Here is a 72089-nt window from a genome sequence, read left to right on the forward strand (position 1 = left end):
GTCCCTACCATCCCCAAATTCCACCAGGAATAGATCCTCATCCACCTCAGATATCTGCACATTCTTGTTTGGCTTCCAAAGCATTCTCATATTTTTTCCAAGTGCTTCGATGCTAATGCTTTTGTGGGCTAGGATTTTCATTAACACACAATTCTTTCCTATCTCCCTAGCTGTCCGGTACAGTTGGAGTCTATTTCAATTCCTTCATCCTCTTCCTCCGTAAAAGACAATTTACCCCAGAGTCTTTCCAGTTCCTCCGCCATCCTATGCTGCTACTTGAGAAAAGATAAACTATTCTAAAACACTAGAGGATTCCTCTCAAAGGGAGAGGACCACCACACACCCTCACTCATGGGGGTACACAACCTCTTGCAAGTGGCTGCAAGACTTCAACTGCATCTACATGCACCAAGGCACGAGAGCACAAGTCTGCTATCTAAGAACCCCTTTGAAAGCTTTGATTGTGAGTGAAAAAGTTAAAAATATTATTCTAGTGATTTTTGAATTTTGGTAGAATTTCATGGTGAGGTTGTGTTTCAAATTGTAATTTTCAATTTGGCTTGCTTGATTTTGATTGCTCAAACTTCTTTCTTCTCTACGTTCCGATCTTTGTACTTTATTTCTTGCAACAACAATTTTTACATCTTATAAACAAATATTTTGGCATTAAATATGATTTAGGTTTGGTTGTTATGGACTGCATAGTTTTGATTTAGGTATCTAGCCTAGATTTTGTTTTGATAAAGGTTTATGTGTTGTGGCCTAATAGAGAAGAATCGGTTATGAGGAGATGTAAGGAATATGGAGATTGTGGCTCATGTTGATCCTAGAAAGACATCTTTGGTTGTTTCTATTTTAAACAAGCAAAGGTAATAATTCCTTAATTATTTTCCTCTGCATAATTTGCCACATTGATTGGTTACACTGAAATTTTTCTAAGAAAATTGATTTCCATCTAGACTAGAAGGTGGCAATCAATCATAGGGTTTCAATGTATAACACTAGTGTCCAACTACAAGTTGTCTCTGTTACTCTTTGTTCACTATTGTGAACCTTGTGAATTTTTCCTGTTATTCCTTTTTTAATAATATTTTCTTTCTTACCTATCAAAGAAAAAAAAAAAATGGTCTCTGTTACCCCCAAACTGAAAACCTAATAAAGATCCACGATACATAGGAAAATCTTACGATTCAATTGCTTCCTTTTCTACCAGATTGCTTGCTATTAGGTTTGTTTCTTCTCCTCCTCCTCTTTTCTCTGAATTTATTTATTTATTTAGTTTTGTTTTACCACTGATTTCAAGATCAGGTATTAAGTTTAAGGATCTCTTGCTTCTATTTTTTTTTTTCCTTTTTGATTGATTTCACAGTCCCAAAAAACTTCCCACAAAATCCCCCAAGCAAAAGCCAAGGGCTGTCTTTTTCAAGTGGGTATGTATTTCTTATTCAAATATCAATTGTGGGAATTATTGTTGGTTGAAGATTGGTAGTAAGCATTGGTTTCTAGGATCATTTATGAGAAACCCAAATAGATTTTTTGTTGGGTTTTGTTTGATTCGTGTTAAGGAATTCTTTTAGTTTCTCTATTAATCCTTTGGGATATCATATAAACTTCAATTTATTATTATTATTTTTTTGGCTTATGAATATTGATACAGGAAAAAACTGCCAATTAATGAGGAAAAACAAGGCAAATGTGATGTAGTAAGAAAATGTGGGTGTGGTCGTAAGAAAATGTTTGCTCTACTCTTTGCCCTCTTCTACTACACTCAAATATCTAACCCAAGTATAGTTTTTTTGTTATCTTTTTTATTACCTGATTTGTTTTTAAAAAAAATTTCCAGTAGTAGTTTAGGTGGTTTGATGTTGGTTCCTTAAAATTTTACTTTATGTATCAATATGTTTTGATTTGTGAATTCCATTATTCTAAATATGTCTTAGATACTGGAAATTATGGTTCCCTTTATTTTCAACACCGGTAGATTAACCAAGCTCTATTTCTTGGTTATATCTACTAGGTGTTCGACAAAATGCCTCTAAGAGCAGCTGGTATTACTTAGCATTTTTGCATCTACATAACTTTAAAGCCTGTACATGTGTTGGGATAATAGTACAGATGAACTGTCATAAACTATCTGATGATTTCCCTCTAAGTTCTATATTTATGTTTAATATCTTAGACGTTGTTACATTTTGCTTTATGCAGATTGGGGATGTGCTGACTTGGGTTTGAATACTGAAAAGTTAATTGTTTGGACTATTTGATGTGCTTATTCCCACTACTTTTAATTTAGGTTAGGAGAAAAAAATGGCCGTTTGGTCTGGTGCTGACTCCAGGTCTACCCTAGGTGCTGACTCCTAGTGGTTTCTCTGCTTGGTGTTGACTCCAAGCAAGGCCTAGGTGCTAACTCCTAGGTCATATCCCTTTATTTTTCTGTTGTTTAGTTTTATTTTGGTTGTCCTGTGTCAATTTTGATATTAGAGCAAACACTGATCTGTTTGAAGCATCATTGCGGTCAATTTAGAACCAAAAAAAAAAAAAAAAACTGTTGAACCACCGTCACAACCCATTAGAAATCCCAATCACCATTGCTTCTTACCACCACTAGAAGACCCCACAAAAAAAAAATCCTGCTGGCACCACCACCATATCGCCACCATTGACAATTTGACACAAACATCCCAGTCACTCCAAGACCCCAACCTCATTGCCACAGATCCTAAGCCCATACTCAAATCACCAAACCAGTTGCAACCATGAACACAGAGAAGTTCTATCACTGCTGACCCTGGTTCATCAATTTTTGGTCTTCCTCGCGCCGGAGATCCACCTCCATTGGTTCTTGCTTGCCGCTGTGACTATCGCTATACACACTTGCAAGCCCTAGTTGCAGCGACTCACCGCCAGCAGCTTCAATCCTCTCCATCACCTCTATTCTACTCTGCCATGATTTCAGTTTTGCCCATTGTCACGCTGCCGCAATCTCATCAGTCTCCATCGATCTGATCTCATGAGGTAACCCATTAGCCTTGTCTAAACTCATTCTTTTTTATAAAAAAAAAAAAAAAATCAAGTTGGCCCGACCCACCTTTTATAACCCAGACCATTTCCAAATCAAAAGCCATTAAACTACCCAGTCAAAACAACAAATTCCTTGTACACAGTCATTCAAGCCCTTGCTCGACCCATTTGTTAACAAGCCCAAAGCCCATATTTTATAACACCAGTTTTCTTTTAAAAAAGAAGAAGAAGAATGACCCAGCCCACGAAATCCAAACCTGTCAACCAGCCCAATCCCAGCAACTATTTGAGAGAATAGTCTTAGAAGCCTATTCCAATGATCTGTCCAGAGAACATCACAACAACCCAGGTTATTGTTCCAACTTCCAACTATTTGTTAAAGCACTATTTTAGAGAATTATGGTAATATCCGAAGCACTTTATTTTGATGGTTGTAAAACTAATCCACGGGATTTTGTCAACTGGATGAATGGGATGGAGCAATTCTTTGAGCAAGCAAATTTTGCAGATAACAAAAAGGTTAGGTATGCAAAGTTGAAGTTAAGAGGTGGAGCAGAAATGTATTGGAAGAATCTTGAATATTTCCGCTATCTAAGTTATGAACTTGCCATTAGTGTGTGGGAAGATATGAAAGAAAAGTTTTGTGATGAGTATTTGTCACCATACTTTCGAGCTAAGTATGTACCCCAATCTTAGTGTGGTACTTTTCAAGTTGAAGCAAATACGATGAATCCTCATCCCATTTCATGTCCTCAGCGCACTTTTGAACAATCTATCAAGGAATAATCTACCAAGGAATTAAAGGAATTATCTGCAAAGCTTATGAAAGATGTTCAAGATAGGATTGCGCAGATGAAATAAATGAAGACTCAAACCGATTCAATTGGGAAACCAAAGATAATTGATCACAATGAACTTATTGCTACCCCTATAGAAGACAACATTGATGATGATATCTTGGTCATGGAGAATCTTTAGCAACACCAAAGCCTAATGTTGATACAGACGTACATGCCTCGACAAGTGTTGCTTTAACATGCGTGCAAGGAAATGAATCTATTGAAGAGCAACAAGGTGAAGAGATGGTTTCTAAAGAGAGTATTATGTTAGAGGGTGCACTTGATGTGATATTGGAAGCTAATGAATCTACTTTTGATCAGCCTTCCATGGTGCATGAAGACAAACAATTTGCTAAAGTGGAGAAAGTGGATAACATAGTGCTTCCAATGGTTCAAGATAAGACTATGTTGATTCCACACGTTGATTTTGTTATTTCAGAAGAGTTTGATATGGTGGAATTCAAGGTTTTTCTTTTCTCTATGCTCCCTAGGGTGATTCTAGACTTGAAGCAAGTGTTACTTGTCAGCATCCTAATCCTTCAACGCTTTAGAACTCGAGGTCGAGTTTTCTCCAACTAGAGGAGAATGATGCGGGAGACGCAAGAAGATTATTATTTAGTATTATTTGTGTTTGCAAGTCAATTGTATTTTTATATTTCAGGTCCTATTAGTTTATTGGGCTATTAGTATTTTAATTTGGAAGCAAGGTTATTTCTGAAATAAGACAATTAGGGTTTCCTAGCCAATTAGAACTAGGGTTTAGCAATCCTTTATAAGCAACCTATTGTACTCTTTGAGGAGATAGTTGACATTTTGATGAATGAAAAAAAAGGCCATTTGGTCTTTCTTTGATCTAGTGCTAACTCCAGGTCTACCCTAGGTGCTAACTCCTAGTGGTTTCCCTGCTTGGCGCTTACTCCAAGCAAGGCCTAGGTGTTGACTCCTAGGTCATATCCCTTTATTTTTCCGTTGTTTAGTTTTATTCTGGTTGCCCTGCTTCATTAACCCTTTTTCTTCTCTATTTTTTTTTTTGGGTGTTGAAGTCAAGGAAACACTTATAGAAAATCCAATTCTACAAGTTTTGTAAGACAATATTGTGGATGTGGAAGGGTTTCGTAGTGGAGATAGTATTGATTTAATGGTTTATTTTTGTTTGTGTGTTTTTGAAAGGCCTAAGAGTCGGCCTGGTGATTAATTTATTTGGCTGAAAAATTAATTTATATTGATGTAGATTGTGGTTTCAGAATTTTCAGTGATATATATGGGCTGTTTGTTGCAGATAGTTTTGTTTATGGGGTTCAATAAAAATTTTAGGTACAATTGATTTGATGCTAAATAGTTATTGGGTTTTGTTTTAGAAAATCTTTAGATTTTTTTAGTTATTTTGATTTGACTTTTTTTTTTCCTTCTTTGGGCTGATGCTGATTACTATCTTGATTTAATTGAAGTAGTCTTGAAACACACATATTTTACTCAGCAAGGTGTTATACTAATAGCATATATTATTGATAAAGCACTGGAGCTTGCAGCACGATCTAGAGATAGTAATGGTCAATGGGTTAACACTGTGGGTAACTGCCAATACTCCCACTTGGACCTTTAAGGGAGCCTTTGAGTTGATTGCACTGAAACAGGTAGATGTTGCTGTCAGCGATAATGCAGATCTGGTATGAAACATGACTGACCTTTTTCAGTTTCCCTTTTTAAGTAATTTTGCTTCAATGGACATTGCTCATTTTGATCAGCATGTATTTAGCTACTTGAATTCTATCAGATGCAAACTTACATTTAGAACATAATTGGTATGCTGTTGAAATAATTGAGGTTAAAGTTTAATCTTGGGTTTAAGACAGTGTCATATCTATGCAGATAATCTTTTACTCTAATTTTTTCCCCTAATAATAAAGCAACATTTTTGCAGTTTTGCATGTGTAAATTTTAGGTTATTTATGATGGATAAGATTTAAAATTGTAGTGGTCATTGATCTGAGCATTTGTTTGATATGAGTAGGAGGTTTAAAGTTTTAGAACTTTTACCCTAGTCTTTTCATAATTTTGCTTGGAGTCAAAGTGGTATGCGGTTACTTTTGAGAATATTATTTCCTTGGGAATTTCTAGATATTGATGTGAAAGCAATTTTAGTAGTTGTCTGTATTTAATGCTGCTTTTATTTGCTTATATCCCACTTTGAACACCTTTTTTTTTTTTTTAATTATTAGTTTATTGCATACCTTGTGTTGGTTTTAAAACTAACGCTTGACAGTTAGTTTTATGTCATTAGTGTGTTGCCTAAGCTTTTCATTATAGATGTGTCTATTTCTACTAATAGTTTCTAATGGATAGTAGAGTATGCTTGGATTAGCAACCTATATACTTCTCTTTATATTGTTGTAATCGGTGACATTAAGTAACAACCATATCTTAACATCAATTATATACTATTTTGTTCTACCAAATAAAATTACTAATTTGAGTTGTCTGTCTTTGTCATAGGGGTTAGTCTATTGATTGGCTTTCATTATGTCACTATTGAAACCAAACTAAAGGTCATACATTTTTCCTGGTATTTTTTTTTAATTTAAAATTTTGTGCATTAAATATTGTTAGAATATTATAAATTTTCTTTAACAAATATGATCTAGGTTTGGGTATTTTCTTGGGATAGATTATGATTTAGGAATTTGGATTAGATAAAGGTATAAAGGTTAGATTTGATTATATTTTAGATATTTATTTGTGTTAGATTTTGTTTGGTTGACTAAACCATGTGACTAGCTTCAAAATTGTACATACCGTGTGTAATGCAACTGAGAAGGATACATATTAAGTCAACTTTACATACATACTAAACAAATAGTAGTTATGTAAATAAACATTACCCTTATGAACTGTAAGTGCAATAGAGATATTTACCATTGCAATAAACATTACCATTATTTGTGTTGCCTTTGATTCCATCTGGAATTCACCGATATTTTGTAGATAAGCTTTGGCTTTGCTGAAAATTTGTTCATCTAATAAAATGGTCCAACTTGATAATGATCTTTTGTACTAATTTCTTAAATAAGTGATTGTGTCTAATGTTTAACCAAATTATTTGACCCATGGAAGATTGGGGCTATATCTAATCTCTATGTTGGTGTTTCAGCTCTACATGAAGCTGCAAGCAAGTTCATTTTATAGATACCATATCATATGCCAAGGCTTTGCATCTTCAAGGGATTGTTTTTTCCTGTTGGATCTAAATGCAAAAAATGTATTATTGTTTAGTTATATTTCTTTTCCACTTGCTGTAGGGTGCATATATTGCACATTTTTATTTGAAATTGTTGTTGCTTTCTCCGCAAAGATTTTTGTAATGTTTTGATTCAAGAAGTGGTACAAATTCAAAATATTGTTATCTTCCTTTAGCAGTTTACATACAGTTATATTTCTACTCAATTTTATTCATTTTCAAATAAATGTACTTTCAAATAAAATAATTGTATTTAAATTTTATTTACTAATCTCGTGCATAGGATGGGTAAGCAACTAGTGTGTGTGTGTGTATATATACATATATAAAATTGAAGCCTCTGGAACTCTCAAAATTTTTTACGTCACCACAATATTTAAATAAAATTATCATTTTATTTAAATAAAATTATTTTTGTTTAATCCAAACTTGACAAGGAGTGAAACTCTATCTCTCTAACAAGCACAACTTAAAATCAAACTCATCATTATCTTTTTTTAAATAAAATTGTGGGGCCTGAAAATTGGAGTCCCGGCCCACTTCACATTAAGGGCCCAAAGCCCAGGCCGAGGAGCCCTATCTTCAGGGACACACAATAAAAGCTCCTTGAAGGCCCAAGGATATGGCCGAGGACGACTCTATGCCCGACATCTCGCAAAAACGCCTGAAGAAAAGGACAGATTCAGCACAGGAGTAGCACAGGGGAAAAGGCTGCCAGCACCTTAATGTGGAGCCCATCGCCTGACAAACCCATACTCGCACCATGCTATCCAGCTCTTCCCCAACCACTCCGACGTGAGGGTTGATAAGACGAGTAACCACCCCAAATAAGGAGAAACTGACACGTATCTGAGGAACGAGAGAAAATACCAATATAAAAGGGGGAGGGATATCATCGTGGAGGGGGCGGATGCCTAAAAGGAAAAATCCTGGCAGACACTGTTACCCACGGGGAAGGATGAGATGCTACTCGGACTAAGTCCGAGGAGACGGACCTTTCAAATCCCATCCATGTAAGGTATGGCCCTTCAGGCCAACTTCACCTTCGCATGGGTTTCCATGAAAATCCGGATCAAACCACCGCCCAGCGCCCAATGGCATGCCTTTCCAAACCCTCTCTCTACAAATCATATTGTTTGGGCCCTTTACACACGAGCCCAACGCCATCCTTGGGTCGTAAAAATCGTGTCCTTACAAAAATTATTTTTGTTTAATCTAAAGCCTAAGAAAGTTTCACAATTTTTTGCGTCAACACAATATTTAAATAAAATTTTTCTTTTTAGTCCAAACTTAACAAAAAGTAAAATTCGATATCTCTAATAAGTCCAATTTAAACTCAAACTCATCATTATTATTATTTTTAAACAAAATTATTTTTGTTTAATCTAAACTTAATAAGGAGTGAAACTTTATCTTTCTAATAAGTCCAACTTATACTTAAACTCAGACGTTGATAATTTATCTCTTAATTTGCGAGGTTAATCATGAACACTATAAAAGCAATGTAAACTCCAATATATATATATATATATATTTTTTTTTTTTAAAAACCGAGTAGAGGTATGAGATCTTCTTATGTTATTTTCTTCTCCTCTACTTTGTTTAAAAAAAAAAAAAATTATTTTATGGTTTTTCATATATTTATTAAAATGTAATTTTCGTACATGAACTACCAAACTCTCTTTAGCCTTTTTTTACAAGATAAAAAAGTTTCAAATAATTGAAATTATTCTTTTGAATGTAACTCATCTTTCTCTTATATTTTTCTATTGTTTAGTCGTATATATTTTGTTTTGTTTCAATAAATCTAAGCAGTGAATCATTTGATTCTTTAATATTTTTTGGTCTTTCAGAAGTTTTAATATTTGAATTTTTGAGTTATTTTTTTGCAGTATCAGAAACTATCTGACAAATTTTTTGTAAGCTATTACACGTTTAAGTAATGACTTCTTCATCAAATTGTAACACAAATTGAAGTCATACAAGAGCAAATCATGCAATGGTGTAGTTTCTTAATCAATTTAAGATTTTATAAAATTATTTTAGTCTACTTCACAAATAGGTAGGTTCCTGTGCATAGCACGGGTTAACGACTAGTCTATAAAACCGAAGCCTTCGACTTTTTTGCTAAGCTTCACAATTTTCTACGTCAGCATTATTTTTTTTTTTTAAAAAAAACAAAAATTCTCTCTGCCTGCCTCCACTAAGAGAGAAAAACTCTTTAAAAAAAAATTTCACTTAAACTATGTGTAGATCAAAGGTGGTCCCAAGTTCTTAAATTTCACTCAAACTCTGTTTAGCCTTGCAATAAAATTGCCATTTTAAGTTTTAGGCGAAAACACCATTTTGGTCCCTATGTTTTGGGGTTAGAGTCAATTTGGTCCCTACATTTTTATAACAATCAATTTGGTCCCTATTATTTTCAACTTGCAATCAATTTGGTCCCTACCGTTAACTCACTAACGGAAAATGTCTACGTTGCACACGGCATGATAGTTGGTATACAAGATGCTGATGTGGCTACAAAATAATGTTTAAAAAATACCACCTCAGCACTAAATTGAAAAAAAAAAAATCTTAATTTCAAAATAAGAAAAAAAATGTGAAACATTGCCAGATTTTCTTGAATTTTTTTAGCAACCAAACTCAAAAATCAATCTAGCAAGCCAGATCATTGGTACAATTCTTTAGTTTTTGAGTTTGTTATCTGGGTGCAAATCTGGGTTTCTTTTATCCTTAAGCATATCATCATCATCTTCCCTGTCAACCACTTCCTTGGTTCCTTAACTTCATTCGGTGCTTCAGAGAGAAACAAGTCTGAAGTTTGAATGGGAAGCCCACACTCATTTCCAAATCTCCAACCCTCAACTCAACTCAAATATGGCATCTTAGTTCGGTACAAAGGTTAAAGATCAAAATGCAGCACAAATAAAAACCCATGGATCTACAGACCCTATGTCCGAAACCCACCACAGACCCATTTTTTAGAGCAAATCAAAATCCCATTTCAAACAACAAACCCAAATCACCAAATCCCTACAACACAAATGGAAATCTAATCTCCAAACGCATAGATAAAGCTAAAATTGAAAAAATAAAAAGAGAAGGAAAATAGAAACAACGAATAGAGAGACACACGAGACGACAACCACTGTCTATGGTGCCGCCATCATGCATCACTATCAGCGGTGGTGGTTGCAGGTCTCGACCATGGTGGCCGATTTAAGCTAGATGGGACCGAAGGAGTGAGATCGAGATGACAGAGAGAGAATCAAAGGAGTGGGACGGTGGGAGTGAGTGAGAGACTTCTGTTCTTCAATTGAAGAACAATGTCTGGGAATTTTGAGTATTTTTTGTTTATCTAAATTCATTTATTTATTTTCATTAGAAAATCATTAGGTTAGATTTTAGTTTTTGTTTTTCTAATGTGGCTTTTTAAAAAAAAAAAAAAATTATGAGGTGGCATTTTTTAAACATTATTTTTTAGCCACGTCAGCATCTTGTGTGTTAGCTGTCACACCATGTGCCACGTAGGCATTTTCCGTTAGTGAGTTAATGGTAGGGATCAAATTGATTGCAAGTTGAAAACAACATGGACCAAATTGATTGTTACAAAAATGTAGGGACCAAATTGACTGTGACCCCCAAATGTAGGGACCAAAGCAGTGTTTTTGCCTAAGTTTTAACTTCTTAAAAAAAGGTTTCTATGCCCATATCCAAATCAAAGTCTTGCCAAAATTTCCTTCTTTTTAAACTAATCTTTGATATGTGCAAATTGCAATCATAGTAGAAGTTTGTTCATACCATGAATCTCTTTTTGATGAGTACAAGGAGTTATCTTTGTGGTTACAAATATCTTAAATTCCTTAGTAGATCAAACACTTTTAGGGCATAACTCTTTATAAAGATCTTAAAATCCTTACTACTTTGACACTCTCTTTTCTTCTCTTCTACTTGAAAATGTTCCAAAAGGGAGGAGAAAAATGGAAATTAACCCTGATTTTCAAACATTATAATTAGTAGGCTACGTTTTCAAATTATATTTTTTACTAACATCTCGAGTCTTTAAGACTCCATTTTGGCCTATAAATCGAGTCTCAAAGACTTAATTTGGGTTGATCACGTCTGATATGATATTTTTTTCCACGTGGCGTCTACATGAAAATCCAGTCTCTAACACTCGATTTATAAACCAAATTTTTTTTTTTAAGTGTCAAGTCTCTCAGCCATACCCAGAAATACCAAAAAAAAGAAAAAAAAAAAATCCAAGAAACACAATCTAGCATAATCAGATCAGAGACACAACAATCACAGCACAATCAGATTAGAGAGAAAGATCTAGAGACCCAGATCAGATAGGAGGCAGTGTGGCCTGGGCAGCATGGCCTGGGTCGGTGGTTGAGCTTGCATCTCCATTTCTTCTTCTTCTTCTTCTTCTTCTTCTTCTTCTCTCTTTCTTTCTTTCTTTCTTTTTTTCTTTCTTTCTGCGTTTTTTCTTTCTGCATTTTTGCTGTTTTTGCATCTTCTGAGTATGAATGATTGTAATTATAAAATGGGTTATAAATCGAGTCTTAGAGACTTGATTTCCATGTAGACGCCACGTGGAAAAAAAATACCACATCAGACGTGATCAACCCATGTAAATCAAGTCTCAAAGACTCGATTTAGGGCCTATAAATCGAGTCTTAAAGACTCGAGATGCTAGTAAAAAATATAGTTTGAAGATGTGGCCTACTAATTATAATGTTTGAAAATGAGGTTTAATTAGCCTGAAATGCCCAAAAGAGAGAACCTCCGATCCTTCAACAGAAGAACTATGTCCCACATGACATTGTACTCAACATCTTGACTAGGCTACCAGTCAAATTACTCTTAAGATTTAGGTACATTTGCAAATCTTTCTACTCATCAATCACTGCGCCCAATTTCATCTCTTCTCACCTTAATAATACCAATAACAACAAAGATCATGGTTATCTCATATACATGCCGTGGATTACATGTCTGAGGCTAATCTGTATGGTCACTTTCGATAGAATATTTGATAGGATTTTTGATATTGGAATTCCCTTTGATTTTCCTTTTGGGCATGCCAAAATCTTTGAAAACCCTAAAGTAGCCTCTTTTGTCCGTCTTCACTAAGAGAGAAAACCCTAAGCTTCAATTTCTTTGGTACGCTTGCTCTTGCCTTTTTTTTTTTTTTTTTTTTTTGTGAATAAGTTTTTTTTTGCTTTTGTTTATCCTTTAACCATTCTCAATTGAGTCTAGTGGAGGTGATCTTGTGACTATCTGTTCTTCCAGGCCCTATGAGATTTTACATGACTTTCATTGGTGATGGAGTAGTACTTTACATTATATAGTATAACTACAAGTATTGCAGTAAGTTTGCTAACTTTTTGTGTGGTTCAAAGATTCTATATTCTTTGTTATTTTAGATTATATAACCTTAAGCTTTACATTATAGAGACGTATGTTAGGTTGTCTCACATTAGAAGTAGCTTATTGCATTTGTTGTACAAGTTTTCAATTCCTTCTGTGTGGATATTTTTTCACAGCTGTAGAGTAAGGTCTATACACTATATGTTGTCTTATGTTTTTTCTTATGGTTTCATGCTTCTTTGTTTATTAATTAAATATTATGTTGGAAGCCTATATTATTTGCACCTTCAAAGTGTTCGAAAATGTTTGAACCAAATTTTTCATCAATTAGGAAGAATTGGATAAAAAAACTTAGAAAAAGCTTTCTGTCCTTACTGAAATTGTCTCGCAATGATGACTATATATATTTTGTTTTGTTTTAATAATTTGTAGGTTCTGAATCTTTTGATTTTTAGTATTATTGCCTTTTGGAAGTTTGACCATTTGAATTTTTAGGTTCAATTTTTTGCAGTATTTGAAAATGTTTGGCAAATTTCAATAATTATAACTGTGGATTATTCTCTTGAAGTATATATATTTTTCTCTTATATTTCTCTATTTGGTAGTCATATATATTTTGTTTTGTTTCAATAATTTCTAGATAGTGCCAGTGAATTTTCTGATTTTTTTTCCTTTCGAAAGTTTTAATATCTGAATTTTTTTAGCAATATCTAAATCTGTTAGTTAGATTTTTTGCAAGCCGTTGCTTGTTCAAGCAATGGCTTATTAATCAAATTGTAACTCAAAAGGACAAGAGCAATTCATGCAATAGAATAGTTTCATAATCAATTTAAGATTTTATAAAATTATTTTAGCTTATTGTGGGGCTCGGCCCAAAATAATGGGCTAGTCTAAATTCAGGTCTGTCCGAGGAGCGTCCTGTCTGAAGAGAAACCACAGATAAAGCATTACTCAGTCCCAATATCGCCAAGGAAACCTGTCCGAGGAGTAACTCCTCCTCGGACATTACGAAGCCCAGACAAGGAACTCTCCCCAACCATTTCAGTTCATCCTCCCAACATATAAAATGAATAAAATCCAAAATATCTCATGGAAAGCTGCCACCACCACATTAATTACGCCCCAACCACCCTCTTGGCCGCATTAATGAGGAAAAGACCCCTAAACAGTACCACCTTGGCCTCTGCAACTCACAAAGGGTGTGACAAGGGCGTCTGATGGGACAAGTGCTCAAGTAGATGCTTAGATGATCAACAAGTGTAAGGTCGAGATGAGAGGAGGAGAACTATATAATGTAATGGAGTCCCTCAAAGAAAGGGGACGAAAAACTGTATTCGGAACTAAGGAAATAGAATCATCCGTTAGAGATCCACTCTGGTGTTTTTATTTTTCTGCAACAATATTGTCCATGTATCAGACTGAATAGGCTCACTGAGGCTATGTTCTTTGACCCATCCTCTACAAATATTTATTGTGGGTTGCACCTTAGGCCCAGGCCTGATCAATAGAATTTGGGCTAGGAAAATCGTGCAACTACACTTATCTATATATATATATATATATAAAACCGAAACTTTTGAAACTTCCACAATTTTCCACGTCAGCATTAATTAAATTAAAAAAAAACAATAATTAAGTTAAAAAAAAGAAGTCCAAATTTTGTTCCACAATCATTAAAATCAAACCCGATACCCACAAATCCACTCTGAATCCTCTCTCTCTCTCTATTTCTCTACCCTTCTCCCCAAAACCCAACTCTACCTACAAATCTAACTCTGAATCGTTTCTCTCTATTTCTCTACCCTTCTCCCCAAAACCCAACTCTGGAAATCAATCCCAAACGCCATCTTCTTCTCCTCTCTCTTCTCTAAAACCGATACTACTTCCCTAAAATCAAATTTAATCATCAATCTGTATCTCCAAAGCAAACCCTATACCTAAGGCAGCCAACGTGCTAGACCTATGCAGGAGTTTCCTTGGTCTCCACTCTCAACCTCTTTTCTCCATGGACGGATTCAGCCACAGAGCCGATTAGGTTAAAGAACTCCCCCTCTGTCATTCTCTTTCCTATTTGATTGATCTGTTTCTCAAGAAATTCTTCTCTACGATTTTCTCTAAAACTTATTTTTTGAGTTTTGGTTTCAGGTAATGATGATGATGCCAATTACTCAGTCCCAACGCCAAGTGAATCCTAGCAGAGGTGTGGTTGCCTTTTCGGTTGTCACCGTTGGCATCACCAGGTCTATCTCTATCTCTCTTCTTCTTCTTTTATGCTTATGTGAATGATCTGATTTATTAGAAAAGAAGAGCATTTTGTGCATATTGTTGGATTATATATTTGGGTCGTGCATGGCTTTTTTTTTTCTTTTTTTTCCTTAGGAACCAATATTGTTGCATAGTTGCTGAATTTGTGGAACATTGAGGTGCTCTTACTGACATCAGGTTTTAATAATCTTAAGGATTGCTTTTATCTGGACATAATATACCTTTTGGTATTAAAGGAAAAATGATTTGGCTAGGAATGAGATCCCTCTACTAGAATGTAGATTTGAGGGAGAATGTGGTGTGTTGACTGAGACCATGATTTATGTCCCTAATAGGAACAAGATAAGTTTTGGTATTGGAACAGTTTGGTAGTGACCCGTTAGATTGTACTAATAATACAATTTTGGTCCTTTTGTTTATCGTAAATTGTATATTGATGATAGTTACTGCCTTTTCCAAGTAGCTACTTTTTCCAATTGAAATGATGAAATTTGCATAGCTATTCATTTGATGAAATGATAGTTACTGATATGGGTTAAAATTCAGATTGAAATTGTTTTAAATGGGACAGAGGCTCAAAGTTGAGTTTCAATTATGTCTTCAATTAGGAATGGAATGGAATTGGCATCGAGACTATGATCGTGTGTGAAGGTATGCAGTCAATGGATAATTTTGATAGAGGAATTAGACACATTTTTGGACAAGTACAATACTGTCTTATTTTACACTTGCTAAAGGTATGATATAACACATATTGTTATTCTGAGCACGTTTGATGTCCTTAATTGTGTCTTCATCATCATTATTTGTTTAAAGGGTTAGTATTTGTAGTTTGAGAATTAAAGAAAGAGATTGAATCACATTTTAATTCTCTATTATTGATTGGAAAAAAAAAGTCTTTGTTTCTCCATAATGTATAAGATCCTTCTATAGTGGCGACTATTTCAAGAGATGCTTTAACTTCAAATCAATATATGTCAAATTGCCTAGCCAAAGCATCTGAGGACTATAATTATGAAAAACAATAACTCAGCCCTCAAAAAATGTTTGAATTTTGGTAGTGTTTAAATTTTCAATGTAGATTTAACAATGTTTCTTTCTCATTGTAATTTGTGATTTATGTCAATGATAATTTTAGGGTCCTCCAACTCATGAAAGTATGCAAGATTTATGTTTCTTTCTCATTGTGTTTCTTCCAACCCAGATGGATACAAGAAGAGAGAAGTTTTGACGCTAAGGTTGATAGTCATAAGTTGAGAGATTCCTAATCCAATTAAGTTTCCAATATATATTCTCTTCGGATTTGCTGATTTTTCATACTCTACATTGTTTTTGGGCAATACTGGTAACTGGTAAGTTCAAAATGCTCATTTTCTTTTTTAGTAGCTTTAATCTTGTGCTTTCTCTATCATATTTCTCTTCTGTTGTTGACCATTCAGCGAGGCCATTTATAAGTGAAATGCACCTTTTGTGTGTTCTTGCATTGCCAACACTATGTTAGTACTATTTTTTTTTAGTGTATTACATCAATGTTGGTGTGTATCATATTTCTATGTTTCTTATTTTACTCATTGATTGTTTAGTGAAATATGATACTGAAACATTTAGCATGTGTGTGAATTTAATTAGTAATGTATATATGAAAGGTTGATTGTGTAATTTTCTTTTAGTGTTATTAATGTGTGGTTGATGCATTGCTGTCTATATTAAAGGTTTTAATTCTACATTGTTTTGGTTTGTGACTTTTAATATCTCCCCCAAACTATTTCTCCCCCAAATTCCGATACTTCCTACCCATGTACCTCTACATTAGTATGTTGGCAAGTACAGAACACTATATTATAAATAGTGTTTAATTTTTTAGAGATTATTTGTTACAATCGCAATTCATGGCCTAAAATTTGTATTGTTTGGTATGTGATTTTACTTTTTGGCTTTGGCTTTAGAATTTTTTATTTTTTTTTAATTTTTTTATGTCAAGTTCTATAAAAGGAACACTGTGATTTGTTCCTATGATTTAATTTGTACTTTGTATTGGTTGGTATGTGATTTTACTAATAGGTTTTGGCTTTGGGATTTTTGTTTCTAACATGCATTTGAATCTAAATAAATCAGGTTTCGTATGTCAAGTGCTATAAAAGGAGTAATGTGGGTTTGAAGGTTTTGTCTTGGTTATCTTTGTGTTTTGTTCTCTATGTGTAAAATTTGGTCTATGGATCCAATTTGTTAGAAGGATTTCTTCTTCAAAACATTATTTTTCTGCACTATTTTTCTACATAAAATTTGCACTATCTTACATCTAAAATCTGCATTCTTTTTTTACAACCAAAATCAACCAAAATTTGCACTGCACTGTTTCATAAAAATCTGCACTGTACTATTTCATAAAATCTGCATTGTTTTGAATAACTTTCTGCATTGTTTTTAAATAACTTTTTGTATTGAGTACTTTTTAGCACCTATGATATAACCAATTTTCTGTTTTGTATGTCAAGTTCTATAAAAAGAGCAATGTGGGTTTGAGGGTTTTGTCTTACTTATCTTTGTATTTGTTCTGTATGTAGAACATATTGAGTGTGTGTGTATTGGGAAAACATCAGTACTGCCTTGGATGATCTTAATTTGAATTCCTTTGACATTGTTTTCTTTATATTCAGAATCAATAATGATTAGATTACTAGGACTCTCCTCTATGTGTTGGACTGAACTTTTTACTTTAGCCCACAAATTTAGTAGCAACCCTCAATTGTACTTGGTATGAAGGGAGGTATTACCTATGTGATTGATAGGAAGTGTTTAGCTATTCCTAACTGTGACTTGGATGATTTTTATGTTCTGAATGCTTTTGTTGTACTTTTTTCTTTGCATTTGTAGTTCTTTTTCAGTTGCAGTTGGTTTATTTAATCTGTTTTATTCTATTAATGTTTCCTGAATGATGGCTAAAAATTGGATTTTATTGTTTTTAGATAAGTATTTGGCATTTTGTTATCTGGGTTATTTGGAATTGTGGATCTTTATCTGTGTAAGACTCTTAATACGATAGCACGATGAGAAAAGCCAGGTATTTACCAGTCCTCTCCTTTATTCTATATTGTTTCTTGCGTATTTATTGGTAATATGTTTCTAGAAAGAATTTGAAATTGGAATGTGATTGCATATTTAAGTTTCTTTGTTATCTCAAACTTGGTTTTATGTTTGGTTTAATTGTTTAGTTTAAATTACTATAATCTCAAATATGGATGGGAATTCTACATGATAAAATGACAGAAGTACGTATTATTTTTAAAATAGCAAATTTACAAATTTGATATTTCACTTCTATATGTTGTAATAGATTTCTCAACCTATTCTATTGACAGGTTTACATCAGTGGTATTTCAAATGAATGTGACAACAACTTATCAAGTGAACAAGATGGTGATTCTACAAAGTTTCAAAAAGTTTATGTTGAAAGCAATGTACAACTTATACGAGCATTTGTAATCAAGGAAAATAAAAGGAGTTATTTAGTGACTACTGTGAAGCAACAAAGGAAGAAAATACAAATAATACTTTAAAGTTGTCTTTCAATTTATTTCAAATATTAATTAAGTAGTTCTTTAAATTTGTGTTTTATATATTTATTGGATAATTGAGGATGTTAAGGATTGGAATATTAATTTTAATTTTAATTTAAGTTTGATTTATATTTTTCATTATGTAATTTAATGTTTCATATCAAGGATAGAAAATTTTGAGGCTGGAATCTTAATATACAATCAAAGAGGAAGAGACAAATAATTGTTAACATCTATATACACAATAGCTTTCCCGTGCATCGCACGGGTTAGCGACTAGTTATAAATAAGTAGGTTCTCGTGCGTTGCATGGGTTTCCAACTAGTTGTATTATATATTGCAGGTTAATTTTAATTTAACAGTTTTATTATAATCATGATAGAATAACCGTCTTTTTTGGATTGTGCAATTGCAAACTGCAAGCCTATTGATATGCTCCCTTATGGCTACTATGTAACTTTTTAAATTTTATTCATTTATTCTGAAACCGGCAAATGTTTAACTTAAAAAAAACACCTAAACAACATTAGCAAATAAATTTGAACAACAATATAGTAAATTTGAACATTTTTTTTGGAAAACTAATGAAGCTATCCACACAAAACATACACATATAATTGTTGGCGTATTAATTTTCAAAAAGTACTTGATAGTAAATTAAGTAGCTGAAAAAGTCCTATAAAAAATGTAGCTAAAAAAGTCCTATAAAAGAAAGTAGCTAAAAAAGATGGAAGTGATTTCATCACAAGTTCTAGACTATACCATTTTGTGTAGTAATATAAATTATCTTCTTTCTCTTTTTCTATTTTTTTTTTTTTTTGTTGGCAATAATTTTACATTATCTTTATATATTAAAAGAAAATAGAAAGTTAGTTATTACTTTTTTGACTTTCAATTAAGAGGATTCAAAAAGTTAGTTCTTACTTTTTATTTATTTATTTTTAAATTTTTCAGAAATATCCTTAATTAACTTATCATTATTCCTTAAATATAAGAAATGATGTTAAAACTGTAAATTGACAAAAGTTAAAAACAACATTTAGATCCCACAAACTCCAAATCCATAAATATTCATTCAGTTTCTTCTTCTTCATTCTTTCATCCTATTTCTAACTGACACTATTTTTTTTCATACTCACTGTTTCATATATTGTATTCTTCACAATGGTTAGACATTTTCCTGTCAAAATTGGTAAGCCTTTGAACATGATTTATATAGGTCTTTCTCAATTTAATTATATTGTGTATCGTACTTTTTCAACTACATATATTGTGAATTGAAAACTCTATAACTTTTTGTGATGCGTGAACTATATTAAAGGTGTAATAGAAAATTTGGTTATGAATGGAAAATTATGACATTAAACAAAAAAAAGGAGCCTCATTGTATGCGCGAAGCGCATGTGATGAGGCTAGTACGTATTATATTCATACAAGAAAAAATAATAGTGTAAAGAAATCTTAAAGAAGTCAATCCTACATCAATGGAAAAAACACTAGCGCATTGCTCCATATAGTCTAGGGTTTTAGCGACCATCAATTTCAGAAATTGATACTTCATTTATAGAAGTTAACATGTCTCTATTATTGTTAGTACTTGTCGAAATAAATGCTGGTTGTTTTGGAGAAGGAAGAGGTGTGTCATTACCCAACATGAAAACAATTGTTAACATGGTTGGCCGATCTCTTGCATGTTCTTGCACGCATAAAAGCCCAATTTGAATGCATCTCAAAACTTCATTAGCAGGGTATGTCTCACCTAGTGATGCATCCACAATTTCCATGGCTTTTCCTTCTCCCCATAGGTCCCAAACTTGCGAACAACATATTCATCATATTAGGCTAAATAATATAAGTCTAATTTTGTAGTCATTGTCTGCACATGTACTTACATGTTCAATCAAATATGGGGAGAGACCATCATGGTAACAAGTACCATTCTTTTTACCAACAATTATCTCTAATAGTAACACTCCGAAGCTATATACATCAGACTTTATTGAAAATACTCCTTGCATTGCATACTCTGGTGACATATAGCCACTGTCGGAGAACAATGAAAAGGAAACCCATTAAGCCTTGCACATTATTTAAAGGAAAAAAAAAAGAAAAAAAAAAATCAAAGATGGCCCTTGGGGCACTAACAAAGCATATAATATTAGAAGTAACACAAGATGAAAAATGGCGTAAAGATATCTCATGATGGTATTTTGCAATTGCAGTTTGGGAAATTTGGAAGTTAACAAGGATCAAGGAGATGGTGTTAGTGTCTGTTTGGAAACAATTTATTTAGCTGAAACTGAAAACTTTTTGCTAAAAGTATTGTAGATAAAGTTAAAAGGTATTTGAAATAGTACAGTGAGACTCATGAATAGTATCAAAAAGTGTAATGAGACCCATGAATAGTAACAAAAATAAATTGAATAGTAAAAAAAAGCTGACTTTTTAAGCATTGCCAAACACACACTTAATCTGCAATCGAAGTTAAAGAGAAAAATTAGCAAGCCAATATATCTAAAAGATAATGTCCCTTCTTTCTAAAAAAAAAAAAAAAAAAAAAAAAAAAAAAAAAAAAACAGAAGATAATGTCCCTTGTTTAAGGCTAATTTGTTAATCAAGTACGTATTTAGTGGAGGAGTTATTGGTGTTAATTTGTTGTGAAATGTTGTGAACATAGTATTTTTCTTCAATTTTAGTACATTCTATGGTAATTCTCAGAGAAATCTGTGGCGAATTGGGGTCCAGCGAAAATTAAAAAGACAATGTCTATCTTTAGTGGCAGCTAAAATGTTAAAAATTTGGAAAGCAACAGTTCTCTTGATTTCCTTAATACTTCTTTCTCTTATTAGCATTTTAATTGACTTAGGAATCTTATTTGAATTTGAATTCTTAACTAAGATTAGATTGATTTCCTTTCCATGTTTATTTTTATCATTATTATCATTCTTATGCTCCAAGATTGCAGTAGGTGGACTTTTATTATAAAATGGTGTGCACTCATTCGCATTAGTTCATCCAAAGTTCCTTACCTTATGCACGAATTATTGAATAAGCCATCTTCCTATCAAGGTTAAGGAGTCAACTGAGCATCTCAGAAGCGGGACCTTGGAAAAAATAGAATCTTTTATATTATACCTTTGAAAATCTCTAGATTTTCATCAAGAGTTGCTATAGCACTCTTTTATTTCCTTCTCTTGGTCTTGATCATGGCTTGACAACCCATAGATCAGAGTAGAGTCGTATATTGACTCTTGTTTCACAATTCATTACGTTGCATCTTTATGCCATAACTGTAGGCTTAACTAGCTAGCCCCGTGTCAAAAAAGAATAATAAAGATATTCTTGAAATATTTTTTAGAAAGACCTGAAATTTTTAATCTTCTTTAGATATGAAATGGTAGTCAAGTAATTGGATAGAAAATATAAATATATCTTTGTTTTCTAGCTCACTTACTATGTTCCAACAACGCGATTTGTATTCACTTCAATTTGGTCACCTCCAACAATTCTAGCCATACCAAAATCTGATATTTTTGGATTCAAAGTATTGTCGAGTAGAATATTGCTGGCCTTTAAATCTCTATGAATAATTCTTAATCTTGAGTCTTGATGAAGATATAATATCCCTCGAGCAATTCCACAAATAATCTCAAATCGCTTTCCCCAATCTAAACATAACCTTTTTGTTTCATCTGAATAAAGGGATTTGGATTAGATTGAATTCATGCTTAATTACATGCTTATATATATATATATATATATATATATATATCAACTATTAGGAATTGATATGTTTGTAACTGGAGGACCACTTTCTAGTGATGATGAGCAAATTTTATGCAAAAGGAGGACATACCAAAAATGAAAGAGTCTAAGCTTTTATTAGGCAAGTACATATCTCAACTATTAGGAATTGATATGTTTGTAATTGGAAGACCACTTTCTAGTGATGATGAGTGAATTTTATGTGAAAAGAGAACATACCAAAAATAAAAGAGTCTAAGCTTTTATTAGGCAAGTACTCATAGACTAACATCTTCTCTTCTCCTTGAATGCAACAACCTAAGATTCTCACGAGGTTCCTATGTTGGAGTTTAGCAATAAGTGCAACTTCATTTTTGAACTCTTCCACTCCTTGTCCTGAGTATTTTGATAGTCTTTTTACTGCTATTTCCATTCTGTTTTGCAGCAAACCCTGAAAATAAAGCCCAAATTTCATGTTGTCATAGTGCATAATTGTTGTGAGAAATTCAACTTAGTGAATTATTTGGGCAAGCCCAATTTCACCTAACAAATTCATGATCAATGAATGCCTTTAAACATTTAGGATGGAATTTATGATGCATTAACACACTTGAAATAAGATTAAGCCATTTTTGGGATTTTTTTTAAGAGACTACCTTATAAACCGAGCCAAAACCACCTTTGCCAAGCTCGTTAGCAGCAGAGAAGTTATCTGTGGCTGCAATGATGGTCCTTAGGTCAAATACTGGAAAACTTGAATTTCTTTTAGATCCATCAAATTCTCTTCTACTTGGAGAGTCTTCGAAGTTACTGGAGTCAGAGCTTTGCCTCTTCCCTGTCATAAAACAAGGAACATATGAAGTTAACATATTTGTCCACTAATGAATTCCCCCGCAAAAGCCCCTTTTAACAAAATTGAGAAAATACACTAAGGTATTGTTCGGTTGGAAAGAATTTTGATTCTTGAGTTTAAACTTTTGGCATGCTTGGAATTTTATAAAGGAAATATTTAGGACCTACACCCTTTACCTCCTGGTAGTTCTTCTCCCTTCTTTACTCACACTCCTTCTCTCTCTATTTCCTCTCTTTTTCCCAGTTTTTTCCAACCAACCTCTACTTGTTTGCCTTCCCTCTCCTTATATAGTCTCTCCTTAGTGGGGTTCTAATCATTATTTTTTCACCAATTTTCATGCATTTCCACTTTTGCCAAAATCCCAAAAAACCATCATGCCTTCAGAGGATTCTCTTGAAACTTGTTCTAGACGCCAAATATTGTTTGGTAGAGAGCTCCCCAAAGGCACTAACAACTCTTGGCAAATGACTTTAGTTTAATAATTTCTTCATCGATTTCCCACCACCTCATCAGTTGGTAGTGGGCCGAACACTATGGGATTCCCCCGAATGATAATTTCTAAGTCCTAATACACGTATCGTCAGGTTAGGCATACTCCAACCGGGTTTAAGGTCCACTTCCATCTTATAGGTTGGCTTTGGCTACTTAGGCCGATCTTGAGCCTTAGTTAAGTGGGCTAGTACTGATTCTATAGGCACCCCCCACAATAGACCCCCATGATCCTATTTTCATGAAGTGGGGATAGGATTGGGGATTCTTGGCTCGATGCTCGTCTAAGCTTTTCAAAAAAGATGGTTGTACCTCGGGAAGAAAAAACGTCGCTCTATTAATACAGCAGACATGAGAGCTTGCTCTTTATGAACGTGTGGTAGCATTTGGTACATCGAACGGTCGAGATGATCTGACGCTTCGATTACCGAGGCACGCGTGAGTAGAAACAACGGTAAGTATTGATTAGTTGTTTGTAGTTACATTAAATGACATTTTTCCCTACAGATATTGTCATCCTTCTTGTTTATAACTTTCTTTAGTTTCTTTCAAATTCATAATCCCTCTTATTCTTTTTTCTCGAGCCTTTAAATCTCTCCTGAGACCACCCCTATCATCAAGAAGTTACTCAGTAAGTCTTCTTTCTCCTGTTTCTTTCATTCTTGATCTTCCATAGTTATCTTAATAGGAAAAGATGGGTTTTTTGTACCTTTTAAACACAAATTCAGACATAGAATCCTTCAAGACTAGGTTTAATATCCCTCATTATGTGAATATATCATATTGTCACAAAGGAGATATAAAAGACCAAAGATTGCCTCATGTGGTCTTTTTTCCTTTAATGTCAATACTAGAGGGTGGGGTTAGATTTCTAGTGGATCCCTTTTTACTTAGAACTCTCAATTTTTACGGGCTTAGCCCTGACCAATGTCTACCCAACTTTTATAGGGTAGTAAACTATGTGGGGCGTCTTAATCGATTGTATGGCCTAAACCTTACATATCATGACATGAACTTCCTTTATGCTATTTGGGGAAGCCTAAGGAATGAGTATTACCTTCAAATCCAAAATACCATGGTTAGGTTGATATCTTGTCTCCGCGACTCTAATAGGAACTCCGCGGGGGAGTTCATGAGAATGAGCGGGAACTGGCTCAACAGAGAACTCACTTGTTCGACCTTTCCCCGCTAGATAGGTCGGTACCCTCTTTTCCGATTCTTTAGTATGACCCTACAATGTGCATTTTTACTTTAAGTTTTCTTTTATCTTCTTCTTCTTCTTCTTTTTTTTTTTTTTTTTTTTTTTTTTTTTTTTTTTTTTTTTTTTTTTTTTTTTTTGTACTTTTAATCTGTTACTATTGCCATATATTTTTGTTAACTTTATTCGTTGTTTCTCATTGTAGACTCTAAAAGGTTCCAACCTGACTTGAGTGTTATACGAGCTCGGGAGTTGAACTTTGTCTTGTGCTCCAAAATTTTTGTGCACTACGACGGGCAATTGAGAGCCTCTCACTTGATTCTGGTTTGCATGCCTTCGTACACTAGCTACCAAGACTCTTTGGGAGCTTTAATAGTCAGAAGCCCCCTTTTGTCCTATCTTGACGTTTGGTTGCCAGAATTTCTACCGCACGGGCTTACTAGTGGTGAAGCTAGACACCAAGGGCCCAGAATAGTCCGGGAAAGCTCACTTGAACCGATTTGTGATGATTCAGGTGACACAGTTTTTCACAGTCATGTGGTACATATTCCGATTGAAGCCCTTACTGCAGACGCTCTAGTTCCCACTAATATGACCGCAGGGATGGTTCAACAGTGCAATTTGGCTCTCGAACGTTGGTTCCTAGGAGCATAGTTGGTTGGGGGACATGTTTCCCCTCAACCAACTCCTTAGCAAGCCAAACCCCCCCTACGCCACATCAACGTAGGAAGTGGAAGAGGGTAGCCAACGACCCTACTACTAAGTCTGGTATCCCTCCTGCCAACCAAGCCTCCACTACTACTATGGGTGCTGCAGTGACTCCATAGTCTGAGGAAACCCCCCAAGGGGTTAGGCCCATTGGTCTACTTGCTATGATTGGATCTAATGTGGTTTCCACTTCTTTAACCTCCACTTCTGGATGGGAGTGCAACTTTCAACTGGGAGACAAAGTTCTACTCACTGACTCCTATGTTTGGACTTGGAGGAATGGCCTTGGGGGACAAGTCTCCAATAGCCTTGGTAAGGCTTTACTGTTGCCTGTCGACCTCGACCATTACACGGACTGTTGGGACAAAGATATCGTCTTGAAGCTGAAGTAGCACACTATAGCCATGAATATACCTACTCCCAATTGTTATCTTATTATTATTCTTATTATATCTTTACATTCTCCAATTTTATAAGTGTTAATACTCGGATCACACTGACTTCCCCTATCATCTTTATTACCGTCCTAGGCTGCCTAATTGACCCATGTTGTGTAGGGTCGGTTAAAGGAAATGATGGAGGAAGCCGACAAGGAGAAGGCTCTGAAGCAAGTTGCCTAGGCTAGCTTGAACAAGAAAACCCTAGTGCTGAACATGGCAGAACGAAGGGCAACCACCTTGGAAAAGGCTCGAGAGTTAGCTGAGCAGAAGGCTAAGGACTTGCAGGGGAAGCTTGGCGAGGCCGAAGTCAAACTTGCCAAAGTTTTGAGCATTGTCTCTGCTCGTGACAAAGAACTTACCAACTTAAAAGAGACAATGAAGAATTGTGAGCAAGTCTTTTATAACATGGGATTCAAGGATGCTAAAAACTCGACGGGGGCAGTCGTCTTTCAGGCTCAGAAATTTGGGTTTGCGGAAGGATGGATGGCAGTGGTGAATGCGATCAGTCTCCTTGACACCTCCCCTTTTAGAGATGCCATCAAATTCCCTTGCCCAATGAACCGCCCATAGAAGTCCAAGCTGATGATCAATCCAAGGACGCTGATGAAGAAGCGGGGGGGGGGGGGGGACAACCCCGACATAAGGGAGTTGTCCTAACAAATTGATTCTCATGTGGTGGTGATTGATGAGGAGAACCCGACAACTGCCACTCCCACTAAGACGCGAGGTGCTCCCTAATCAACCCTTGGTTCAGTCCCTTCAATTGCTCGTGAAGTTCCCATAACCACCTGACTTGTTGAACCATTTTGTACTTATTCTTTCTTATTTCTTTTAGGGCTAGTCAAACTTTTTTGTATCTATCCAAGTGATATTTTATTCATGCATTAAACTTTATTTAGTTTATTTAATATTGAATGTTTGAATTTCTTTAGTTAAATTGTTTGCTTATTGCTCCATTTTATTTCTATATAACATTCAATCTGCTCTTCACATTGTTGTAATGCTCCAATTAGAGCGTGATTGCATGGCCAAACCTTTTTCATACATATGATTTATTATTTTTAAGTGGAGTCATAATATCACACTTCAAAAAATCCCAAGTGTGAATGATTGGTAACACATATGCAACATTTTTCCGTTCCATGCCTGATAGGTTGATTTATTATAGTCCCTTGGACTATAGGTTCACATAATGAGCTATTTCAATTAAGGCCCTCCTTATTAAGATAGTCTTTGTTTCTAGGGAAAAGTTTGTTAAATTGTTTTTTTACTAGTCAGTGAATAGGTTTAGATCAAGGCAGGGTTTTTATTCTCATAATATTTTGTTAAGGTTTTCACCTGGTTGGTGATTGGAGTCAGACTGAGGACAGGTTTTAGTCCTTAGGAAAATTCATTAAGGTTTCCACTTGGTTGGTGATCAGAATTAGGCTGAGGCCAGGTTTCTGTCCTTAGGAGAATTTATTAAGGTTTCCACTTGGTCGGTGACCGGAGTCAGGTCGAGGCCAGGTTTTTGCCCTTAGGAGAATATACTAAGGTTTCCTCCTGGTCTTTGACTATAGTCAAGCTGAGGCCAGGTTTTGGTCCTTAGGAGAATCTATTAAGGTTTCCACCTGGTTGGTGACCAGAGTCAGGCCAAGGCTAGGTTTCTGTCCTTAGAAAAATTCATTAAATTGTTTAACAACTCAAAATGTAATAACTGATTTCTTTTCACATTCTCTATTCAAGCTCATTTACAACCTCAAACATATCTTACAACTTCCTTTCTACACTTACGGGTAATACTTTTTCAGATTACAAATGTTCCCTGGTCGAGGTAAAGGTCTTTTTTTCATATCCTCCAAGTAATAAGTCCCTGTTTCAGCTATGGCTGTCACCCGGTAGTGCCCTTCCTAATTCGGGGCGAGCTTCCCTACACTTTGATCTTTTATATTCCCTACCGCTTTCCGCAAAACAAGGTCTCCTGCTACAAATTCCCTAGGCTTTACATTCCTGTTATACCCTCGGATCAACTTCTGCTGATAATCAGCAAGCTGGACGGATACCATGTCTCGTCTTTCCTCCAAGGAGTCTAAATTCCCGACCATTCAAGTGTCATTATCGCTTTGTGAGAAGTCTACAACTCTTATGCTTGACAAGTTGATCTCAATTGGTATTACCGCCTCTGCTTCATTCGTCATGGAGAAGGAAGTCTCACTCGTCGACCTCCTCGGTGTGGTTTGATAGGCCCACAAAACGTTCGGCAATTCCTCGGCCCAATTTCCTTTTGCCCTTTTCAGCCTTTTCTTCAAACCATTCACTATTGTCTTATTCGTTGCTTTTGCCTATCCATTGCTCTGGGGATAAGCTGGTGACGAATTCCTGTTAATTATTCCTAGATTACTACAGTACTCTCGAAAGGCTTTACTGTCAAATTGCAGTCCATTATCCAAAATTAGCACCTGGGGTACCCCGAACCTTGTGACGATGTTTTTCCACACAAATTTTTTCACATCCACATCCCTAATGTTTGCCAAAGCTTCGGCTTCCACCCATTTTGTGACATAATCGGTAGCAACCAACACAAATCTCTTGTTTCTCGTCGCCTGAGGGAATGGCCCAATTATATCTAGACCCCATTGTGCGAAGGGCCAAGAGCTAGTGACCGGGTTCAGATTTCCTCTCGGTTGATGAATGATTGGGGCATGTCTTTGGCATTGGTTACGTTTTTTAACATAGTCGGCCGCGTCCTACTACATACTTGGCCACCAAAATCCTTGAGTCATAGCTTGGTGAGATAGAGACCTTCCTTCTGAATGTCCACCATATATCCCTTCATGCAGCTCGATTAGAAGTTCAGTGACTTTTTTTGGACGGAGGCATAATAAATAAGGACCTCCAAATGAACGTCAATATAACTTTTTGTCCTTGAAAAGATAGAAATGAGCCGACGTTCTCCATACTTTCTCTAAGTCTTTCTCTAAGTCGGCAAAGATCCATCAGATAAGAAAGAAATATAAGGATCCATCCAGCTTGGTTCAAGCACCGTAGTTGAGGCTACAATCACAAGATGCTTTATACTCGATTGCTCCAATAACTCTATAGAGATCATTCGGGGAATACATTCATCTGATGATGAAGCCAAAGTAGCCAATGAATCAACATGACTATTTTGACTTCTTGGTATCTTGACCATACTTACTTTTTGAAAAGTTGCTTGTAGGGCCCCGAACAACTTCAAGTACTGCTGCATACGAGCATCCTTTGCCTCAAAGCTCCCCTCAATTTTACTTACCACCAATTTTAAGTTGGAGAATACCTCAACTTCCTCGGCACTAAGCTTCTGAACCGCCTTGAGATCGGCAATGAGAGCTTCATACTCAACTTCATTGTTTGAAGCACAGAAACCTAATCTTAGTGATTTTTCCAATCATAACCACTCGGGAGATATCATTACAACCCTGATCCTAGATCCTCTTATATTAGACGCACTGTCCATATACATTCGTCATTTCTTAACCATAACCTGGCATATCCCAACGGGAACTCCTGGTTCGGGGGTGAATTCGGCTACAAAGTCTACTAACACTTGACCCTTTAATAGAATTCCTCAGCCTGTACCGTATGTCAAACGTCCCAAGTCTTGTTCCCCATTTAGCTATCCTTCTAGTGAAATCTGACCTTCTCAAAAGTGATTGTAGGGGGTACTCGGTTAGCACCCATACCATATGGGCTTGAAAATAATGTGGTAGCTTCCTTGTAGCATGCACCAACGCTAATGCCATTTTTTCTAACAAAAAATACCGAGTTTCTACATCCACCAATGTTTTGTTGAGATAATACACTGGTCTTTGGATCCCCTCTTGATGTCTTAGCAATACTAAGCTTACCACATGGTTGGCAACTGCTAAGTACGTATACAAATCTTCTTCGGGCTTAGGTCGAGATAAAACATGTGGGCTAGCCAAATAAGGCTTTAGGTCTCTGAATGCTATATCACATTCCTCCGTCTATTGAAAACCCTTCCTTTTCTACAACAACTGACACCTATTCGTTGACCTTGAAATGAACCTATTCAAGGCGGCAATCATCCTAGTGAGTTTTTGCACTTTTTTAGGGTTAGTGGGCGGTTTGAGCTGTTGAATTGCCGTAATTTGATCGGGATTGTCTATTCCCCGCGTAGTTATCATGTAACCCAAAAACTTACTTGACCCTACGCCGAAGGCACATTTGTTTGCATTTAGGCGTAACTTATGTTGCCTCAATATTTCGAAAACTTCTACCAGATTAGGAACGTGCTCTTCATTTCTTCTACTCTTTACCACCATGTCGTCAATGTAAACTTCTACTATTTCACCGATCTGCTCCTTGAACATTCGAGTAACCATTTGTTGGTACATAGCCCTTGCATTCTTTAACCTAAAAGGCATCACTGTGTAATGGTAATTACCCTCGAGCGTAATGAAAGAGGTTTTCTCTTGATCCTCAGGTGCTAAAGCAATCTGATGATAACCTTGAAAGGCATCTAAAAAGCTCATTCTCTGGTGTCTGACTGTAGCATTTACCAATTGATCTATCTTAAGTACAGGGAATGGGTCCTTCGAGCATGCTTGGTTGAGATCAGTAAAATCAACACAAACTCTCCATTTCCCAATTTTCTTCTTCACCACCACTATATTATATAACCACTCGGGGAAAAAAACCTTCTTGATGTCCCTCGCTTGCTTTAATCTCTTCACTTCCTCCTTTACTGCTTCCACATGTGGTTTTGCCGATCTCTTTGGTTTCTGTTTTTTTAGTGTGACTAGAGGATCTACATTCAACCGATGTGTAATGAAAGTCAGGTCCACCCTGGGTACTTCGTACAAATTCCATGCAAACACATCCAAATTTTGTATTAATGACAGAAGAACTTCTACCCGATCTTCTACTTGTAGACTTTTCCCTATTCGAAAGTACCTGTCAGTATAAGGCAATATTCGCACTTGAACTAATTCCTTCGCATTGTCTACCCTTGATAGGCCTTCGGTGCCCCGTAATTACTATAACTGCTTTGTTTCAACTTGCTCTTTTTGCTTAATCGCATGATTTATCGCGGTCACCAAGCACTGTCTTGCTACCTTTTGGTTGGCTTAGACCATAACAACCCCATCTTTAAGGGAATTTGATCTTTTGGTGCAATGTAGAGGGCACTACCCCTATAGCATGAATCCAAGGCCGTCCCAAAATCGCAGTGTATGGTGAAAAGGCATTAACCACTATGAAATTTACCTCAACTTCCTTTCCCTTGGTTACTATCGAGAGTTTTATCTGCCCCTTGGGCATTACTACTTTCTCATCAAATCCCACTAGTGGTGTGTCATACTTACTCAAATCCTTTGGTTTCAACCTTAGCCCTTTATATAGACTGGGGTACATGATCTCAGCCCCACTCCCTTAATCTATCATAACTCTCTTCATTAAGAATCCACCAATCCGCGAAGTCACCACTAAGGCATCATCATGTGGCTGGGATGTTCCTTCCAAATTTGTTTCACCAAAAATGATCAGGACCAAAGTCCTCCTAAGCTTCTTCTCAGGTCGATCTGTGATCTTTGCCTCAAGTGGGGTCACTACACTTAATATGCCCCTCTGATGGCTCACACTTACTCCAATGGAAGTTGCATGAAGGACCTCAATAATTCCTAGGGGTGAGGGAAGTAGTTACTTCGGCTTCCTGAGCCCTAGCCTGCACTTATCCCTTCTTGGCCGACTAGAAATTCCTTCGAATGCCCTTTACAAGCTGCTTTAAGTGGTCTTTCAACACATGACACTGCTCGGTAGTATGACCTCTCTCTCTATCGTAAGTACAATACAAGCTCTGATTCCTTCTAGTTGGGTCCCTACCAATCTTCCTCGGCCATTGAAAGTAAGGTTCATTCTTGATGTACTTGAGGATCTTATAGACTGAATCCTTAAACGTCACATTAACTCCCTCGGTTTGCTGCGTCAAGTCCATACTTAGAACCCTTGGCTTACTCCTAGTTCTCTGCTGAAACCTCTTGGGATGATAATCTTTGTTGTATTGTGAAGAGGCCGGGCCTTTGCCTTTGCCCTATAGCTTGTCCTCTTCTAATTTCTTATACTCCTCTCCTTCTCATAAGCTGGTGCATTTTCTCAAGGGGACGCATAGTTAGAGAATCCCTCAGTTCCGACTTCTAAAGGAGCTCAAGCTAGAAGGTATTGGCGGCTACTTGCTCATTCCCCTCTCCTATCTCGTTATATAACTCGCAGTACCTATTTGCATAAGATCGGAAGGTTTCCCCAGTCCTCATCCTCATGGACAACAATGCATTGATCAGTTGAGGAACCTTGTTGCACGTTATGAATCGTGCCCCGAATGCCTGCATCAACTCCTAGAAATTTGTGAATAGAGCCTTTTTTTAAACCATTAAACCACCTCTTTGTCGTTGGCCCGAGGCTGGACGGGAACACATTGCACCTCAAACCATTGTTCAGGGAATAAAGTGACATCATTTGAATGTAGTGACTTACATGCTCCATTGATCAATTTTTTTGTCATAAATGGTAAATGGAGGGCGGGTGAAATGCCTTGGCATTTTGGTAAGCTCTATTTCATCAGAAAAGGGTGAACGGGCAGCTCTCCTCAACACCCGGCTCATGGTGTCCAACGCGGCATTATGATGCCCATGCCTATCACGATTGGGGGATTCATGACGACGCCCTATGGTTTCGTGAGATCTGTCCCTCGATCGATGTGAGTCGCCACCACGAGATGACTCTACCCCTGTGTAATTGGGGTCATCAAATGAGTCCTCATGGTCCCCCTTACAGCATTGGCCTCTTAACTTAATCTTCAGGTCCTTAACTTGCTTTCATTAATTCTTTAGCTCTCGTTCCCAATCATTGTGACGAGATTGCTTGGGGATATAAGACACATTTCATTCCCTTTGCGAAGACTCCTCATTAGAATCATGTCTAGTATGATACCCTTCTTGCATGTGCTGCTGTTCCCTTCTACGCTCCCTTTCTAACCTCCTACGACCCCTTGATGAAGCCCTTGAATGATTTCCTCCAACTGAGCCTTCATCAGCTCACGGACCCTCCATATTTGGACGATATCAAGCTAGCTTGAAGCCTCTAGTTGAGCAGGATCCCCACAGATGGCGCCCATTGGGCCCTCAATTTATTTATTAGTGGGTTTCCTAACAATCCTACGGGAACGGCTTCAAACACAAACTAGATAGTCCAATTTGTATTTTTTTTTTTGTAAATTTTTGGACCTACACCCCTTAACCTCTGGTAGTTCTTCTCCCTTCTTTACTAACACTCCCTTTCTCTCTGTTTCCTCTCTTTTTCCCAATTTTTTCCAACCAACCTCTACTTGTCTGCCTTCCCTCTCCTCATATAGTCTCTCTTTAGTGGGGTTCTAATTATTATTGTTTCACTAATTTTCATGCATTTCCACTTTCGCTAGAATCCCAATAAACCATTATGCCTTTTGAGGATTCTCTTGAAACTTGTTCTAGATGCCAAATAGCATTCGGTAGCGAGCTTCCCAAAGGCACTAACAACTCTCGGCAATCGACTTTAGTTTAATAATTTCTTCATCGATTTCCCACCACTTCATCAGTCGGTAGTGGGCCGAACACTATGGGATTCCCTTGAATGATAATTTCTAAGTCCCAACACACGTATTGTCAGGCTGGGCTCACTCTAACTGGGTTTGAGGTCTACTTCCATCTTATGGGCTGGCTTTGGCTACTCAGGCCGATCTTGGGCTTTAGTTAAGTGGGCTAGTACTGATTCTTTGGGCCCAAACCCTCCATATCTATAAATTAATTTTAATTATAAATTTCATTTTAATAGAGTTGTACATTTATTTTTGATTTTTTTTTTCACAAAAAATAATGTTTTTTAACAATTGAAATATTATATGCCAAGAAAATCAAACAGATAAATATATATAGTACATAGAATTACGGACGTGGATGGTGGACAACCTCTATATATAAAGAAACAAAGAAATTAAAAGAAAATTTTTATATATTTTTTAAAAAAGTAATGGATAAGTATGTAGTACTTTGTTTTTTCTCAAAAAAAAAAAAAAAAAAAAAAAACTTTTTTTTAATACACAAGTATGTAGTACTTGGGCCCGTGATTACTTCTTCTTTTCATTTTTTATAAAACCTACGCTACCTCAAGTCCCCAACCTACAGGCCCACCCCAATTTGTAAATCAATCAATGACAGAATAGCTATACAATAAAGCAAGTTCCAAGTAAAGATAAAAGCCTAAAAGGACCTAATTCTTAGGTATTCTTGAAGTTTAGAGAATAATGTTTCATTCTCTCACATTTATGGTAGGATTTATTTATTAAATTCATAGTGGAGTTCACCATTAATGTAAGATGAGAGAATACTATTTTTTTTGTTGTTGTTGAGAATACTAAGTATTTTTTAATACACACACGGGAAGAGAGGTGAAAGTTTTTAAAGAAACTTACTTTGGTGTATATCCAAAAAGGTCTGAGAATACTATTTCTTTGTACTCTAGAAATACCTTCTCCCTTCTTCCCGTGCGTGTGTGTTAAAAGAAAAATACTTAGTATTCTAAAAAGAAAAAAGAAAAAAAAGAAATACCTAAATTTTTTCCCTAAAACACAATGAGAAAGTAAAGCAAGAAACAAAGGTTTTAGAGTAGTTCCAAACTGGAAGAAGCGGACTCAATTCCCTGAAGAAGAAAATCTGAAGCCCATCGAAGAAACTTTACGAAAATCACTTTCCAGTAACATTTTTTTTTTTTTTTTTTTTTTTTTTTTTTTTTTTTGAGGTTTGAGATTAAATGTTTTGTGTTTTGATTTTTGTTTTATTTTATTAAGAGATAGATTTTTCAGCTTATATGTGTGGGAGATTAATGAGTGCTATATTCTACAGATTTTGTTTCCCAGTTTTTCATTGATAATGGAAATTACTATACATTTTAGTGATGACTAATTTTTGGGGTTCTATTGGTTAAAATTTAGGAGCCTTAACAGGTTGTCTCACTTGCCTATTGCATTTAGACACCTAGACTATATACCCATCCAAATTTTGTTTTCTTACCCTTTTATTTTATTTTATTTTTTAATTTTCCAACCAAATATAGATTTATTCCTAGTAGATTATTAATTCATTATTTGTGAAATATTATGATTCCGGCGAGCAGGTTTAGCAAATTGGCTTCAACAAGCAAACTGATACTGTATAATATATATATATATATATAGCTTTTTTAGTTATTTATTTATTTATTTATTATTTTTTTATAAAGAAATTATATAATGTGAGAGACCATGAGATTCGTTCATATGGCACACTTTACTAAATCTCATGTGAGAGACCATGAGGTTCGTTCATATGGCACTTTACTAGAGTAATTTCTTATTTAGCCTTTTACCTAGCCTCTTTTGCACTCTTTTCCCCCTCCCCCCAAAAAAAAAGAAAAAAAGAAAAAAAAGAAAGAAAAGAAAAGAGGTTAAGGTCGTGTGAGTCTTATTTAAATTAGTTTTGGTGAAAGATTGGCCTTCATAAAGTCGAAGCCCATTAAGCTTTTAAAAGTTAAAACAAACTGATTTTTTTATGGAGACACACTAGCCTAAAGCACAGGCGCAGTAGAACATACAGAGGATACAAGTTGTCTTTAAAAACGCTGGATGTGTTCAACATATTTCACAATATGGAGAAATTAAAAATTATTTTCCATGGGTCAGAAGCACCATTGAAGCATATTCTATTATTCTTATGATCTTTGTCTGGAAATTGTATAGCCAAGCCAGGGGAACATGAGCTCTAGGGGAACCTCTCGGGGTCTCTCTTCGGAGGAAGAAGCTGAACTGACCAGGAGTAACAAAAAAGTTAAAGACATTCATCATGCAAATTTTATGGAAGAGAATGCTAACATAGAGAAGGAGTTTTCGTGGGGAAAGGGTCATGCAAATCATCAGTTATCTTTTAAAGATAAACTGGTGGGTGAGCTTCCAAGGGCATATCGAAGAGCTTTTGATCTTATGCACCAGATGGAAGTGTCTCCTGAGGTTGAACTTGACACCTCCGGCCTTAGGAAGGGACTTGCTGCAGTGAGTTTAACCGAAAAGTTGAAGCAAAAAATCAGGGCCCCGTGGGCAAGAGCGTTGTTTGTTAAGGTTTATGGGAGAACGGTGGGATTTAATTTCTTACAACAAAAAATCTCTGCCTTATGGAAACCGAGGGGAAGACTTGACTGCGTGGATCTGAGTAAGGATTTTTTTTCTAGTCAAATTTTCGGTGATGGAAGACTATGATTTAGTGCTAGATAAAGGTCCTTGGTTCATTGGAGAGCACTTCCTCTCTATAAGGCCTTGGGCTCCAAATTTCAGACCATGCTCTGCCGATGTATCCTCTATTGTAGTTTGGGTAAGACTCAATGAACTCCCTATTGAATACTACCATGTGGAAGCATTGAAGGAGATTGGCAACACCATTGGGAAGGTCCTGAGGATTGACACTCATACTGCTTTGGAAGCGAGGGGTCGTTATGGTCGAATATGTGTGCAGATAGATGTGGAGAAGTAACTAATCACTGCTCTACTTATCGGGAATTTCGAACAGCCTGTTATATATGAAGGAATCCATAAATTGTGTTTTTCCTGTGGTAGGATTGGACACCAGAAGGAAGTTTGCCCTCATACTATTTGGCCAGTTCAACCACCAGCAAGGGAGGAAGAGGAGGGAGTGGATAAGGTTCAGGGAAGCCCACGCGAAAGGCATGATGCTGAGTCAGCTAAGGCTAGTACAAATGAGGACAACAACTACGGACCTTGGATGGTTGTGACACGTAAAAGAAATGGGTACAAACCCATTAGGTACAACACCTCTGGTATGAGCCGTTATCTTGAGGAAGGACAAAATCCCATTGGCCCCACCTTTCAGAAAAATGACACCAATAAGGACCGTGTGAATGATACCAATAGAAAGAATAGTAATAGGCCCCAATGGGTCAAGACTGATGATAAGAGGATTCCAAATATCTTGAATCCAAACCAACAAGAAGTGAGCCCAACTTTCTTGGGCCTTAACCCCGCAGGCTTTAATGCTTCTAGCTTCATCCCAAAATCATTAAGTCCGAAACAAGCTCCTAAGGGTAAAAAGGTCCTCGCCAAAGGTAGGGTAGCCTTTAATATCTCTTAGATTGTTGTAGAGTCTAATCACCATAAATCTGCTTCTTTTACTCCAACAAACCACTGTGCTTCATCGTCTTCGATGGGTGTCGAGATCGGCAATCACTTTGTGGGTCTTGTCGTGGAAGTGTTACAAGTGGTGAGGGTAGTGGTAAGGATAACAAAGTAGCGGCTATGGAGGTAGTCCAGTTCAGTGCTCAATGTAGCTCGGAGTGCCGTCCCACAGTGATAAGAAGAGATCGCGAGGTTGGGTTCGCTGATGCTCGTTGATCTTGCGAGAAAAGTGAGTCCGACTCCTTGGGGGCGAGCTCGAAGGTACTAATTGAAGATGGTGATGGTGAGATTAACAAATTGGGAAGTACTATACTTAATCCCACCAAACCCAATGTGATGCATTATGACCCCCTAGAAGAAGTAGTGGGTGAGAAGGGTGATAGAGGTTTAGGCAAATGTTCTCTTGGTTCTTCAATCCAGACTGGAGACGACTGTGATGGGTCTTCTACTTTGCCAGCTATTTCTAATGCCAGGGAGGGACAAGGTAAGGAAGTGAAGGAGGAGGACAGGATGGAGTTTGATGGTCGAGGTGAATATACCTCTGCTTGTTGATTTGTGCTTGTTCTAATTCATATTGTTACCCATGAATATTATCGTATGGAATAGTAGGGGTTCTTTGAAACCCAATTTTTAGAAATATGTTACTGAACTTGCTCATAACCACAACCCTGCAATTATGGTGGTAATGGAAACAAAAATAGGTGGTGATCGAGTGAAAGCGATTATCGATAGATTGCCATTTGATAGGACAATTCATTCTGATACTATTGGCTATGTTGGGGGTTTATGGTTGCTGTGGAATTCAGAGAGAGTGGAGGTGTCGTTGATTTTGAAGACTGAGTAAGAAATTCATGTCACAGTTAAGGTATGTGCCTCTGACTTTTCTTGGATTTTTTCTGCGGTGTATGCTAGTTCTAGATTTGAGGAAAGGTCCGTCCTATGGAATAATCTGTTTGCTTTAGCTGAGCTTCATAGTATGGCATGGGTTATTGTGGGGGATTTTAACAAACCTTTGGTGGAGGAAGATAAGTTTGGTGGTAGAGCTATTAGTATGAATAGATCTTTGCAATTCAAAGATTGTCTTGATAAATGCAACATGGTTGAGTTGGGGTTCTTGGGGCCGAGGTTCACCAGGTCTAATGGAGGAGAACTTTCTACACTAATTTAGGAGAGAATTGACAGGTTTTTTGTAAACCTTGATTGGTATTCAAACTTTTCAGAGGCAAAAGTTACCCACCTCACCCCTTGCCACTCTGATCATTGCCTTGTGCTTCTAGAAACTGCACAGCATTACCAGCTTCAACTTCTTAGGTTAAGTTGCTGGTTGTCTAATCCATCTTTTCCTATAGTGGTCTCGTCTGCTTGGAATCAAGCTCATTCCCTTCAGGGGGCCACAAACAACTTTGTTACTGAAGTGAAGTAGTGGAATAAAGATCATTTTGGTAATGTTTTCAGCAAGAAGAGGAGGATTGTGGCTCGGCTTAATGGAATTCAAAAGGCTATTTCCTCAAGACCTTCATCTAATCTGTTGGAGTTAGAGAAGCAACTTCAAAGAGAGCTGGAGATTATTTTAGACCTGGAAAGGGACATTTGGGCTCTTAAGTCTAGAGTTAATTGGATGATTCAAGGAGATAGGAACACCTCCTTCTATCATGTGTCCACTATGGTCAGAAGAAGCAGGAATCGAATTTCGGCCATCAAGAATAGTGTAGGGGAGTGGCTGTATGACGAGAGAGATGTTATGGAGCATATTAGAGGGGGTTTTGAGGGCCTTTTCTACTCTTTACTAGCATTGTCAGAGAGAAATCCCCTGCTTTTGGCTCAGGGGCAGGCCTATCTCTCGGAGGATGATTGTGAATCCCTTTGTGTTGAGGTCATGGAGGAGGAAATAAAATATGCTCTTTGGTCGATGAAGCCTTTTAAAGCGTTGGGTCCTGATGGGCTTCATGCATGTTTTTACCAGTGCTTTTGGCTAGTGGTTGGGAAATCTCTAGTTGAGGAAATTAAAGGGATTTTCTCTAGGAAAAAAAATCCCATATTATCTTAATAGAACCCTTATTACCCTTATTCCTAAGATACAAGGCCCGAAAATGTTGGACAATTATCGCCTAATTAGTCTGTGTAATACTGTTTATAAAGTCATCACAAAGGTTATAGTGGCTCAAATTAGACCTTTCTTAGATAAGCTTGTCTCCCCTTTTCAATCTGCGTTTGTTCCAAGAAGAAAGGGTATTGATAATGCGATTATAGTTCAGGAAATTGTTCACTCCATTAGCAAAGCCAAAGGTAAAGAGGGATTCATGGCCATAAAGATAGATCTTGAAAAAGCTTATAACAAGCTAGAGTGGGGATTCATTAGGGAGAGGCTTCATAGTTTCAAGTTCCCTATGGACCTGGTGGAGATCATCATGAGTTGTATTTCCACAGTCTCAACCTCTATTTTATTTAATGGGGGTATGTTGGAGCCTATTAACCCTTCTAGAGGTATTAGATAAGGAGATCCTCTGTCCCCTTACATATTCATTTTGTGTATGGAATTTCTAGGCCAACTTATTGAGGGGAAATGCAGTGAGAAATTATGGAATCCAGTTAAAGCATCCAGGAGTGGTCCAAGCTTCTCTCATCTTTTCTTCGCAGATGATTTGGTGCTTTTTGCTAAAGCCAATCAAGCAAATTGCATTTCCATCCGTGTGGTGCTTGATACCTTTTGTAAAAAATCCAATGTTATTAATTTCGTTCCTTTCTGCCGGAATGGCCGAAAAATTTTGTACCTCTATTCAAACCCGGAATGACACACCCCTTTGTTCCACCTCGGATAAAATTTCGGCCTATTCTGGTGTGTTTCGGGCATTTCGGTTCGTTTCGGTGAAATCTGGCCGATATTCAAGATTCGGCCGGTACATGTTCAATCGCTTAAGATGAACCTCATTGCCATTTGGCCGATATTCAAGATTCGGCTGGTACATGTTCAATTGCTCAAGATGAGCCTCATTGCCTCAATGAAAAAAAAAAAAAAAGAAAAAGAAGAAGAAGAAGAAGAAGAAGAAGAAGAAGAAAATGAAGATGACGATGAAGATGAGAACAAAAATTAAAAGATGAGATTAGTGTCAACAAATTTACAGAGTAGCAGACTTGAAGAGAAATCCTTGGAGATGAACAATGCTGAGAGAGTGAGGAGATAAGACTTAAGAGAGACAGAAGGTTAAGTGAGAGTTAGAACTTTTGAATGGAAGAGTATAGAGAGAACTTAAAAGACATTTTGAATATACGGTTGTGATGAGGTTTGGAACATGGGAATATTGGGATCGGTGATAGATGGGACTTAAAGAGAAAGATGAAAGTAGGGGAAGAGAAGACCAAAGACACGTGTGACAAAGAAGAAAGAAAAGTTAAAAAATGAATCAAAAGATATGAAGATATGCAGTTAGTGGTGGGATCGATTGAGAGAAAATGAATGAATAGGGAAAACTGAAAATTAAAACATTATTTTATATAATTAAATTAACTAAATATTGAGGTTTAAGACTTAAGAGTTAAGACTAAATATTTTGTATTATTTGATATTTAGTTATTGACTTGTAAATCTTCTTATTGTGTGAATTGTGATGTTAAATTGATGTTTAAGATTTAAGAGTTAAGACTAAATGATTAGTATTATTTGATATTTAGTTATTTATTTATTAGAATTGACAATTTTATGTTCTACAAGAATATATATAAATTATTTTTTAGGTACCCTGAAACACACTGAAACGGTACATCGAAATTGACCGATATCGAAATATTCCATTCCACTGGACAAACCGAAATGGAGTCCGAAATGGTATTCATAACATTGGAAAAATCTGGGCAGACTATTAGTGAGTCCAAGTCAAGGGTGTTTTTTTTCACCAAATGTTGATATGGAGAGCAGGGAGGATATGTGCGGTCTTCTTGGGTTTAGAGCGACTTCTTCTATTGGGAAATATTTAGGTATTCCTATTACTCAACACGGGCAATCCAATCAAGATTTTAACTTTATCTTGGATAGAATGAAGCAAAAGCTTTCGGGGTGGAAAGCAAATCTTTTGTCTATGGCAGTTAGAATAGTTCTTATCCAATCTTCCTTGTCTAGAATCCCCAATTACTCCATGTAGTGTGCTTACCTCCCAAGTAAAGTGTTGGAAGGCATAGACAGGATCAGTAAGAATTTCTTGTGGGGATCAATAGAGGCCTCTAAAAAGATGCATTGGGTGGGTTGGCAGAAGGTGACAAGGCCTAGGAAGGAGGGTTGTTTGGGATTACAATCTACAAAGGGAAGGAATACCTCTTTGTTGGCAAAACTTAACTAGAGGTTCCATTCTTAAAAGAAACCTTATGGGCCAAACTTCTTAGGAACAAATATTGCACTTGTCGGAGAACAAACTCGGCCAACAGTGACAAACTTCCTTGCTCCCGAGTGTGGAAAGGTATGAGGAAAGGTCAGGAGGATTTTAATGCCGGAACAAAATGGGTGATTGGGAGTGACAACAATCTTAGGTTCTAGATGGATAATTGGTCTCCTCAAGGTCTTATCAGAGATTTAGTGCAACGTCCTTTGAACAAGGAGGAAGGTAACATGAAATTGACGGAAGTGATATCAGCAAATGGGTGGAATTGGTCGAAAATTTATTTTGATCTTCCTCTGAGTATAAAGCTGGGAATTCAGGCTACTCCCTACGCCATTGCTGCTAGGAGTGAGGATAGAATGGCGTGGGCAGCAAATACCCATGGGAATTTTGATCTAAAAAGCATGTATAGATTGGCAACTTCGGGGAATATCAACCACGAATTAAGGGGGCATTGGATATGGAGAATAAAAATCCTTCCACGAATTCAATTCTTTGTTTGGAAATGCTTTCATAATAGCATTGGTGTTAAAGATTGTTTAGCATCAAGAGGAATCAGTTTTGACCCTTTTTGGCCTCGGTGTCGCGATGAACCTGAAACTATTATTCATTTACTTCGAGATTGCAGGGGCAGTAAGGGTCTTTGGAAGCAGCTTGGCATCTTTGAGGCAGATAGGAATTTTTTTCACTTGTGATCTTTATACTTGGTTGACAGTGAATCCAAGGAATGATCAATGTTTCTGCCCTATCAAATCTCCCTGGAACATAGTCTTCCTTTTTGCCATTTGGATGATATGGAAGCAAAGGAACAAAGTAATTCCAAAATAGTAATCCCAACCCAAACTTGGCAGACCATATAATTAGTCAAGCCAGTGACTTCTTCTAGTGTGCCGTGGATTGGAAGAAATCCAGCAGTTTTGCAATGAAGAATATTGGATGGGAGAGGCCAAGAAGTGATTGGAGAAAGCTAAACATGGATGGGTCATCCCTAGGCAACCTGGGCTTATCTGGTGAAGGAGGTGTGATCAGAGATGAATCCGGTAATTGGGTGGTAGGCTTTTCAAGAAGGACTGGTGTTACTTCGAGCTTTGAAGCGAAGTTATGGGCATTAAGGGATGGCCTAACCATCTGTGTGAACAAAAATTTCCAAGCCGTTGAAGTAGAGCTAGATGCAAAAGCCATAATAAATGTTCTGCAAAATCCCACTTAGACAAATCCAATTATTTCTCCCCTTCTGAATGACTGTAAACAACTGGCAATTCAGATTCCGTAGATTCGGTTCAGCCATTTTTACCAAGAAGCCAATAGATGCGCTGACTCTCTCGCAAGAAATGGTGTGAAACAAGATGAAGTGTTTTGCATTTTTGAGTACCCTCCTGTGGAGTTACTCCCTGCTTTTAATCATGACCTATTTGGGTTATTTATAAGTAGGCGTTGTCCTATTGGCTTTTTGCTGGTGTAGTTTCTTTATTTTTTTTTTCTTCCATTTACCAAAAAAAAAAAAAAAAAAAAAACTTCAAAATATGATCCCAAGTTGAGAAATAAAATATATTTTAATAGAAATATTTTAATATTTCAAAATATATGCATATTTCAGGGAAAAATACGTAAATATCATATTAAAATTCCATTAAAAGGATATTTCATTTAATGGACTATTATCATACTCTAATAACATAAACATGACATCATAAAAATTCTATTATATTTCCATAAGCCAACCAAATATTAAAATGATATTATAAATATCTTATGCTAACTCCAAAGCATTATTTACTCAAAAAAAAAAAAAAAAAAAACTCCAAAACATTAAATAAACAAAAACTATAATTAAGCAAACAAACAACTTATTATACTACATAATAAACATCAATAATATGGAATGGATTAAAATTCTTTTATATATCTTGTGTGCAATTGCCTCCAGATTAAAAAGTCAGCTTATTTTTGCTACTATTCATGAACTCCACTACACTTTTTGGTATTATTCATGGGTCCCACTGTACTATTTCAGCTAACTTTTACTTTTATTTACAGTACTTTCAGCAAAAAGTTTTCAGTTTCAACAAAATATGCGAATTCTAAACAAACCCCCTATGTTGTTCTTTTGTCCTTAATTACTCTTTACTTTAAGTGAAAAAATGTAATCAACATTTATGTGCAATTTTAAATTTTCTCTTTTCATGATGAATTCGTTACTTTTATTTAACAAAAACCTCTTCATGTTATCACGACATTGCTTCATGTCATTACTTCAACCTATTTTGAATATTTTATATAATTTTTTCACATGGCAGTTTATAATCGTATCACACGGGCCCTTTTCTAGTCTATAATAAGTGTAGTATCACTCTTATAATTCACATGCACATGTTGATTAATTAACCAATTGCACATACCTTTTCTTTTCCTCTTTATTAAACAATGCGCAAAGAGGAAAATTAGTAATGAAGTAACAACCAGAGCCAGTATCATAATTGCCTGCCTCCTCTTGTTGGCAAAGAATCCCTTGAAATGATCTGGAAACAGCAAGAAAATTTCTCCATTTATGCAACAAGAGTGGTGCACAATTATGAAATCACATATTAAAAAAAATAAGAGTGATATTGTTGTGTGCATGTATGGTATAAAAAAAAATTGCCTCAAATAATTTGTCTCAGTAAATTGTCAAGTACCTAACTCAAATGCATCAACACGTACATACAAATTTTGGCCCCCATCCAACACTCTTGTATCCATCAATTCACCATACCATCTCAAGCAACCAACATCCTCTTTCACATCTACTCCTCCATACGCCGTGCAAGAACAATTCTCCAAGCATTTTTGCTCACACTCCTTCAAACTCATCTTCTCATCGACTCGTGCAAATGAACTATCCGGAAGCTTCACATTTTCCACCTTCACAAACTCTTCACCACTCTTGCAAATGGATGCCCTCCCATGCTTCTTCACACACCCACTCGTCGCATTTCTCGCAGACCATTCACTTGGTGATCTTGGTTCAAACCCAGGTAGACAAGTGCATTCAAATTCAGTACCATTTTGAACTTGACACTTACCAAATGCACCACACTTCCCATAATTGTCACACCGGTCCAATGGAACTGTCCCAAGAATGTTCCATTCTTGATATGAATTTTCACTCACAGAGCTTTGAATTGATCCAGATCCATTCACCACTAATCTTGAGAATAATGATACGCCTGGGTAACGTAAACCCCAAATTGTAGAAGTCTCATGCTGGTTATTAAATAAATTGAAATTCATGACCGAATCATTACTTGACGATGTTGGTAATCCACTCCATCCAATACCATTCCAATGACCAGAACGCCACCACAAAATATTACCTTCATACAAAAACAACTCTGGGGAGGAGCTATTGGTATTGAGAATGAAGGAGCAATTGCCAATTCCTGGATCATCTTTGGACTTCCAAGATCTTAGAATTCGATTTAGACCGTTCATTCGATCTAACCCAAGTTTCATGCCTGGAAGAAATGTATCAGTTGGATTGTCAAAGCTTTCCCATAGCACCTCACTTGTTTCATTAATCAACAACTTTAGATTTCCTGAATGAAAGAGCCGAGCAAGAGTAGTATTGTTGTTTGATTTTGTGACAATATTTGTGGACCAAATGGGTTGTTTTTGGTCCTCGCCATAGAGCACTAGGTTTCCATGAAGATTAATTGAGAAAACCCCGGAATTATCATTGATAGGATTGTCTCTGTTTGCAACCCATACCACGGGTTGTTCAGGAGCTTTATAAAACCAAATGCCAACATAGCGGTTGGTGGACTCTCCGGGACTAAAGAAACCAAGTGCAAAGGTTTCTCCGTTAGAGACTAAAAGGTCACCATCTCTGATGGGATTGCTGATGGTTAAGATGTCTTGTAAAGTGTCAAACTGGGGAATAAGGAATACAAGCAATGTGTGTAGAAGGAGAAACCCCTTCGTAAAGTACATGATCATGACGAGTAAGATTGTGCGTATGTCTTTTTGCTTACTAGAAAAAGAGGCTGCGTAGATAAGGTTGAAGTCCTGGTATTTGATGCGGGAAAGTTGGGTAATGGGTAATGGGTGAAGGGAGGTGGGGAGGTCCGAGTTGATGTGGAACACTTCTGAACCTACGGAACTGAAGAGGAGATGTGGCCAGGTGTGGGATTTGCGAACAGACTGATCAGTCAATGATACATGCACTTTGGAGTTGCCCTTTGTCTAGGAATGTTTAGGTCCTGGTGAACGGAAAATTTCAGAAATGGCTATTGGAGGACAGGAATTTTTTTGTCCTGTTTCAGCGGGAGTCAATTGAATGCTAGTAATTAACACGAGCTCAATTTAAGGGCAATCATAAGCTGGGCAGTTTGGCATGCTAGGAATAGATAGATAGGTAGCGGGTTTTAACTTTTAAGCGAGAAAAAGAGAAGTAAAAGAAAGGGAAGGAAGTGAAGGCAAAGAAAGTTGCAGCAAGGCAATCCATCTGTGTCTTATTTATAGTGAACAAAGTTTCTCTTCAAACTAGTTTAGAGAAAAACTTTTCAAACTTCTCATTTAACTCTTTTTTTGGGTATGAATTTTGAATATCTAACAATTGAATTTCATGTTTTTTATATTCTTAATATGCATATCAAATTTCGTTCAAATCGGATATTAGTTATTGTTCAATTAATAAACTTATTTTTTATACACAATTTTAGTTTACAAAAATTTGAAATTTTAACATTTGTTTGATGATATAGCAATTGATCTTTGATATTATTGATATTTTGCAAGCATGAAGTATAAATAAGAAAATGTAATCCATCGGTTATATTTTTAAAATTCACACTCAATATAAAAATATAGAGAAGTTTGAAGAAACTTTGTTCATTTATAGTCCTTTATATTATATCAAATTGGGAATTCCAGCTGTAAGAGCCCCACCCCACCTGCCTTGCCAAACAAATCTCTTTTCAAATTTCAAACCCACACTGTTTAGTCTTTTTCTATCATTTACTTGCTTTTTATAGGTTTACTATTACCTTTTGATATCGAGAGAGAATTGCTATGATTATAATTTGGTGAAAAATGGTGAGTACATGTGAATTCACACCTCTACCTACTCAAAACTCACTATAAAGTGAATTGTGGCAAAAGTAAATCAAAAGTTATAATCTTAGCATTTTTTATATTGAAACTCCTTACCCTCGTTAATCAAAGCCATTAATTTAGCTTACTTAAGAAACTTTTGTTTTTCTATTCCCGTTTTTCACGAGTCTCACAGCAGTCAATTATTATAAGGGTGGTTTGTTACGAATAGTGTAACAGATTTGACCCATTATTAAAATCTATCCTCAACAAATTTCTCTACCTTTCTAGTGTAACAGATTTTACCCATTATTAAAATCTATCCTCAACAAATTTCTCTACCTTTCTCTTTAGACGTAATGAACGTGGCTTGACCAATACGGGTGTCATTTAAATGTTCATTTGAAAACAACTTATATTTTTTACTAAAAACTTTTTATTTAAAGTACTGTAGAAAAATAGTGAGTACATGTAAATTCACACTTCTATTACTCAAAACTCACCCTACAGTGAATTGTGGCAAAAGTAGTATAAAAGTTGTGATCTTAACATTTTTTATATTGAAACTCCCTACCCTTGTTAGTCAAGTCATTAATTTAGCTTACTTAAGAAACTTTCGTTTTTCTATTCCCATTTTTCATGAGTCTCACAGCAGTCAATTATTACAAGGCGAAAGAAGAGAATTTAAGCAAAAAATCCAGTTTTAATTGGAACCCAAATGCACACCAAGGCGAAAGAAGATCTTATGAAGCTAAAGTGACGGGTTGAGTTATTGAATCACACCAAATCTTTGATACACACTTCAATTTCGTATGATACTTTTATGGAGATAGAAGAGAAATGTTTTTCTATACATCCCCATTTTCTGTGTTTACTGCGGTGTTTAGTGGCTAAGAAAGTGAAATATAAGAAAATAAGATTTTTACTTTTTAATCATTTTTGTTATTTGGATTGTTTTTTCTTTCACACCAAATAAATCTAAAATATTGCCAAATTATTTTTTCTTTAAAAAAAGTAAGAAACTCATTTAGCTTTCTAAGTCAAAATAGAAATTTAAGGCAATTTTTCCGAAATTTATATCTTGACTTGAATTTCTTCAAAAAGTCTTTTTTTTTTTTTTTTTTTTTTTTTTTTTTTCCACGTTAACGTCTTTTTCTTCGAGAACAAGGTCTTTTTGACTTTGATGGCCAAGGTCTTGACTTTCAAGGGTGATAAAGTGAAACACGGTAAAAAAAAATCAAAGTATACACTTTTTTCCTTGCTCCAACATTTTAATGTATATTATCTTAATTAGTTGCTAATCCATGTTATATATGGGAATCTACCTATTTATAAGGTATCTTAAATTGATTAAGAAACTACACTATTGCATGATTTGCTCTTGTATGACTTCAATTTGTGTTACAATTTGTTCTTGTATGCTTGAACATGTAATGACTTACAAAAAGTTTGTCAAACAGTTTCAGATACTGCAAAAAAATAATTCAAAAATTCAGATATTAAAACTTCTTAAATACCAAAAAATATTAAAGAATAAGATAATTCATTGCTTAGAAATTATTGAAATAAGATTTTACTTTTTAATCATATTTGTTATTCGGATTTTTTTATTCAAATGATGAGCAACATTTTTTAAAGTTTATTAAAAAAATTTATTATTTTATTAACCAGGTAAGTTTAATGTGTCAACAATATGCATTGTTTGACACGTGAGTTGATTATGGGGACTAACTTGACAACAAGTTAAAAATAACATAGACCAAGTTAAATGCTAAGAAAAAGTATGAACCAAATTGAAAGTAATCCAAAAATGTAAGAATCAAAATAGTATTAATCACATACAAGAACACAGAGATTCACATGGAAAAATATTTCTCCTTAAATTGAAAAACCATAGGACCAATTCTGAATCATTCCACAATTATAAAATCAATTACAATAGCCCTTCTTAATTTATGCCTAACTTGAGACCCACCCTAGATATAATAATATATCTTTTAAGAAATTTATGTGAACTTATATGAGATCTTCACTCATTTTGAATACAACAACTTTTGGTGGTTGTAGCACCCCAAAAGGCATCTCCCTAGAGAAAATCTTATTTTTCATTCCCTTGTATGTCTCAAAACTAAAAAAGTCTTATTGTTTTCTTTGCTCTCACCAACACTTTTTTTGTTCTTATTATGCTCACATTGTGACAAACACTTTTCTTTTTCTTGACTTTGCAACATCAATTTAAAACCTTACAAATTCTCTTTGGTTTGTGTGTTTTACAAAAAAAATTTGTAAAGAAAATCCAAATATTGTAGTCTCTTTCTTTGCGCTACCTCTTAAGTGAAAAATCATTTTTTACTCGCTTGGTTTCACTCTTAATTCTACAATTTTTTTTCATCTTCCCATAAAAAGAGAACCCCTAGGCCAAAGCCATCACATTCTTTACCGTACTATTAATTTATAAGACTTCAATTTATATTCATTAGTTAACAAAGAGTATGTTACTTTTTTTTACAATGATTACTGTAAGAAATAGTTTTTTCTTTCACACCAAATAAATCTAAAATATTGCTAAATTAATTTTTCTTAAAAAAAATAGAAACATAGAAACTCATTTAGCTTTCTAAGTCAAAATAGAAATTTAAGGCAATTTTTCCGAAATTTGTATCTTGACTTAAATTTCTTCAAAAAGTCTTTTTATTTATTTATTTTTTATATAGTTCCACGTTAACGTCTTTTTCTTCGAGAACAAGGTCTTTTTGACTTTGATGGCCAAGGTCGTGACTTTCAAGGGTGATAAGTGACAGGCGGTAAAAAAATCAAAGTATACACTTTTTTCCTTGCTCCACTGTCCTAATGTATATTATCTTCATTAGTCGTTAACCCGTGCTATGCACGGGAACTTACTTATTTGTGAGGTATTTTAAATTGATTAAGAAACTACACTATTGCATTATTTGCTCTTCTATGACTTCAATTTGTGTTACAATTTGCTCTTGTGTGCTTGAACGTGTAATGACTTACAAAAAATTTGTCAGATAGTTTTAGATACTGCAAAAAAAAATAACTCAAAAATTTAGATATTAAATTTTCTGAAAGACCAAAAAATATTAAAGAATAAGATAATTCATTGCTTAGAAATTATTGAAATTAAACAAAATATACATGACTAAACAATAAAGAAATATAAGAGAAAGATGGGTTACATTGAAAAGAATAATCCATGGTTATAACTATTGAAAGGAATTAAAAGATTTAGAGCCTACAAATTATAGATAATATATATACATATATATGTGTGTGTGTGTGCGTGTGTGAGTGTGTGACTATACAAATTTAGATGTTAAAATTTCCAAAATGCCAAAAAAGATATATAATCAAAGAATAAGTTATTGAAACAATTCAAAAAATATCAGACTATTCAAAAGAGAAATATAAGAAAAAGAAAAAAATACACGAACCCATGAAGTAATAAGTTTTAATAAATTTTAACGGGTCTAAACTTTAAAAGAACCTTAACAGCGTGTGGCTCATGCTAAAAAATGTTGAGCAAGAGCCACATTGAAATAATGAAAACCATACCTCCTCTTCATATGTCGTACATAAGATTTCTATCCAAGAAATTAACATACTTTCATATGGTGAGGTGAAGAAAATACATATGTGTTAGAACATATGTGAATCATATTAGGAACATATGTCAATGTAGAATTGGCTAACCTTTTGACAAAACGCACTTTACTTGTAATTGGGTAGATCTAGGATGTGTTTAATATTCCATGAAACAATGTTTCAGGTCCAAGTGTTAAAACCATGCAAATTTATCCAAGAACCAAGTGAAGAAGTGCTGAATTTTGAAACTTGAGAGCTAGCTTGATTGATAGCATCTACCGAGGTTTAAAAGGCACTTTTTGCTCGATGCTTGACAGCTGCTTGATAGATAAGATATCTATCGAGATTTACGAAAAATCAGATTTTCAGTTTTGATTTCACTCCAATCCATGCATATTTGTTTAGACTTTCTTTTCTCACAACCCTAAACATATATAAGGTTTGTTTTAAGGGCTGTCACAGCTGATGCAAGTGAGTGCAACTTGATGCAAAGGTTTTTCACAAGCATATTGAGACCGGAGACAATTTGCCCTAGTTCATCTTTCTCTTTAAGAAGTTGCTGCGGTTGTACGCCATAAGGTTTTGTAACCAAGGAGTTTCGTGATTTTCATCGTGTTGAAGAACTGAAAAACTTTGCAATCAACATCCTTCTCAAGTTGGTGGTTAGTCACGTATTTGGATCCGTGCATCGATTGGTTAGTCACGTATTGGGAGCCGTGCATTGAAAATGAGAGATTGTCACTACAGAACAAGTCCAATTAGGTATTGGGGTAAGGGTTCAACTGTAGGTTGGTATAAAGTATTGGGATTCCTTTACTTGTAACCGCTTGTTGTGATAATAGTGGATTCTCAGGAGTGATGACCTTAAAATCACCTAGTGGGGTTTTTGCTTTGGAGGTTTTCCCCATTCGTAAACAAATCACCTGTGTCAAATTTATTTTCTGCTGCATTTAACTTAGTTGGTGATTTTTTTGTGCTACCACGCTTATTGAATGTAATTGAATCTAATTAATTAACTTGGCTAATTAATTGATTAATTTACCAAAGGGCTTAATACATTCTTGGCTTATCAAGTGGTATCAGAGCAGACACACTCTGATTAGGGTTAATCTTTGCTGTGTAATCCATTGACTCTGTTGTCATGGCTGCAACTGGCATGAAAAGATCTTTATTTTCAAATACATCTTATTTTTATAATTTCTACTTGTTTGAGTGTATCAGAAAATGCAAGTCTAAAAGTTATTTGAATTCTATCATGATGATTATTGGAAAAGATCTTAGCTTGACAATGATAGGCCAAAAACGTATTGACCTGTTGTGATGAATTAATTGATTAATTAGCCAAGTTTATTAATTAATCAAATTAACATGCAAATGCGTGGTAGCACAAACAAATCACCAATTAAAGTAAATGCAGCAGAAATTAAATTGACACGGTGATTTGTTTACGAATGGGGAAAACCAACACGGTAAAAACCCCACTGGGTGATTTTAAGGTCACCACTCTCGAAATTCCACTATTATCACAACAAGCGGTTACAAGTAAAGGAATCCCAGTATCTTATACCAACCTATAGTTGAACCTTTACCCCAATACCTAATTAGACTTGTTCTGTAGTAATAATTTCTCCTTTTGATGCACGGCTCTTAGTACGTGACTAACCAATTGCGCGGATCCCAGTACATGACTTCAATCACCAACTAGAGTAGGTTGTTGGTTGCAAAGTTCTTCAGTTTATCCCAAAGATGAAGATCAAGAAGATGTTTGGTCACAAAACCCTACGGTGCACAAACACAACAACTTCTTCACAAGAATGATGAACTAGGGAAAATTTTTGTCTCCAGTCATAAATTGCTTGAACAAACATTACTCAACACTTGTGCAAGTTGTGTCTCCTTTGACGGCCCTTAAAATAATCATTTTATATGTCTAGGGTTGTGAGAAAAGAAAGTCCAAACACATAATCACGGATTAGAGTCAAAACAAAACTGAAATTCTGTTTTTCATAAACCTTGACAGATGCCTATCTGTCGAACTGTTGTCGAGCAGCTGTCGAGCCACGGGGTTGGAACAGCTCTTCAAGCTCAATAAATGGCTAGTTGTTGAGCTTTAATGACAAGCACTTTTTAGCTTGAATCTTGGGCAGACTTGCATGGCTTCAACACTTGATCTTGAAACACAGTTTCTTGAAGTATTAAACATATATTAAATCTACCCAAATACAAGTAAAGTGCGTTTTGTCAAAGGATTAACCAATTACATAAAATAATGATATATGTTCCTAACAAGTGAATAACATATGTCCTAACAATCTCTCATTTTTAGAAATCCGTGACAAAACCACAACAAACAAATGAGATATGTGAGAAGTCATAAATCACTCAACTCATATTCATTTGTTGAATACAATAAAATCTATCTTAACACAAATTCTTGAAAAACTTTGCAAGAAGAGAATTTATGACAAGTAGACTTTGACAACTTGTATTTCTGAAACACTTTAAACAAAACTCATCAGGGCATCTTTGTGTGAAACAGAAATAATAAATTGCATACAAGTACTAAGAAGCATGTGCATAAAGAGAGAAAAGAAACAACACATGTAAGGGTAGGTGAAAGAAACATACATCAACATATATAAAGAAGATAAGTACAATGTATGTCAATAATGGGCACAAGACCCATGTACAAGAATTAATGTATCTAAAATAGAGAAAATAAAAAGATACAAATAATCCTCACTACATCCCTCAGATATCAACACTCCCCTTAACAAAAATGTTCTATACTAACTCTCCCCCTAAGAATGATTACTCTCATATCCAAAACTACTTCCCCTTTTTGTCACGAGTGACAAATGGTAAGAGTGTCAAGTAGACATCTTATCAGTAGAGCTAGCATCTCCATCATTATCATCATCAGAACCATCATCGTCATCACCATCATTATCATCCTCATCCTTAGAATCAGAAGCCACTAGAGGAGGTGGAGGAGAAGCCTCAGGAGCAAAGCCACCCATAACTGCCTATCACCGTGCAAAACGGTCGACATGAATGTTCACTTGATATAACTCAGTAGAGAGTGTATCAAGGTGAGCATCCATGCGTTGAAGTTACGCCATGATGTCTTCGAGTGACACATCGCTCGTAGAAAAGGTAGGAGCAGATGTGGATGGAGTCGAATGGGAGGGAAGAGCTGCTGACCCAGACTGCCTCGACCTAAACTGCGCCTTGCTACGTTTCACAGTAGCATAGTCTATGGCACACATGAAAGTGAAATGGTCGGACACTGGAAAGGGAACAGAAAAATGGCGTAAGATCCTTGTGATAGCCGAAGGAAAGATAAGCTTATCACGGGATGCCGAGTCCCTATAGACATCTAGAATAGACAAAATAAAGTGAGAGGGAAAATCTATGGTAAGATGCTTAAGAAGGGACAACGAAAATTGAGCACGAGGCTCTATGATATAGTTATAGTGAGAAAGAAGGTGAAGAACGAATGTCATAACCATGTTAAAAAACCGAGGACCTTTTGCAAAGTCCGAATAGTAAGTGAACTGACGCTCACCCCAATTAGAAGGGCGCTCACAAAAAGTAGATTTGAGCTCATCTTTGGACACAGTCCTCAGACGCTCACAACCAGTGTAGTCAGGGAACTCTACCTTAGGAACATGAAGCACATCCACAACAAGCTGCGGTGTGAGAGCAATGCGCGTACCTCGAATGCGAGTGTGAAAGAGAGGTACTAAAAAATCAAATCCATGCACGTTGGAGTAAAACTCCTGGATCAGCATGGATGGACATGTGACCGGGACGTTACACAATGACTCCCAACCCCGACTGTGAATGACATCAGGTAGGTTAGTGTCAGCGAAGTCCACCAGAATGACTCGGCGTTCCGAATGAATGCCTCGTTGAGAAAAGTTCTCCGAGAAAGCCTTACGAGCATCCTCATCACGGAACCAAATATGTGATGGAGTAGGATCAGAGGAAGTGGATGCTCTAGAATGAAAAGGGTTCTGGGACAGAGTGGACTTACGTTTTGGTGTCATAGACATGACTAACGTAAACGAAAAGAGAGGGAGAGAGAGAGAAACAATCAGAAAAGTCCCAAGCAGTTCAAATGTATCAAAATATATAGAAAAGAGAGTACGTATGCATGGGAAATGCATGAACATGTGACATGAAATATAAAAGGCATCATGGGCTCAGCCCAATTCAATCCTACTAGCACACAATCAATTTGCACACATCTAAATGCATGATAATACTGTTATAATGCGTATGCGATGCAATGTATGAGATTCTAAACTCATTTAGGCAAAACACCTTCCCAAAATTTCAACAAAAACTCATCAATTTTGAAAATCTCCAAATTTTTTCAAAAAACCCTAATACCTAGGTTTCAAAACATGAAATGCATGTAAATGAGAGAGTCGAAGCTTACCAAGTGAAGAAAAACTTGTAAAAGCTTGAAGAAACCTTGAGGAAGAAGTTTGGAGTGAGTGAGAGAGGTTTGGGAGGTGAAAAAACGAAGCTATCGAGAGAGAGATTGAGAGAAATGAAAATTGAATCATACAAAACCTATATATAGAGGTTCAGTAAATCTCGACAGATAGAGGTGTCGAGACATCTGTCGAGCTAGGTGTCGAGAAAACAAAACTTCGACAGATGCAGCTATCGAGGATTTGTTGAGGGACAATCCAACAAAAGGCTAAAGGAAGCTCGATCGATTCACTAGCTGTTGAGAAGCTATTGAGGATCTAGAAGAAATCTTGATCGATCCACCTAACTGTCGAGAAGCTATTGAGATTGCGATAAGAGGAAGATGAAAAGCTCGTTAGATAGTCAGGTGTCGAGGAGGTGTCGAGAAGCTGTCGAGATTGCTTAAAAACTGTTTTTCAAGAAGGGAAAAACACAGATATGAATGCAATTAAGCATGCAACTCAACCAAGGATCCAAACAGCATTATAAGTTCTCAAAATCATCTCTCAACAACAATTTTAAGCATATAGATCTCAAAACACACACACACACACACACACACACACACACACACACACACACACACACACACACACACACACACACTAAACAAGTCTAACCAATTTTATATTTCAAAAATAAGTTAAGACAATTTAGTGAGCATACATTAACACATGTAAACCTTGTGATGGCCAAATCATATTGTACATGCACATGTATTAAGAGTAGTAAAGAATATTGCATGTTGTGTGTGAAAAACATTGCAAGATTGCATAAGTGTATACATGTTATGATGATTTGAGATATGAGAAAATCACTTTAACTCACACACAATCATAACTGTTTGATGGGGACTATCACCTTTGAGGTACATCCTATAACTCCCATATCTCCTAGAATACACGCTTGCAATCATATTTAAAGCATTTTGGTCTTTTTGCTCTTTATTTTTTTATTTATATTTCTTTGCATATTTTTCTTTTTAAGCAAATCATGCATGGGCATATAAGAGAGAGAAAAGAAATACCCAATGATGTTAAGCATTTGACATTCCATTTTTGCTATTCTGAAGCACACAAATGTCATTGACATTGCATTTTTGCTATGCCGAAGTATACAGATGTCATTTCATAATTAGCAGGCAACAGTGGTGAAATGGTTATTTATGTCTTTCTCTTAGGATTTTCTAGTTCTTTCTATCAAAAAGAGTGATACGAGTATTAAGTATAAGAGATTACTTAATTTTATTCATCACAAATAAGAGTTACAAAGCTCACTTACTTAGTTGTGCATAGAGATGCTCATTTAAGCTACGAAAGATACAAAATTTAGAAAATTTTGTTTCAATGGCCATCCAAAGTACACAAGTACCCATGTACACAAAACACACACTGTTTTTGTATTTTTTTCATTTTTCAATTTTTTTGATTTTTATTTTTATATAAAAAACAAAATAAACAAAACTAAAAACAAACAGAAACATATTAAACAAAGCAAAGCATAAAAACTAGACTGACTCAAAATAAAAGCAAAACACACAAGTTATGCAAAAACAAAAACACAAAGAGAGAGAAGAAAGTGATAGAATCACTTGGAGCCCTTTTCCTTCCACACCTTAGAAGAACCTTTCCTTTGATTAAACCCTTGAATCGGCAGTGAGGGGGAAGAATTGAAACCGTTCAAGTTTGAAAGGAACATGAGGGGTTTGAGAAGATCTTCGAGGGGAGCAAGAGAGGATTGAAGCTGATTCTGGCTTCCAGATGCTATCATGCCGTTGCTCTGTTGAGTGGCTAATCACTTATAGCAATTTGGTTGAGTATGACCGGTAACACCACAATAATGACAGAGATGCTACTTCTTTTGTTTAGACTTTTGAGAGTTAGCCTTCTTAGCCCTAGGGTTTTAGCTTCCTTCTTATCTTGCTTAAGGGGTGTTCCTAAGATAGATTTACCATTGTCTATGTTCTCACTAGCTAAATTAGTTTTAACATCATTGTTCTCAATTTCAACATTATTACTAGGAAGAACAAAAAGAGTAGTACTAGTAGAAGCAATATTAGAAGAGCAGAGACCATACCCTAAACTTATTCGATCAGAAGCAGATTTCTGAAGACTAAGCATCTTATCAAGTTTTGCACTTGAAGTCCTCTCCAATTAAGCTCTGACTTGAAACAGCTCCGCTTCAAGCTTCTTGGTCTTTTCAGTTAAGAAATTATTTTCTAACCTCAATGCTCCAATAGTCTGATTAGCTTTATCAAACTTTGTGGAAAGCTTTTCATGATCAAGTTCCACATCACTGAGTTTTTGGTGGCCAGCCTATAAAGTTTCTCATGTTTCTTAGAAACCTTGTATAGTTTCTCATAGGCTGTATGGATATCATCTTGATCATCCATCTTCTCAGATTTGGACTCCACCAATTCCTCTTCTTTATCCACATCTTCAACAATCCCCTCAGTAGGATTGACAGTGGCAGTGAATGCATTCAGGATTCCCTCTTCCTCATTGTCGGAATCATCCACAGGCTCGGTGTTGCTCAAAGTAGCAGCAAGTGCCTTACTTTTCCCAATGCTCTTGAGATATGTAGGACACTCTTGTTTCATGTGACCGAAGCCTTAACACCTAAAGCACTTAGGTCTTGCGGGAATAGTGTACTGACCGCCATCCTAGCATCCTTCTTCCCTTTGTCTTGACTCTTGAACTGAGAAGAACTGGATTGCCTACGGTCCTTGTCAAAGCCCTTCCCATTGGCATTCTTCATGAACTTCTTGAATTGCTTGGTGATGTAGGACTTCATCTTAGAATCTTCATCGTCTGAAGACTCATCCGTGTCACTGCTCTTAGCCTTCAAGGCCGTGCTCTTGCTCTTGCCGGACTTACCAATCCTTGTTAACCCTAGCTCGTAAGTCTACAGATTGCCAACCAGCTCTGTCAAAGGAATCTTGTCAATGTCCTTTGATTCCTCGATCGCTGTAATCTTGGCATGGAATCTCTCAGGTAGAGATCTGAGTACCTTTCTCACAATCTTGGGTTCAAAAATGGTTTCCCTAAGATTGAAAGCTGAGTTCACTATGTCCTTGAGCATGGTATAGAACTCATCAAATGACTCATCCTCCTCCATCTTAATCTTTTCGAAGCTTGTAGTGAGCCTCTGAAGCTTCGAATCCTTGATAGCCTTAGTTCCTTCATAGGTTGTTTGGAGGATGGTCCATGCTTCCTTTGTAGTTCCAGTGGAGGATATCTTCTTGAATTCCTCATTAGTGACTGCACTGAACAAAGCATTCAATGCCCTGTTGTTGAAGTTTGCCCCCTTGATCTTGGCTTCATCCCAATCGGCCAGCACTTCCTTTGGCTTGGTCCAGCCAATCTCTACATCTTGCCACACCTTCTCATCTAGAGACTGCAAGAAAGCTCTCATGCGTACTTTCCAGTATGCATAGTTAGTGCCACCAAATAAAGGAGGTATGATTAAATATTGTCCTCTATCCATGACAAACAGGGGTCAATGAATCAACACAACACAACAAAGATTAAAACCTAATCAAAGTGTGTCTGCTCTGATACCACTTGATAGGCCAAAAACATATTGACCCCTTATGATGAATTAATTGATTAATTAGCCAAGTTTATTAATTAATCAAATTAATATGCAAATGCATGGTAGCACAAACAAATCACCAATTAAACTAAGTGCAGCGAAAATTAAATTGAGACGGTGATTTATTTATGAATGGGGAAAACCAACACGGCAAAAACCCCACCGGGTGATTTTAAAGTCACCACTCTCGAAATTCTACTATTATCACAATAAGCGGTTACAAATAAAGTAATTCCAGTACCTTATACCAACTTACAGTTGAACCCTTACCCCAATACCCAATTGGACTTGTTCTATAGTGACAATTTCTCCTTTTGATGCACAGCTCCTAGTACGTGACTAAGCAATTGTGTGGATCCCAGTACGCGACTTCAATCACCAACTAGAGAAGGTTGTTGTCTGCAAAGTTCTTCAGTTCATCCTAACGATGAAGATCAAGAAGATGCTTGGTCACAAAACCCTATGGTGCATAAACACAGCAACTTCTTCACAAGAATGATGAACTAGGGCAAAACTGTGTCTCCGGTCATAAATTGGTTGATCAAACTTTGCTCAACATTTGTGCAACTTGTGTCCCCTTTGACGGCCCTTAAAATAATCATTTTATATGTCTAGGGTTGTGAGAAAAGAAATCCCAAACACATAATCACGGATTAGAGTCAAAACAGAACTGAAATTCTGTTTTTCATAAACCTCGATAGATGCCTATATGTCGAGCTGTTGTCAAGCCACGGGGCTGGCACAGCTCTTCAAGCTTGATAGATGGCTAGCTGTCGAGCTTTAATGATAGAGACTTTTCAGCTTGAATCTTAGATAAACTTGCATGGCTTCAACACTTGATCTTGAAACACAGTTTCTTGAAGTATTAAACACATCTTAAATCTACCAAAATATAAGTAAAGTGCGTTTTGTCAAAGAATTAGCCAATTACATAAAATAGTGACATATGTTTCTAACAAGTGAATTACATATGTCCTAACAGACAAAGAAGAAACTAGACTGTCTCAGAATGAAAATGTGCAAAGGAGTTCATCTGAGAAGAATAAAAGTTAAAAGCTTTGTTCATAAAAGGCAGATGAGAGAAAACACCATTCCTACTTATCTGTCATCTAAGCATGAAGTGTGCTTCACGATGAAGTCGACATTTAAGGTTATAGACACGTGTTTATGGTACCTTGATAGCGGCTGCTCAAGACACATGACTAGAGACCGATCTCTCTTTAAGGTTTTCGAGTCTAAGAAAGGTGGTAATGTCACTTTTGGTGATGGGAGCAAATCATAGATTAAAGTAAAGGGAACCATCTCACTACCTGGACTACTAGACATTGCAAATGTGTTATATGTAGAAAGTCTGAGAGTGAACCTGTTGAGCACAAGTTAGATATGTGATCAAGATTTTATGGTGCTATTCTTAAAGGGAAAATGCCTTGTGTTGGATGAGTCTGGAAAGAAACTCATAAGTGGTGTTTGCACTCTAGACAATTGTTATGGTTTAGTCCCTGATGCTGATATTGTGTGCAATAGCATTCGTTTGCCAAACGAAGATCTATGGCATCAAAGGATGGGACGTGCTAGTTACAAACATCTTTCAATTGTATCTAAGCATGAATTAGTTTTAGGGATGCCAAAGCTCAGTAGAGTGAACAATGTGGTGTGTGGACCATGTTAGCTTGGGAAACAGATGAAAGCTAAACATCCGGGCACTCAGACATCTGGTACATCTAGACCATTAGAACTACTACATCTGGATCTCATGGGTCCAACCAGAATTGAGTCTCTTGGTGGAAAGAAATACATCATGGTTGTGGTAAATGACTTCATTAGGTACACTTGGGTCATCCTTTTATGATCCAAATCTGATGTTTCTAAGAACATTGAAGCCTTGTGCATAAGATTGTAGAATGAGAAGAGTTTAATGATTGATCGAATTTGAAGTGATCATGGTAAACAATTCAAGAACTCTTACATGGAGTTCTTTTGTACTAGATCAGGTATATCTTAGGAATTCTCTCCTTCTATTACTCCTCAGTAGAATGGTGTAGTAGAAAGAAAGAACAAGGTTATTCAGGAGATGGCTAGAGCCATGCTGCACAACAAGGATGTGGCTAGAAACTTGTAGGGAGAAGCCGTTAACACTATGTGTTATATGGTTAAAAGGGTGTATTTCAAACCTGGTACCAAAACGATTCCCATGAGTAGTGGAAGGGAAGGAAATCAAATGTTAAGTATTTTTGAATCTTTGGAAGTACTGGTTTCATTCTCAAGGAAAGAGAGAATGTGGTAAAATTTGACTCCCGAAGTGATGAAGGAATATTTCTGGGATACTCCTCTACAAGCAAGGCTTATAGGGTATACAACAAGAGAACCAAGAAGGTAATGGAAATTGTAAATGTTGTTATCGATGAATCTTTAGAGTTTGGTTCTGAGAAACTTAGTGAGGAGACCCCCAAAGAAATTCCTTTTCTCGAGCCCAAGGACGTTCAAGAAATCGTTGATCAAGAGCCTACATCTCCAAGTACTCTCGGCATTTCAAGTGTTGTACAAGGTTCAACAGACATACCTACTTCGCCTGATTCTGAATCCCATGAAGAGAAAGGACCTTCCTCCTGGATTAAATTGAATCACCCTCCTGAAATTATTGTGGGAAACATGAATGAACTTACACTAAGGAAGCGTACAGTTGATAAATGTGTTGCTAACTTTGCGTCATATTCTTGTTATTTGTCATAGGTTGAACCCACCAAGGTTGAAGTAGCTCTTCAGGACGAAAGTTGGGTTGAGGCTATGCATGATGAACTGCTTCAATTTCAAAGGAATGATGTTTGGATTATAGTACCTAGACCGGAAGGAGAGCACATCATTGGTACAAAGTGGATATTCCGCAATAAGACTGATGAGGAGGGTAATGTGATCCGTAACAAGGCTTGTCTTGTGGCTCAAGGATACTCTCAAATGGAAGGAGTAGACTATGATGAGACATTTGCTCCAGTAGCTCGTATGGAATCCAACAGGATTCTCCTAGCCTTGGCATGTCACTTAAAGTTCAAGTTTTACCAAATGGATGTAAAGACTGCTTTCTTGAATGGGTTCCTTAAAGAAGATGTATATGTGGCTCAACCAAAAGGATTCATTGATCCACACTTTTCGGATCTTGTGTTGTACCTCAAGAAGGCACTCTATGGTTTAAAGCAAGCCCCAGAGCTTGGTATGATTGGCTCACACAATACTTGGTGTCACATGGGTTCACAAGAGGAAAAGTCGATCAAACTCTCTTCATCAAAAGGGAAGACGAGTTGGTAGTTGCTCAAGTTGATAGTTTTTAGACACCTTAAAAATATAATTGGATTAACCTAGGTAATTAGCCAAGTTATTACTTAGTCCAAATTCCAAATCTAGGTTATCACAATCAAACAATCATATCATGCATAGCAGTGGAAAGATAAATAACACAATGATATGATCACCCAGGAAACTAAACTGGTAAAAACCTGGGGAGGATTTAACCTAGCTATCCTTAAGGTAAACCTGAATCCACTATGAAAGAATCGAAGTTTTACAATAGGACTTAGACCACTAACATCTTATTGTTACCCACCAGTAGAAACTTACTGACAAGACCACGTGCAAGCTCCGAGACCACGGACTCCTTTTTTCTTGGATTCTCCAGTAAGTACAAGCACACCCGCTTGTGTTTCTTTAAGTTCTTATGGCAGCAACTCAATGATCATCAAGTTCTTAAACATATCTCCTTCTTGATAATCCTAAACTTGTGTAAAGGAAAGCTTTTCACAGATTTCACAAGAGATTTACACAAACAGCAATATGAGCAACACTAAAACGTGGCTAGGGTTTGCCTTATATACATAGGGCAAAAACACAAAACCCTAAACATTTTAAATGAACTAGGGCTGAGTTGGAATTCTACAGAAAAACACATTCTGCCCGAATTTCGATTGATCGAGCCTAAGCTTTGATCGATCAAACCAGGCCGAATTGCACTTTTAATTCTACATCAACTTAAATCCAACTTTACATAAATGACAAAACTTTGAGCAAGTCTAAACATGACTAAACATCTTGTTTTGATCATGGTTTGCCAACAATACACATTAGAGTTCTAAATACATAAGTTCCTAAGTCTTTAGAACCTAACAAACTCCCCCTTTGGCAATTCGTGACAAAACACAACTAAAAGCTCAAAGTTTACAAAGAAAAGCCCTTAACAAAAAAATGCTCATAAAAACAAATCCAATCCTAACTACTATCCATTAGTTGCAAGTGTAGACAATAGCTCAATTGAATCAACCTGTATATTTCCTGAAACACTTAAACAAAATGCATAACCGCAAGTATGGAAAATACAAGTAAACAAAATAAATTCTTGATTTCAACCAACACACAATAAAGACATATATCAATGAATAACTCATAAATATAAATCAATAAGCAGATGAAACAAGAAACATATAAAACAATAAATGTATCTCCCCCTATCATGAATAGCCCAACAAAAAAAAAAAAAAAAAAAAAAAAAAAAAAAGCTAAAGAGGTAAATACAAAGTGAAGCACCTAAATACAATCTAATCTCCACAAGCTCCAACAAAAAAAAAAAAATGCTCTCCCCCTGAAAACAAAAACTCTACAAGTGCTCAAATCCAAAATATACTCCTCTTTTTTGTGACGGAATGCCAAAGGACAATCAAAATCCATCATTAAAAGGAGGTGGCAGTGAGGATCGTCGAAACTGTGCCAACTCTGCGCACAAAGCACGGATCTCATTGAGCACGTCCACCAAAATCTGTCCATAAGCCGCCTGAATAGTCAAGACATGATCCAATGTACGTCGAATGTCTGAAACATCCGAAGTAGTCGGTGGAGGAACATCAGCAGCAGCAGCACCAGCACCAAACGCCTTAGTCATGTTAGCACCTGTAGAAGAGGGAGGAGGGGAACAACACTAGATGACCCACCTCTAAGACACGTAGAGCCAACTCTCAAGTGAGCAGCCTCTGCCTAAGGAAGGTGGCACCTGTGGGAGTTATGACATGAACGGGCTCATCAGCAGGGAAATCAACTAAATCGAGAAACAACAAAATCCTATGAATGAAAATAGGATGGATAAGCTATGACAGAACTCCTATGAACTTCGTTCAAAGAACGAAGAAACAAATGAGGAAGACTGATAGATGCACCGGAAACAAAGGCATACAAAAACACACATCGCCCAAGAGGGATGGTGTGGAGATGAGAAATAGGCCACAAAGAATGACACGCAATTCTAAAGAAAAGATAGACAGTCTTAGTAAGCTCAATAGACGTGATCCGAGGATCAGAACCCCACTGGATAGAAGACCAGTGATGTAAGACATAACGCCATCTAGGGGTGGAGACTCCTCATAAGGATAGACAGGCTCTCTAACGACCGGAACCCCAAGAGCTTCAGCCACTATCCGAGGGGTAATGGTGAATTCAACACCTCTTATCCAACTTCTAACCAGGGTGTTGGAATCATAGACGTGGCAAGAGAGATTCGAGAAGAACTCTCTAATCAGGGTGATCGGGGGTGGATGATCTACCTCTAACAAAGACAACCAACCTCTACTCTCAAGGTTTGCCCTAATGGCAGGATCTACCTCATCTAACTCAACAGAACGCTCAGCCCAAATCTTTTTCTTACAGTTCAGTTTTTCAAAGACCTCTCTGCTTTTGTCATTCCTGAACAACTCACTCCTAGAGGGAGACTCAGAGGAAGTGGAGGAGGTCCTATGGGCTCTAGTCTTCTTAGGCATGGTGCTAGGAAAAGGACAAAGACACAAAGTAGAAAAAAAAACAAAAAATCAAGGGCAGACTGCAAGTTAGCACAAAAAAATATATAACAAAAATCTATATGATGCATGAACAGTTTAAATGTCATGATGCATGCTCTAATGCAGTGCAATTAAGTTCAAATTAAGTTCAAGTTCACAAAATTGGCTTGAGCATAGAGTTTCTAACAAAAACCCAAAAATTTGAAAAACCACTTGTTCAATTTGTAAAAAATTGACCAATTGATCATCACACAAGATAGATTATATAAAATAATGATCAATTACATCAATTCAACAAGCCAATTTCATCAATTTAAATCAATTTTAACAAAATCCCAAAATTCAAATAAATACAGGCCCTAGAATTTTCGATTTCGTACAAAACACCAAATTAATCAAATTAAACATCATAGATCATGATTATAACATTATAGGAACAAGTCCCAATGATCAATTTCAGAAAAAGTGGCTTGAAACATCAAAAATCCCAATTTGAAAGGTTCTGAAAATACCCAATCAAATGCATAGAAAAATGCATGAAAACATGAAAAAAAATGCAAAAGGAAGGGCATATGGATTTACCGGCTTATAGAGAGGAAAACCTTGCAAAAAATCCGGAGGAAAACGACAAAACATTTGTGGGCAAGCCTTGTCCAATTCAGAGAGAGAGAGAAAAGTTTAAAAAACTTTTTGAAAAGTAAGTTTGAACAAGTCAAACTTTGATTTTAAAAAACCTGATTCATGATTTTCGATTGATCGAAATAGAACAGAGGCTTCTTTTAAAAATTTTAAAACAATTTCGATTGATCGAAAAACAGATTGGATCAATCGAAGCAGACAGAGGCTTCCTTAAAAATTTTAAAACAATTTCGATTGATCGAAAAACAGATTGGATCAATCGAAGCAGACAGAGGCTCACAAATTTTTTGAGAAAAAACAAAGGTTTTGAAAATAACAAAGACTCATTTTAGAAACACATCAAAGCATTGAAATTGATGAACAAAATGCATAAGTATGTGATGCAATGTATTTCAAAAACAACTGTTTTAAACCTGGTTTTCCCAAAATTAAGATCATCAAACGTTCTCCATAAATTCTCAAGCATCAAATCTATTTTGCATAAAAACTCAAAGTATTTGCAAACTTAGTTGGTCAGACCAAAGACACACACAATAACATGTACAATGTTTAGCAAAGAATAACTTGTGTAGTGTGTGCAATTAGCAAAAGTTTGAGATACATGTGAGGTGATATGTGTATAACAATTAAACACAAAGTCTACAAAATTCATCACATAGAATCTTAAAGAGACTATTACCAAAAGAGTTACATCATATAACTCCCACATCTCCTAGATCATAAGCTTGCAATCATGTAAGTTTCTTGATTTTACCTCATATTGTACATACAAATTTTAAATTATTTAGAAACTTATTAAAATAGCTGGGATAATGTACACACTAATTTTAGCAATTATTTGATTTAGCTTTAAGTCCAATAATGTACACACCAATTTTAGCATTTAGACCGAGGCTACACCTTATGATCTTTTTGTGCATGTGCTACACTTTCTCGAACACAAAATCTTACGATATGTACTAAGGTGTTCATGATTAGCCAGTGAACAGTGGTGAGATGGTTATTTATGCCTTTCTCTAAGGTTTCAAGTCTGACAATCAAAGACATGTGACTTCAAGATTAAGACAAAGTATTCAAAACCATAAACATGTTTTCCACACAACATACACTACAAAGCTTCAACTAGTAAAGTGCAATAAGTAAGCTCATCAAAGCTAAATAAAGTACAAAAGACATGTTATGTGAAAATAAATTGACCAACCTTGTTTTCAAAAACCAAGAAAATAGTGCAAAACACAACTTGCTTCATTTTTTTTTTTCCGAAAAAGATAAACAAAAACAACCTAGAATGAAATGCAAGAATGTTATGAAATGCAAATCCTAGAAACAAAGAAAACAAAAACCAAAGAACAATGGTCACAAAGAATAGCAATGAAGCACAAGGACCAAGAAAGTCAAGACAGATCAAGGACACAAAATCACACCAATTACTTGACGAAGTGTCTCAAACTTACTTCTATCAAGGGGTTTGGTGAAGATGTCAGCATTCTGTCGTTCAGTAGGGATATATTCAAGACACACAATCTTTCTTTCAACAAGATCCCTAATGAAGTGATATCTAATCTTTATGTGCTTAGTCTTAGAATGTTGAACAGAGTTCTTAGATATATCAATAGCACTAGAGTTATCACAATAAACAAACATGGTATCTTAGGATATCCCATAATCAGTTAAAACCTTTTTCATCCAAAGAAGCTGTAAGCAACAACTTCCAGCAGCAATATATTCTGCCTCTATAGTAGACAAAGACACAGAATTTTGCTTTTTACTCACCAAGCAACAAGATTGGCTCCTACATAAAAACACCCACTGCTGGTGCTTTTTCTATCATCAGCATTACTAGCCCAATCAGAATCAGAAAAACCAGCAAGAGACAGATTAGACTCTTTACTATAAAATAATCCATAATCACAAGTTTCACCAACATATTTAATGATTCTTTTTACAAAATTCAAATGTGAAACTTTAGGATTGGATTGAAATCTAGAACAAACACCAACACTAAAGGCAATATCAGGCCGATTAGCAGTCAAATACAAAAGGTATCCAATCATACTTCTGTATAATGTAACATCAATAGACTCACCTGATGGATCATTTGTTAATCTTGCATTTGCAGCCATTGGTGTTCTAACATGTGCAACATTGTCCAGTCCAAATCTCTTAACTAGATTTCTTGCGTACTTTGCTTGGTTGATGTAGATTCCTGAGTTCGTTTGTTTCACATGTAATCCCAAGAAATAAGTTAGTTCACCAACCATACTCATTTCGAACATAGCCTTCATTTCATCTGCAAAAGAATGAACAAGAGAGTCATTAGTAGCACTAAAAAAAATATCATCAACATAAATTTGAGCTACAACAAAACTATTCTTATCCTTTCTTATAAAGAGAGTAGTGTTTGCAGATCCCCTTTTGAATCCATGCTCAGTGAGATATGTAGTCAATCTATCATACCAAGCTCGTGAAGCTTGTTTCAAACCATATAGGGCTCTCTTCAACTTATACACATCATCCGGTCTGTGAGGATCAACAAAACCCTTCGGTTGTTCAACATATACCTCTTCTTGCAAAATTCCATTTGAAAAAACACTTTTGACATCCATTTGATACAGCTTGAAATTCAGATGACTAGCTATAGCCAGAAGTATCCTGATGGATTCCAATCTTGCTACCGGTGCAAAGGTCTCATCGAAATCAGTCCCTTCCACTTGTGTGTAACCTTGAGCAACAAGCCTTGATTTATTTCTGATAACAGTGCCATGTTCATCTGATTTGATCTTAAAGATCCATTTAGTTCCTATCACATTTACACTCTTTGGTCTAGAAACTAATTCTCACATATCATTCCGAATAAATTGATGAAGTTCTTCATGCATAGAATTTACCTAATCAGCATCTTGAAGTGCTTCATCTACCTTTTTTGGTTCAAATTGGGATAGATAGCATGAGTGTGTAGTTACACTTAAGGCTTTTGATCTTAATCTCATGTTATCATTCAAACTTCCCAATATGTTTGTGGAAGGATGATTTGGTCTTACTCTAAAGGAAGGACCTTTGACTAGAGATGTGGAGGTACCTTTTTGTTCTGATGAAGGACTAAACTTATGTTGTGCTTGTTGAGTCTCATGAACTAGGGTGGATGGTTCCGGACTTGATGGCATAGAAATTGCATCATTTAGCACCAACAACTCTTCATCACTATGCTTCCCAACATAATCAACAGGAAGTGAGTCATTAACCTCCATTGGCTTATCTTGAACCGGAGTAGTATCTTTTGAATGTGCTTTTGAGCATACTTCATCATTGATCACAACATTTGAAGATTGCATGACTGTTTTGGTTCTTAGATTATACACTCTATATGCTCTACTAGTAGAGGAGTATCCTAGAAAATATCCCTGTCACTCTTTGCATAAAATTTTTCTAGGTTCTCTCTATCACATAGAATGTAACAATCACTATCAAATATCTTGAAATACTTAACAACAAGCTTCTTTCCTCTCCAGAGTTCATAAGGAGTCTTCTTGGAATCAGGTCTGAAATACACCCGATTGAGTGTATGGCAAGCAATGTTAACTACTTCTCCCTAGAAGGATTTGGGCAACTTTTTATTGTGCAGCATGACACGAGCCATCTCCTAAACAACCTTATTATTCCATTCCACTATTCCATTCTGTTGAGGTGTCTTGGGTGAAGAGAACTCTTGATGTGTGCCTTGATCATTGCAGAAGGTAGCCAGCTTGGTATTCTCAAATTCTCTTCCATGGTCATCTTTGATTCTGGCTATCACAATATCTTTCTTAACCTACAATTTCTTGCACAGATGTATCATCTTTTCAGGAGCCTCAACTTTATCTTTCAAAAGCTTAACCCAAGTATATCTAGTAAAGTCATCCACGACCACTAGAATATATTTCTTTCCACCTAAACTCTGAACTTTGGCAGGACCCATAAGATCAATGTGCAGCAACTCTAGAGGTCTTAAAGTTTGAACAATAGCTACAAACGGATGTTTGGATTTCACCTGTTTACCTACCTGACATGGTCCACATATGCACTTATCTATCTTCTCAAATTTAGGTAAACTAACAACTGCATCACATTTGGAAATCTTCTCTAATTGCTTATGACTTGCATGCCCCAACCGTTGATGCCACAAATCAACTTGATCAATCTTTGCACTAAAGCATTTGTTGCTTATACTTGGTGTTAAACCATAACAGTTGTCAGCTGTCCTTACACCAACACACATACAGTCACCTCCTTTATCAAGTATCTCACATTCATACTTAGTGAAGAAAACATTCAGTCCATTATCACAAATCTGACTGATGCTGAGTAAATTTGCCTTCAATCCATCAACATACCAAACATATTCAAAGACTGGCAACCTGGAGTGTCCATAGTTCCAATGCCTTTAATTACAGATTTGCTTCCATCTCCAAAAATGACTCTCCCAATCTTTCCTTCAAAAAGAGTCTTGAATAATCCTTTGTTTCATGTCATATGCTTGGAACAACCACTACCCAAATACCAAAGACAAGAATCACGTGCCTTTATGGCAGTTAGAGCAGTATAATACAAGTAATTATTATCACATGTGACAAGATCAAGAAACTCAAGGAAAGATTTAACAAAAGCAACAAGGGACAAAGACAACAAGTAAGCAAGTTCATACATAAGCAAAAACATTTTTCGAAAATCCATGACAACAGGGGTCAAGGATCAGCTCAGAGATCAAAAGATCAACAACAAGAGAGCAACCTGCACTGATACCACTTGATAGTTTTTAGACCCCTTAAAAACACAATTGGATTAACCTAGGTAATTAGCTAAGTTATTACTTAGTCCAAATTCCAAATCTAGGTTATCACAATCAAACTATCATATCATGCATAGTAGTGGAAAGATAAATAACACAATGATATGATTACCCAGGAAATCAAACCGGTAAAAACCTGGGGAGGATTTAACCTAACTATTCTCAAGGTAAACCTGAATCCACTATGAAAGAATTGAAGTTTTACAATAGGACTTAGACCATTAACATCCTATTGCTACCCACCAGTAGAAACTTATTGACACGACCACGTACAAGCTTTGAGACCACGGACTCCTTCTTTCTTGGATTTTCCAACAAGTACAAGCATACCCGCTTTTGTTTCTTTAAGTTCTTATGGCAGCAATTGAATGATCATTAAGTTCTTGAACGAATATCCTTCTTGATAATTCTAAACTTGTGTAAAGGAAAGCTCCTCACAGATCTCATAAGAGATTTACACAAACAGCAATATGAGCAACACTAAAATGTGGCTAGGGTTTGCCTTATATACATAGGGCAAAAACACAAAATCCTAAACGTTTTAAATGAACTAGGGCTGAGTTGGAATTCTGCAGAAAAAACGCATTTTGCCCGAATTTTGATTGATCGAGCCTAAGCTTCGATTAATCGAACTAGGCCAAATTGTACTTTTAATTCTGCATCAACTTAAATCCAACTTTACATAAATGACACAACTTTGAGCAAGTCTAAACACGACTAAATATCTTGTTTTGATCATGGTTTGCCAACAATACACATTAGAGTTCTAAATACATAAGTTCCGAAGTCTTTAGAACCTAACACAAGTCTATGTTAATGATATCATCTTTGGGTTGATTAAGGATGAACTTGCTCATAGTTTCTCAAAACTCATTCAGGCCGAGTTTGAGATGAGCATGATTGGAGAGTTGACTCATTTCCTTGGTTTGCGGATCCATTAGCAAGAGTCAGGTATATTCCTATCTCAATCTAAATATGCTAAAAATCTTGTGAAAAAGTTTGGTTTGGAATCTGCTAGTTTTGTTAGAACCCCTATGACCCCAAATGTTAAACTCACTGTTGATTTGTTGGGTAAAAGTGTTGGTTCATCTCTATGTAGAAGCATGATAGGTAGTCTTCTTTACCTTACTGCTAATAGACCTGATATCAGTTATAGTGTGGGAGTGTGTGCTAGATATCAAGCTAATCCTGAAGAGTCTTATATGATTGCTTTGAAGAAAATCATAAAGTATGTCAAAACCACTGCCGACTTTGGTGTGTGGTACAGCAAGGACACAAATGATGTCTTAGCTGGGTATTCTGATATAGACTGGGCTGGGAATGCTGATGATAGAAAGAGTACATCGGGGGTTGTTTTTATGAGGGTAATAATCTTGTGTCCTAGATGGGCAAAAAGCAAAATTCCATCTCCTTATCCACTACAGAGGCTGAATACATCGTTGCCAATAGCTGTTGCACCCAACTTCTATGGATGCAAAAACTCCTCCATGATTATGGTATTTGTCAAGAATATTTTACCATCTCTTGTGACAATACCAGTGCCATCAACATCTCTAAGTATCCTGTTCAACATTCTCGAACTAAACACATAGAGATTCGACATCACTTCATTTGGGAGCTTGTAAAAGATGGTACTCTCACTCTTGAGTTCATTCACACTGATGATCAGAAGGCTGATTTGTACACCAAACATCTTGATAGCAAACGGTTTGAATTCCTTCGCCAAAACATTGGTGTTATCTCCATGGATTGATCTCCTCTTCTCCTCCTTCTTCCTCATGCATTTGCATCTAGTTTTATGCTTTGCTTTGTTTAACACATTTTTGTTTGTTTATTTTCAGTTTTGCTTTATTTTTAGTGTGTGTTTTGTGTACATTGGTACTTGTGTAACTTGAATGTCTATTGAAATAAAGTTTTCTAAATTTTGTATCCTTTGTAACTTTTAGATGAGCATCTCTATGCACAACTAAGCAAGTGAGATTTCTGACTCACATTTGTGATGAGTAAGATTAAGTAATCTCTTGTACTTAATACTTGTATTACTCTTTTTGATGGGAAGGACTAGAAAATCTTAAGAGAAAGAAATAAATAATCATCTCACCACTGTTGCTCGCCAATCATGAAATGACATCTATATGCTTCGGCATAGCAAAAGTGCAAAGTCAAAAACTTAACATAATTAGGTATTTCTTTTCTCTTTCTTATATGCCCATGCATGGTTTGCTTAAAAGAAAAATACGCAAAGAAAAATAAATGCAAAAAGAATCAAAATGCTTTATATATGATTGCAAGCATGTCTTCAAGGTGATGTGGGAGTTATAGGATGTACCTCGAAGGTTATAGTCTCCATTAAGTAGTTATGATTGTGTGTGAGTTAAAGTGGTTTTCTTATATCTCAAATCGTCATAACATGAAGGCACATATGCAATCTTGTGATGTTCTTCACACACAACACGCAATATTTTTTGCTACTCTTGATACATGTACAGGTACAATGTGATTTGGTTATCACAAGGAATACATGTGTTAATGTATGCTCACTAAATTGTCTTGACTTGTTTTTGAAATATAAAATTGGATAGACTTGTTTAGTGTGTGTGTTTTGGATCTAAATGCTTGACATTTTTCTAGTTGAGAGATGATTTTGAGAGTTCAAAATGTTGTTTGAATCTTTGGTTGAATAGCATGTTTGATTGCATTCATGTCTGTGTTTTTCTCTTCTTTGAAAAACTGTTTTTGAG

At 36.1% G+C, this 72089-nt stretch overlaps 1 protein-coding gene across 1 annotated transcript; it reads right to left on the reverse strand.

Moving 5' to 3' along the window:
* Window positions 1-19822: 19822 nt before the first annotated feature.
* LOC115964321 (G-type lectin S-receptor-like serine/threonine-protein kinase RKS1) lies at window positions 19823-45291 on the reverse strand. Its single transcript, XM_031083656.1, has 9 exons — window positions 43998-45291; window positions 37495-37513; window positions 30807-30820; window positions 24625-24649; window positions 22697-22868; window positions 22281-22491; window positions 21751-21988; window positions 20185-20339; window positions 19823-20109 (listed from the first exon to the last, which is right to left on the reverse strand). Exons 1-9 carry the CDS (start codon window positions 45289-45291, stop codon window positions 19823-19825), a joined length of 2415 nt encoding a protein of 804 aa, XP_030939516.1.
* Between the last annotated feature and the right edge of the window lie 26798 nt (window positions 45292-72089).

This window comes from Quercus lobata, chromosome 10 (genome assembly GCF_001633185.2).
Source record: "Quercus lobata isolate SW786 chromosome 10, ValleyOak3.0 Primary Assembly, whole genome shotgun sequence".
In the NCBI taxonomy this organism is placed as follows: Eukaryota; Viridiplantae; Streptophyta; class Magnoliopsida; order Fagales; family Fagaceae; genus Quercus; species Quercus lobata.

Excerpts from the sequence above, each read along its gene's own strand:
- LOC115964321 (XM_031083656.1), bottom strand. The coding sequence starts at position 45,291 with ATGTACTTTACGAAGGGGTTTCTCCTTCTACACACATTGCTTGTATTC. Across the intron at positions 21,989-22,280 it reads CTTAGACTCTTTTATTTTTG|ATGAAACAAAAAGGTTATGT; the intron begins GTATGTTCTCTT and ends CCCTTTATTCAG. Across the intron at positions 20,340-21,750 it reads AATCGCGTTGTTGGAACATA|TGGCTATATGTCACCAGAGT; the intron begins GTAAGTGAGCTA and ends GTTCTCCGACAG.